The following is a 72,089-nucleotide window of genomic DNA, read 5'->3' as shown; positions in this document are numbered from 1 at the left end:
CACTTTTGAGACCTATGCTCCTTTGTTGTTCTTCTCTCAAAAAGGAACACTTCTAGCATACTTTTTCTCTCCTTGTGAAACAGCTTATCCCTTTTGCTGATCTAAATTTGAGGATGCTTCTTGCTCCTGTTCTTTCAAAGTCTTTTAGAGACAGCTATGCACCTATGCAATGAATACAAAATCACAACATACTGAAATCAGAAAATTATAAATCGCTATCTTTATAAGGCTCTGTATTGGTAAGAGGATAGAAGGAAGGACATACTTATCTTTTGTTGTCATTGTCTTACTAATTTTGCCCTGATTGGTTATCTTTATCATGCCATTCTTTTTAATCCTCTTTGATTTCTATTTAGGAATAAGAGCAAAGGATTTATATCCTCCTATTGAGATGATAAGACTTCTTCCACCATTCCTACTCTTAAGGAGTGTTGAACCACCCTTTGTGTATATGTAAGTAAAAGTGTTTTATGAAAAAAAAAAAAAAAGTAAAAAAAATGAATTATAAGTTGTCAAATGCAGGATAGGGGGTCTCATCAAGAGCTAGCCTACCATGATCATGAGGATGGAAGTGAAGTGGCATTCCCACTATGGCCACCACACCAGGGATATGGTCCAAAAGGTATATCAAATAAACAAACCTTGGAACAGGAGGTCTCATCACGAGCCGGCCTACCCACTCTTCACCCCCTCCTCGTGAATGGCATTATGGCTAACTGGTTACCAAGCCAGCATAATGGCCTATAGTTTGACATTACATTCCTTAATATACACATAAAGGATCATGGTTCCAGGGGTGAAATAAACAAATCTGCCAAGGTTATGGACACCTGTCGGCAGTAGAGCACTGTTAATGGTATTGAAGTCAAATTGATTACACCAATAGGTAGGATACTAATACTCTTTTGTTTCTTATATCCTAGGCACTAATCATACATTATTTCCAGACTTATATATCACATGAACATTTATTACACCAATCATGGCAAAGGAGGTGACAATGACCACTTGCGATTTGGAAAGTACGACAGACGTCCTATCCCCCGGCCTTGCATCATATCACAGCAGCCTCTTACGTAATACGCGATCCAACTTTATGCCTCGATTTCGGTAATCCGTTGTTTTTCTAAACATGGCATATTTTCATACGTTGTTCCTTTATGACTTGGTTACATATCGGGTGCTGCTACTTTCTTTGACGGCTAGGATAGCCTATCACATTGTGGGGGGGGAGGTTAACCTCATTATTCCCCGGGTTATGTGTCAGCTCACTATTCGGGAAAGATAGTGTACCAGGGAATGGCACAGTTTAATGCATGATATTTCTATTTTTTTTCCTATACAAGTTGTTGTTCATAAGTCATTTCTGTTGCATACTCTGTGTTTTTCTAAATCCTATGATTATTACCCTCTCTATGTTTCCAACAGCACAAGCAGTTGCTATTCCATTGAGAATCCATAGTGAAACCATGGGAGGCAGGGCAATTCGAAGCGAACCATAGGAGTTGACAGTCTCCACTGCTTCTCGGGAGATCCTGGAAAGAGCAGGGTGGCTGACTTATCTCAGTCGCCTACAAGAGTCTAATGAAACAGTGGCGATGGAATTTTTGCAGAACCTGCAGGAGGATCACTCCACAGTAAGGGGGAAGTGGATAGCGGTCACCGACGAGATAATCGCAGAAGTCTTGGGACTACCAGCCACCAGACCTGTATGGACACTAAAGAAGGAAAGATTACAGAAGATCATGCAAATTTTCCAGGACGAAGGCCAGAGCTTGACGATTAAGGGGAAGGGAGTCCTGCCAGCAATGCTAGGAGAACCCTGGACAAAATTAGCAAGAATAGTGCAAAGCTACATCACCTGCGAAGGGAGAAAAGACGTGGTAAGGCCACGACATCTTAAACTCTTAGCTATTCTAAAGTAGAAATGCTCTGTAAATCTTCCTGCACTTTTGAATTCATTACTTCATGACATCGCACGAAGCCTAAAAAGGCATAGCATGTAGAGTCAGTTGTCAGCCACCATGGATTAATTCGATTATAATTAGTCATAGTCTCACCCAGCAGCAAAGCAGCTGGGAAGAGCTAATTGCAATAATTGAGGGGAGGGCGACAACACCTTCCCCAAAACGTAAACATACTACAAGCACACTAGAACATCTGGAAAAACACAGAGAATTAGGAAAACAAAAACATGTTGCGAGCATATCTGAATGACCAGAAACACGCCAGGAATTAGCAAAGCATAAGCATGACACTCATACACTGGAACAACCAGAGAAACACAGAAAATCAGTCTGGTTAGCCCGGATAAGAGGAAGGCTAGAAAAGCTCCAGGAAAGCACTAGCCAGCCAGTGGTAATTGAGGACGAGCAACCCTCATGGCCAGAAGTAGAAGAAGAACAAGCTGAAGGAGAAAAGGAAGAAGAGGCCGAGGAATCCAAAGAGGAAAATGAGGAAGCAGCTGAGCATTCAGAAATAGAAGTTGAGCCTCCTGAAACAGAAGCTGAGCCTCCTGAAATAAAAGCTGAGCATTCTGAGGCAGAAGCTGGACAATCCAGGCAGGAGGAGGAAATGGGACAGCAGGTAGGTAGCCCACCACAGGACCCAGTGGGAGAAGATGAATTGGCCGCAATCTTGTCCAATATGGGTGAGTATGGCCAACCTTCCACTCCATCATACCTCCACGACAAACCCCAGGAAGAAGATACATCTGAAAAACCACATGCAGAAGAGGTAGAAGAAGGAAATCTGCCTGTTCATGACGAAAAGGAGATAGGAGACACTGAACGGGAACAATATGTTCCCAAGGCACCAGAGGAAATTCCGGAGGAAGTAGGGATAGAAAAAGAAGTCACGGAACCAGTTAGGGTTCCTACCCCAGAAAAGCCAGCACAAAACAGTGAAGAAGCACCCCAGGAGAAAGATCCAGGGACTAGTCACGACCCAGAACGTAGCAGAAAACCTACTGTTCCTTCGAATAAAACATTGGAAATTAGGGAATTACGTAAGGAATAGTGGAGGTTATTGAGCATAATAGCCCAGCTCCACCAGCATATCAGGATCCTGAAAGCGAGGCAGAGGGTAAGGAAGACCGCAGGGAAGAAAAAGATGACCATTGCAGTAAAAATCCGTAGGATAAAAAGGCAGAGGACCAAAAATCGCCCTGCTGATCAAAACCCTGCTGAAGATCCAGCTGCTGTTCCAAATGATGCTGAAGATCCAGCTGCTGTTCCAAATGACGCTGAGGGACAGACTGTTGTTCCATTTGAAAAGGAACAGTAGCAAGCTGATATTCGTGTTAAAAAAGAAATAGACAACAAGAAAATTCAAACGGAGGCACCACCCTCGGGGGTGATAAGGGTTCTGAACTCGAAACAACACAATAAGAAATTTCAGGTAAAACACCCGGCCTCCACTGCTGCATGGAAAAGAGATCCAAAGACAAGGACCTTGCACAAGGGATTGAAACAGGCTCAACAAGAAATGGAAAGGCTTAGAGAGCAAACAGTCCCTCGCGAGAAGTATGAAGAACTACAACAGCAACTAAGGAACGTCAATCAATCCGAAAGCTAGGCCTTTGAAGGGTGGCAAAAGGAACATGAGAAAGTTGCAAAGGTAACTCGTAGGCTAGATACTGTTATCAAGCAGATGGATACCTTATGTTCTTTATACAATGAAATTTTAGCATGTAGGGCCCCTGCCAAAAACTATGGTCTGTTTTTATTGGAACGATACTTACAATTAAAAATAAAAGTTGTTAAAGCAGGCGCCCCGATACAAATTAACACTGTCAATGACTTTTTAGATTGTTCTAAACATTATGGGGTGAAGGTCCAGAGATTCCTATGTGAATTTTATTTGCATAACCTCATGCTAGATCAGGAGACTGAGCTAAACCATGGCCCTTTTGTTGGAGACATCCAATTGCAAGCATTCATCTCATTCGGGGTTAATCAGATAAAATGGCTCAAAGCCTGTAACACTTTCTAGAGGCAGGAAAATAGCCTAGACTTGTGGGTAAGGGTTGAGCCTAGGGACCTAGTACGGTTGTGGAAAGCACATAGAAACCTCATGAGAAATCCGGGGGTCATCGAAACGTTAGGACCCATGCACGAGGCACTCATTTGACAAAGTTTAGAATATCTTCTTTTTGTCAAATACCTCACCATTGATGTAGCCAAATTCCGGTACCGAATCTCTAATCCAAACATCCAGCTCAGGGAGCCATTTAAGTATGAGAATTTCAATTAGCTGCCAACCGTTTGAACCTCTATGGCGAAAGCATTTTGAGGGCAGGGCCATCCTGGTTAGGATATAGATTCCGCAGTCCAATTATCTGGCACCCTGTATCCGAATATCAAGCCCTATATGAGAAGCCTGAGGGTCAAACAGGCCAGTTCTTTGACTACCTAGTTACTCACCATGGCTGTAGGCATCTGCATGAGATTCCTTCTCCAGCCTATTCTCTCACTGCTTTTCATGTCAACTACAACGTTTTCATGAGGGCATGAAACAGGGTAAGTAGGGGGGTGTGTGGAGTACTAAAAAGGTATGCTTTTGATGATCATTTCAATGGCTTTTCAGTGGGACTTGTAAATATTTTTACATCATGAATGTGGAAAACAATAAAGAATTATGACAAAACATGTGGAATTGGTATGCAAGACTTAACTGCTGATAGTTGTCATTCTCCTGTGCAGGAAAGGGTAAAAACGAGGAGCTACTGTTCCAAAGAAAAAGGCAAGAACAGGGTAACTGCTGTCCCTTTGACGAAGGACCAAATGCAAATGAGGCTAAGTAGGTTGAAGCAAACCGGTCCGGAAAAGGAGGAGAAGGCACCAGCTCGGCGGAGGAGAAAAGAAGTGATTAAGGATTAACAGTTTGGCGAATCCCTCAGGATCTTCGATTGTGAGGGATCGCTGCTTTATTTATCTTATTTCTTAGACATCTCGACTGTCACCCTTATATAAAGGGACAGCACTGTTAGCTTTGGGGGGATTATGCTTTTATGTAACTTTCTGTTAAAGATTGAACTTTGATCATCGAGTCTCGTTGAACTTGGCTCATTGTACTTTCTGTTTTATGCATTAATATAAACTTGGTGGTTATCTTATCTCTGCGTCTGGATTAACTTAAAGCGGTGTACCCTTGAGGCTAAGGGCCCGACCCCGGAGGACACTTGCTTCTGTATCACTACGATTTGATTTCTGCGTGGTTTGCTTATCGTCATTAGTTGGTAATCTGATATGCTTTATAAGTTACATCATATGCTCTGTTAAGATTCATTCATTAAGGTTTTTATAACTGTTATATTTACTTTGCATTATATCACCATTAACTTCAGAGTTGATTGAATATTATTAGACTTGATTGAACATTGTTATTCTTTTGTTATGGAGCTTTTATGCTGTATATTCGTGTTGTGGAATTTATCTGAGAGATGTGTTCTTTATGATTCAAGATTAATGTTGTTCCATTTTGAAACACAATTGTAATTCCTGTTGATGACGATTGGTGCTAAATCAGATTACTTTTCAAGTGTGTTGTGTGTGTATGATTTCCAAATGTTGTTCCATAACTTATTAGTAATTAGTGCTGTTCCATTAGCGCATGTTGCTTGATTTGCTTGGAGAATGAAAGATTGGAGTTTGATTACAATGAGTGCATTTGATTTGATAGGATAAAGCTTGATTACTGCTCGCGAGGTTTAGTTATTTGATTGTTGTTCCATTTCAGAATTGTTGTTCCATTTTAAGCATTTTTTGTTCCATTCTAGATTTGCGGTTCGATTTCTTATTTTCCATTCCATTTTTACCCGCTGTTTCATTTACTCGCATTTGGTGTGAGAGACGATCTGTGGCTGTAGTGAGCCTCAGAATTTACTACCTCGCTCCCAGACCTGTGGTCCATGCTCTAATTTCCTATCCATCAGTTTCCAAAGGGATGGGCTATTACTGTCGAACCCTTGACTGATAAAATTGCCTAGCTTTAAGAGTGTGTGATTTAGTCATTTGAAGTAACTTAGTCTTAGACAAGCATCTGTTTACTGTTGTATTTTTGCAAAATGCTGTACTACTAGCATTACTCTGACAAATAGCCTCAGATTGAGTCACTCTTTGAAATAAATAAACGCTCCCGAATTGACATATTAATGTGAGGTAATTAGAGGTGAAAGAGACCCTTTTTATAGCTCTACAAGATCCTCCATCTATGAGCTCGTTGTCTACCATTCAAGATGATGCATAAGTGAGCCTTATTTCTCAAGCTGACATACGAGGTGATGTCGTTGCATCACGTAGTCAGTCTTCCTCCCATCTTCCCATCTTCCAGTCTAATGAAAACATCATGGAAGCTATGTCTACCACTGATTACCCTTGCACTTAGGCAAGGGGGCATATTTTGGAGGGTTCTGAAGATCATTTCCTTCCTAATTATCCTAATGTGCTCTACCTCAAGAAATTTTTCTCATAGCACATCCCTTTGATTCATGTGTCTTTATTTCTGCCATGAAGTTCGGTAGATTTCATCATTTCATTTCTTGTCTTTTACACCTTTCATATGGATCCATCATCCACACAGTATATCGGTCATGCCGAGGGTGCAAGTCACTTCTCTCGGAATCTAGCCTCAGTAGCCTAGGCCATTTTTACCCCCTTGCATATGTTAGTCCTTTTGAACGGCGTGTGCATGGGATCTGCCACCAACAATCAAGCCAAATATGATGCAGTGATAGGTTTGTTAGTCGATGCCCTTGCTCATCGCATCCTTCATCTTCATGTTCATTTAGATTCCTTGTCATGCAATTGAATGGTGTGTATCACGTACATAACCAAGTCCTATTTAGAAAATATCTATGAGCTAAGCTGTTGGTAGGTGAATTTTAAATCATTACTTTCAGTCATGTTCCTAGAGGCCAAAATCACTATGTAGATACCATTGTAAATAACATTCTAGATTGGAATTTATGACAAATATACCACATAAGACAACCATAAAAAAAACACATGGTGAACCATCATCGTCATACAAAATGCATAATCATATTATGTATCATACAAGGGTTTGGAGCCTTTGGAGGATCTCATGCCAATTTGGGATGAGATGCTTGACTCCATTTTTGGAGCACTCGGAACACAATGGTGCTCCACAAACTCCTCTTGCTAGGGGGCATCACTCCCACCTTTTCATACCAGATCAATATCCCATGCTTGGGGGCATGATGTTTTTTCCCCTGGCCATATTCTAAATTAAGTCTCGGCCTAGATCCCACTAAAGCTAGGTATGGTCGATTATCCTCCCATTCCTTAGATAGTTTGTCCTACCGGCCTCTCCGACGAGCCATATGAACATCATATATCATAGACATTTGATACCATATCTTCAAATATTCTACTCGATACCACATAGTCCCCATGATTGGCTTAGTGGGTGAGAATGATTCTAGACCTCCTCCTCTAGTAGCTCATTCTCATTTCCCCTTCCCTTAATTCTTCACCAACAACCATTGTTCCAAGAAGAATTAACACCATCTTTAGACATGTAAGGCCAATTTCCTGAAATTCATAGATCCCGATTTTGATGGTTGGTTTGTCCGTTACAATCTCGACAAGGTTTAGGGCTTTCTCCTCCTCTCAAATTGGAGGGAAAATGTCCTTTCATAAAAAAAACCACAAATTTCATGTCACCCATTGTGACCAAATAGTAGCTTAGTTTAAAGAACCATTAGCACCAATAGAAATCTCTCATCAATTACTATAATGGGTCTTCCTCTGTTTTTAATGATTTGACACTTCACCCAGAAGCCATTTTTCCAAGAAGGGTCTCTTCACTACCTCTCAAAATCAAATTTCTTCATATTCAATTCTTGTACATTGGGGACCACCTTCCCTTGGTGATTATCATCTAACGTGTCAATTTTCTTTGTGAGTAACCACCATTTACTCATGCTTTCATGGTCCCCACCGAGCCTATTCTGTGTGGTAGCATCATCGAGTCACCCTTGCTCAGAGCATCTGCGATGAGTCACCCTTGCCTCCATGGAGTTTGTTTCACATCCCATTATATCATGTCACAATATTCCATCCATATTTTCATACCTTTCATCCTATGTTGCCCATTTTGGCCTCCTGTCATATTGTCCCCATCCCCTCCGAAGTTGAGTCAGTCATTGTTAGGTCAACCATGCACTTTATACTCTGACAAGGGAAGTAGTACGTTTGTCCCTTAGTACCACCTTTTTCATTGTCCGTGGTGTCAGTCCATCAGTCACTTTACTATTTTCCCTCATGCCTTAGTTTAGTATCCTCAATACCTCACCTACCATGGGCCCTATTTTGTCGACATCCACTCATTTGTTCTAGAAGAATGGCCTAGAGGGTGGTGTATCTTGGTTCCATCTTCAATTCTTGTTCGATGCCTTAGATTGATCAAAGGGAATCATTATTGCCCTTTGACTTGGTCATTTCATGTTCGTGATTCATACACTTGATGGTCCAATGATGCGACAGATTGTACCACTGATTCCCAGGTTTGTGGGAGATGGTTTAGACCTCATTAGGGGGTGGCCCTTCAGCTAGGCCCCCAAATTCCTCGATGCATTCCTATTATGCTATAGCCTTAGATGCAGTTTCGTATATTTGATGGGTTCGATTCCTACCAATCATAGTGTTCATAGCATGCATGTATCCTTCAGATGATCCATTCAGTTTTGCAGAGCCCTTCCCTGTTTAGTAGGGCTTCTTCGGTTTTTATACCCTCCCTCCCACCCATTTTTTAGGGAAGGGCCATTATATCTCATCTACTTAGCTATTATTATATTCATTCTTGGCTCATATTTTTCCAAGTGCATTACGTATATGGGACACATTGTATTATTTTCTTGCTCTGTTATGCCAACATGTCATGTACCATTCAACATGTACTTCATTGCTCAGTTTTATGTTTCTGGGCACACCATTATTTATGTACTAAGTTTTCTCAATGGGTATTGGTATGCCTCCCCCACCTTATTGAGGTCCAGTACCACAACATAAAAGGATACTTGCATTAGTCTCGCCCCCTCTGTTCCTATCCTCTTTCACTTTAGCTTTATTGGTCTCTCTCTCTCTCTCTCTCTGACTCCCCTGTGGTGTCTAGTGATTGTTCCTTTACAACGTACTTCATCATACATTTTGCTCCTAACACTTGTACATTGGGGGGCAATCTGTTATCACCAAAAAATTGATCATCTAGCCTAGTTTACTAGATGGATCGAAGTACACCATGTAAAACCAATTTTACCATAGTACAATTGCTTTCACGTGAGAAATTACTTAATAAACCACCGTTATTAAGTAATTTATAGTTAAACCCATGAAGAATAATTAAATAAATCACTATTTATTTGATTTTCTTCTTGGAATAATTAATTAAACCATTGTTCAGTTATTATTCCTTGTCATATTTGACCCAATTATGAAAAATAAATGGATAAATCATTAATTATCTTATTTTTCTCTAAGAATAATGAATTAATCACTAATTTATTATTATTCTTTGTCAAATTTGACTAAATCCCTTGGAAGTAATTAAATAGAACCTTATTTTTTTATTATTCCTTAACTAATTCCTTGAGATTATAAATAAATCATTTATTTATTTATTATTTCTAAATAAAAGTTTAAATACTTTTTCCCTCCTAACCAAATATAATAAAATATTCCAAGTGGTTATTCCAAGAATGAGGTTAATAATATTTTATTATTGCTCATTATTTGAGGATAACTCAATATTTTGTTATAAATAGAAGGGTTTTCCATTCATTATTCACTTTTTATTATTTTCATTGTTGCACTCACTGTTGTAACTTTGATTATTTTCATTGTTACACTCACTGTTGTAACTCTGATTATTTTCATTGTCACACACCATATTTTTGCTGGTTTTACACATTATAGAGGAGATAGACTTTACACAAGCTGAAGATGTTTGAGGATAACCAAGAACCCATCCCATAGAGGGGGACTAGTAACATTTATTTGTTTCCTTCACAGGTGTTATAATAAAAATATTCATTGTATATCTGGTTTCCATTGGATGATTGGAGTTATTACTATTTGTTTTTGTTGTTTAACTATGATTGTGGCATAGATCAAAATTTTGGCAGGTTTTGTTTCTATTAGTTGTTGCAAATCTACAATGTTTAACAACCATTTGTATTGTTGAGATTGTTTGTCATCCACAATCTTAAGTGGGTTATTTTCGTACATCTTTGAGAAGAAAACACTACAACAGTATCCATGTCATATCCAGAACCTGTGCAAATAACTCTCCAAAGAGCTTCTTCAAACTGCCTCATAGCTATGCCAACAAAATTGTACTCAACCTTGGCCGAGCCTAAAGCTACGAAATTCTCGTCCAAAAATATCATGGAATATCTCATACCAAGGAAACATGCAGATATGATCATCTTATCAATAACAATCTCAAATAGCATCAATACACCCATGTAGTCACATATCATAGGAAGAATATCTCAAACAAAAAATTGATCATCCTATGCAAATATCTCAAAGTGTGCTCGGTGGCAGCTCGCTATGTATGAAGAGGCTCAATCATGAATTGAGTCAAAATACATGGATGGGTGTTCACATAGAACATCAATTCTTCAATCAACTATCATTTTCCACTTTAGGTTCAAATATATATCTTCATAACTTCTTGAAATTCAATCAGAGTGTTCAAGGATTTTCATTTCAATTTTCCAAAATCTCTTTAATTGCTTCATAATATGGATTTTCTTTTCCAGACTACATAAAGTAATTTCTCATTCCATGATTTGTCTTTTCAAACTTTAGAAGCTAACTCCCTCATACTTTCATCATAAGCGGCTCATTACCTATGAAGAATAGACCACCGGTATATAAAACCAAAATGAAAGTCATACCTTGAATCACTTTTTAAGTAGAGGTTCAAATCAATACATCTCCATGGCTTCACCAGGTAACTAACAGTGGGGATATACAAGGCTTGAGAATATTGCTTCAAACCATAAAATGATATCTGCAAAAATTATAGTGATCAAACCAATATGCTTACCTCACACAAATCAATATTGTGTAATCAAATCAACTAAGTCAACTTATGAAGCCTTAGATTCCAAATAAAAACAAATATAAAAGTCATAAAATTCTCTGGCAATGCCATTTTGACAAACTCTTAGGACTAGGTGTCGAGTAGAGCTCACATCCCAATACCAAGTTATGACTTCATCTAGTGTTATGTCGATAAATTTTAATCAAGAAAAATCAAACTCCATGAGGTCATCCACATAATCATAATGTCACTATACTTCAAGAATAAGTCATATAAGTTTCATGTATTCAATGTGTGATTACTATAAGCATGAAAGTGAAAAATATTGAAGTTTTGGATATTTTGAAATTGTTATCAGTAAGATAAGAAACACCATCCATTTTATTTCTAATCATTTGAAAAATTATCAACAATTAGTCCAAGACTTAATATGCAATTTCCTAGCACTCAATATCACTACCCTTCACAGATTACATAATGTTGGTGTTGAGAATCTCGCCAATGTATCCTGCAAACTTATGCCACCAATTTTTTTTTGTCTTGATAGATTTTCAATAGAATCATTGTTTCTACCTTTTGTGCTTGATAATGTATCAATCTGAAGAGATTTCAACAATGGTGATGATTTTTCGGCGAAGATCACATAAAATTATTTTTATTTATTTTATTTTAAGGGATTGGTCCCCCTAGGGTAATTTTTTCCCTTTAAATATAATTTTTAATTATTTATTTTTAACTAAATATTATCATGAATTATTTTTAATTACTAATTTAACATTACAATTTAATTATTTATTATTATTTTTAACTAACTATTATCATAAAATTATTTTTATTTATTTTATTTTAAGGGATTGGTCCCCCTAGGGTAACTTTTTTCCCTTAAATTATTAAAAAAGGGTTTTGATCCTGGTACCTAGTCAAAAGTAGCTGTTGGTCTTTTTAGCCGTTGGAGGATTTGCTCTGTCTATTTAACTTGCTAAGCTGGATCTGTTTCTTCAACTTGTCCTGACGATGAACCACACTGGTTGGTTCGAAACGCGTCACAAATGATGTTTCATGTGATCTTCGCCGAAAAATATTTTGTAAACTTGATATGGATCACAGAAGCCTAAACTCTACTAATGATGATGATATCATAAATTTCCTCAACAATAATGATGATATCATAAATATGCTCACTTGTGAGAGAACTTATGATGATTCTATCATTGATGAAGACACTCATGACCAAGAGCTAAATAAAACACCTAAAGGTGACAAGATTAGATAAGAAAACATCATACCTAGATATGTGGTTAAACTATAAGATTTTATGACTTAAAAGATTTATTTAAAACTCCTACCAATTGTAAAAAAAATAGTTCTTCTATGAAATATGAAGTGATCAATCTAGGAACATATGAAAATCCAAAAAAAGTAAATTTTGGAATAGGTTTTCCGCCCACAGAGAGAAATACTTTCATACTTCTTTTAAAATAGTAGAAAGATATGTTTTCATGGTGATATGATGATCTAGAAAATTACGACAAGTCCACAATATAGCATACAATACCTATTACACCTAATGCAAAAATAATCCCACAAAAGTTAAGAAGGGTCCATGCTAACTTAGAAACTCAAATGAAGAATGATTTGAATAAACTCCTTAGATAAAAAATATGTTTCCATATTAGACACTCTAAATGGCTTTCTAATTTAGTTCCAATTAAAAAAAGAATGGAGAAATAAGGATATGTATAGATTTTAAAAACTTGAAGAAGGCTTCTGAAAAAACAATTTTCCTTTGCCTCATATGGAATATATATTATAATATGTTGTTGAATATGAGCTAATGCCTTTTCTTGACAGTTTTTCAAAGCTCTAATTAGATTTTGGTTAATCCAAATGATCATTTAAAAAATTTGTTTCAAACTAAATGGGGCACTTTATCCTATCAAAAGATGCCTTTTGGATTAATCAATTGTGGCCACTTTATAATTTTTCACTTAGAGCTATATTTTTCTTTTCTTTGATAATTGCATTTCATTATTTGCATATTAAATTCACCCCACAACATCATGGCATTATTCACATTTACCACATTATTCAATAACACATACAACGATATAGAAAGAACAATATCAACATCAATGTATCAGAACATAAAGGAGAAAAAGAAGAAAAACATTAACACATAGACTGAGTAGGATTGGTTAGAGACTAGGGAAAAACCCACTATAGGGAAAACCATTTCAAACTCTTCTTCTTAATAGATTTTCATTGAATGACTTAGTGAAAGAGATATAATAATGATCCATATCTTCAATCATAATCATATCCAACAAAATCTACTAAACAAAATTCATGATATTAACCGAAAAATGCTAATGATCAAAACCTTGCTTCAGAAGCTTGTGTTCAACTGTCGTTGTCTGCAATCTACTATCAAATTTTGCAGTTAGCTAACGAAATGTTTGATCAACTATAAAATTAAAACCCTAGGTATCAACCACATGAATATAGTTTATTTCTATGATTACAACTCAAAATTCTATGTTTCATTCCTGTAGTTGGGAATGAAAAACCATAAAACACATGTGCGAGCTTTGGACCCTGCACTTTTTAACCTGTGCAAGTCAATCTCCATGAATTTCCTCATACCTGTGTGAGACAAAACAAAAGAAGCGAATAAAATAATACTTCATTTCCATGTCAAAATGAGCTCGGGGTCACTTGTATTTATAGACTTCCAAGAGTGTCCAATTTGCTTTAGGGACAACCTGATCAAATGTGGACATGTGGGCTTTAATTCAAAAATACACTTTTCGTTGTCCAAATTGAGTGCTTCAATAGTAAAAAACGGATCTCTCAAAAGTAGGAATCTCATCCCATGGTTGGAATTCATCATTGAGCTTCCAAATTAACATTGTCTTTCATCTAGGGATAAATTCAAACAACATCGTCTAATCATTGCAAGTATCCTATCATCAAATCATATCCTATCTCAATTATCTCCTCGTCAAATGTCATCAATGTTCATCTTCGTTCATATATGGTTATTCCTACTTATCACTTGATTTTTTTTATCATATGATGAAAATTTTTGAATATACAAGAAGAAGAATTTAACATCGAAGGGTAGCCACTACTACCAATTAGAATGATTTCCAGCGGGGAGCCCAATGCTACCACCCAAGAAATATCAAAGAGATTATCATTAGGGATCCCACCTCAACTTGGAACCACATTGGAGAGTTCACTATCAGCCTGGAATCTAATTTCAATGAGGAAGGTCCTATGGGACACTCTCACCTCAAGTCATCACAAAGGAGAGCAAAATTCTTCCACCCTATGTCAAGTAATAGGAGTTATCGCATAAGGGAGCACATATCAACCCATCATATTTCCCACTGATCATCCCAACAATGACCCTCAATATTCATGTGGTAGAACACTTGCATCATAATAAACTTTGGTTTTACTCCTACAAGGACTCTTTGAACCCATTTCTCATGCAGGGAGTGGTATTCCAAACAAGCCCAACTTGTGGGTATGATTCCAATTGAGGTATACTCTGCATAGACCAAGATAGGGGAGCAAACATCTATGACCCTATGGGTGACAAATAGGGGAGAAAAATATACATTCCTATTATCTAGATATCCCCTAACTCCAAGAGCCCTTAATCTCAATTCCTTACCTTGGGACCTCTGAAAGAGGGGAAGAGTTAGCCCAATGTCCTCAATTAATTCGTCTCTCTACAAATCATATACATATTATTGTGATCATATCTCATATTGGCTTCATCAACTCACTAAAGATTTCAATTATCATGTCTCAATAGTAGCAATATCCTATTCATATAGGACATCAAGTCAAATATTATATTAGATCAAAAATATATATTGCAAAATGATCCTTTATTTATCCTCCCTCTCATGGAGGCAACATCGACAAACCTAAGCTTCTCTTGTACTACAACATTGACTCAATATATGAAGATATATCAATCCTAGTTATATATGGTATTATTTGCTAACCATATCCCACTTTTTGTCATCGCAATGTATCCATGTCATATCCAAAACCTACTCAAATAACTCTCCAAAGAGCTTCTTCAACCTACCTTATAGCTATGCCAGAAAAATTGTACTCAACCTTTGCCGAGCCTAAAGCTACAAAATTCTCATCCAAAAATATCTTGCAAGATCTCATACTAAGGAAACAGCAAGATGTGCTCATATTATCAATAATAATCCCAAATAACATCAATACACCCATGCAGTCTATTTTAACGGCTACAACCACCCTCCAAAATTTTTCCTTAGCCTATTTTGGAGCCATCCTATGAACCTTACACAACACTTTTTCTTGCTTCGTCAAGTACTCAAGCTTCAAGTGTTTTCCTCATACAAAGGTAGCCTATCGATCACAATTGATCCATTCCCCTCACAAGCTACTCAAATGGACTTGGTCTAGATGTAGGCTGAGCATCTTCTCCTTGAAAACTGCGCATTTTTAGAGGGCAACCATCCTTCCCTCCAGGAATTGCGTAATGCTTTTTGACAGACTGCTGGGCTCCAGGATTGCGCAATCCTTCTAGCCAACCCTCCCAGTAGGATTTGTGCAAATTTTCCCACCAAAAGGCTATTCAACCCAGGATTTTCACAAATCTGGGCAGCAATCAATATCTCTTCCTAGAAATTGTGCAAATCTCATGGGCAGCCAACCCAACTCCTAGCCAAAAATGCCCATTTTTCTCCAACAGTCGAGCAGTCTCTTGCATGTGCAGCTAAGTTGATCGATTCCCTCTAGGAATGAGAAAAACATACTTGCAGGCATGGGCTTCTTCTCCCAAGGCATCATGCAAAGGCATCCCTTGTTTCAGGGATCTATGTTTAGCAGTTGGAGGTTACATGCAAGGAGTAATTTCGAAACCTCCCACCAAGTGATGCTTCCCCTAGATTCGTGGCATGCACATCACAACCTTAATGTTATAAAAACTAATCAATCAGAAGCTACAAAGCTCATTCCTCACATCTTGGAGCAGTCGGCACATTCAGCTTAGTTTTTTTGGGGTAAGCCCACTTCCCATGCCCTTTGCTGCATTTCTCTCTCTTTTTGTGTTTTTGCTTGTAGGAATACTGTTTGGTTGTTTTCTTTGAATGCTTTCTGTCATTTACATATATACTAGCTTGCCCTAGTTATATTTCAACTTTCATTGCTATCTCACTGTTGTTGCATGCATGAAATTGTTTTGCATGGACATTCGCCCAACCGGTGAATTGCCTCACCCACATGCATGTTGATCTATATACTGAATATTTCATTCATGTTTTGCATGCACTATTAATCACTTATGCTATCACTTAGTGTCACCATGCATTCACTGACTTACTTTCTTTTAGTTTCCCATCGATGAGTCAGGCCAACCTTGGCCCGGGCTCTGCCTTCACCAAGGCTGCATTGTGCAATCTGGGAAAGGAAGGCTCACCTTCCTCTCCAGAAATGTGCATTCTTGCTTCGAACTGGTCTCCAGGACTATTTTGCGCACTTATGGAGGATAGTGGCTACTTGGCCCAAGAAAATGCACAAATCTGTCACTGGGCCATCAGTCCTTCCTAGCTGGAATTGCACATTGTGCAATCCCACCAGTCAACAACCAGATTGGACTGTGCATTGCTCAGTTCCATCATTTAGTCAGTCTCCTAGCAGCCTAGATTGTGCCTTGTGCAGTCTTGGCAATCAGTCTCTCGACCTCCCGGCCGAAATTGTGCAACCTTCATGATCATTCACCCAGGTATGTTGCAAGACAGTTCTCATGTTCATTTTGGTTTTCGACTGACAGATTGCTTGCTATGAGTGTTTCTATGTGTCCAGGTATTGTAGGTGTTTATCTACCTCTTAGTAGTATAAGTAAAATGGTTTCTAGGGGAGTAGAGACAGAGACACCATTCAAAGCACACTTGGGGATTCAATCGATCAAGTGTCTATGGACTTACCTACCCATGAAGACATCAAGTTGTTTGTAGACAAGGACATCAAGATATGACACCGACAACATCACAACGAGAAGAATCATGAACAATAGTTGAATATAGCATACAAAATGCAATGGATGGAAGAGGAGGGTTTTTGACAACGTGGAGGTGAAACAAGGTTGCAAGCTCAAGCAGGTCCATTGATAATGAAAGAAACTTTGGAGAGTTTGGCTATGAAGTGACGGTGTGAAGGCAAAAGTTGGAACAAAGAAGGAGTTGCATGTGTTGAAGTAGCAACTCAGGAAGAACATGAAGTTGCACAAACAAATGAATTAGTTACAACAGGCAGGGAAATTTTTAAGAACCACCCTAAATTTATATGTATAATAAATGGGATAATCCCCATGACACATAGGAAAAATGGGAGGCAATTTTATTAATAATATAATATGTATATATAATTTTTTTGGCGAATATCTCACCAGATTATATTATCTTGTATAGTGATGGAGAATCTGTCACTGAATTATAAAATCTTGTAAGATCTTGGAAAATCTTTTACTAAATGATAAAACATTGTGAAGTCTTGGCGAATGTTTTGTTAAAGTATGAAACCATATATGATAATAAGAAAACATATTCATTAAACTGTAATATACTAACATACATGTTTGGAAAAAGAAACATAATTTTCTCTTCCTACAAACAATGTTCCAAGTGTTTCAGTGGCTGTGTTTGTCAAGGTTCTTACAATACACTCTTTCATATTCTTCTATTAGTTTTGATAATATTCCACAACAAAGTTCTTGTAGGTGTTGATATTGACAAGGTAGGAGTTTTGTCAAGGTAGGAGAGATTAATCTTTTCTCTACAACTTTTGTCAAGCTATCACTTTTTGCAAATTATCAAAATTCTTTCTTATTCCATAGACTCCAATTGCGAGATAAAATAAAACACATCAAGTTTGTTTACCCCAATACGCCAACAAGTAGCAAGCCCCAACTATATTATATAAGAAAGTATTAGGTATCCCAAAGGCTTGAAGGTGATCTAATTGAAAGAAGTGACCATTGTGAGAATCCTTCCAATCAATATATGAATATATAAATGTAGATTTATTATTATTTTAATTGGAAATCTTGAATTAAATAATAAAATTTAATTACGTCTCTCCCAATCTTATTAGCATAATTCACTACCCTCTTGCATTTTTTAACAGCGTTGTAACATGTAGATTAATTTCCTTTTTGGTGAACAATCTCCACCTTTTAGGAAAATATGGTGTAGTGGCTCCAACCCCTACACATCATTAGGAAAAACTAAGAATATATATGGTACAGTGGCTCCAATCCTTACAGAACATTACGACAAACTAAGAATAGCACAGAAGATGAAAGGTTGTACAAACCAACTTATTTTTCAAACAACTAATCCTACATCAGTACCTAAACCTTTTCATGAAGATATCATATTGAGAATGTTTGAAAAATGGTGAGAAATCTTCTGCGAGGGTGATGCGGAAAGAGTGATAAGGTTTCATTGTTTTGAATTTTTTTTGTTAAATTAGGAAAGGTTAAAAATCAATATTAATGGACATATTGGTATTTTTTACTAAATTTTGTGAAGTGACTAAATGTAGCTTTAACCATTCACCTTAAGATGTTTTTACAATATAATTTCCTAAGTCTATTTAATATCTTCATTATCATAAAAACCAACCTATATCCATCTTAACTCCACATCTACCTCTCTTAGGGGGATGAAATCTATTTATCCCTCTCAGCACTTGGTAGACCCAGAATTAAGATGGATCTAAGATGATAGAATTTCCACTTTAAATAGTCTATGCTCACATGAATACCATGGTACTACCATGGGTCAATACCATGGGTTATCATAAACCTGGAGCTTAAAAATTACTATTAGTAATTTATAAAAATTAATAAAATTAATAATTGATTTTTTTTTCTTTTAATTTTATTTTAACCAAGTTAAAATGTTTAACATACATTAATTACAACATCCATTTTTACTCTTGATCCACCAAGCCCCCAGAGGGATCAAATATTTTTTCAGTCTATGCTAGTTTGCATATCACAATATTTGATACCTCTCAGGGCTTAGTAGATCTAGAGTAAAGATGGATCTATGCTAGTTTAATTCCCGCATTTAAATAGGCTACATTCCACGTGAATACCATGGGTAAATACCATGTGCCATTTTTATTTTTATTAATACTAATATTAGGGTTAATAATGTTTTTTTGCATGCTATTAATAATACTCTAGCCCATGGTATTTGGCCCATAGTATTTTTCCCATAGGTTTCACCTCAATATAATGCATTTTTTGAGTGTTCATAAATATAAGGTGACTTCCACGGATGCAGGTGCTGGAAATGAGAATTAATGCGATTAGACAGTGGTTGGGCGGGGCCGATTGCCACCTTCCTGAACTGCACATGATAAGTGGATGGCTACACAGCATAGTGCGTGGCGCACCTGCATGACCATCGCTCAGGGTAAGTTATCTTGCTGGTTCAGCTGGAACGTCAGGTTCATAGCGGGAGAGTTAAGGTTCACACACATTAGCGTGCATCAGAGGGATCATACCATTAAGGGAGCAGTAATGGGAGACAACTCCCAAGACAAAGCTTGCAATCTTAAAATTGGAGGCAGGACGAGGGGGATGGTAAATCTGTTAGCGCTGCCGCTCTGCCGGCACTCCTCTGCGCGTGATAAGAATCTCAGAGAGAGCTCAGGGAATTGGACTTGGGTGCTGGTTATCTTGGTCCTAGCTGCAAGGCTGGTCGCTCCCCTCCCCGAGTATCGCTCAGGTATTTCTAGTCGGCTCTCCTGTCCTTTTCTCTCGGCTTCTGATTTCTGTGTGTGTTTTTGGTTTAAGCATAGATGCAGGGACTTGGAAAACCCAAAGAAAGTGTTCACTCTAGGCAGAGGAGGCTCAATTGGGAGGCATCGCCGCATCCAAGCAAACGCCCCACAGGAACTTCTCTGGAGTTGGACCGCGATCACTCGCAGGATGCCTCGTCTGAGACCGAGAGCAGGCAATCGTCGAGGGCAGGGGAGAAGAGCCCCCACAGACTCATCCTCCAGCGATTTGAACCATCCTCCAAGAAGAGGGCTTTCTTCTCGCAGTAGAAGAGGAAGGTCTCGAGCCTCTGACTCTTGACCTGGTTCAATTCCTGCCACAGGGTCCACCATTTTCACCTTCGACAACGCTCTCATTAGGCCCAGAATCACAGCCTATTTCACTGTGGTGTTTCAGGAGGAAGGCTCAGCAGTTGACTGAAGGACACAAGAGGATAATTCGAGGGCTATGTAGGACCCATCATCATCTTTTCAGTTGAAATCAGAGATCATGCCTCAGCAGGGAATTAAGGAGCAAAGAAGTAGCACGTAGGAGCCGATGATGATGGATCTAGGTACTGATGCCCAGAATGCGACACAATTAGAAGAACCACCTGACATGGGCTAGTGCCAAATTACTGAAGAGCCCATTAATGAATAGGAAGGTCAACCATGCTTCTCTTATTGCAGAATGCCCCTGTCCACAGGGCAAGGATGCAGAGTTTTTGTCACTATGTTTTGTCACTGTGTTTTGTCAGAGGTCATGTTTTTTTGTGACTGTCTTGTGTCTCTGTGTTTATTCTCCCCTGGTCTCTTATTTTGGAGTTTTTGATTTGTCTTAGGCTCCAAAGATCATTCCCCTGTGTGGGAAACAACATCAGACATTTTTCAAATATTTATATGCTGGATAGAACTGCTTCCTGCAGGAGTAGAGTGCTTGACTACGGTCATGTTGTATATTTACCACCTCTTTTTTAATATAATAGATTAGTATTACACAGAAAAAAAAATATAAGGTGACTTATGGAGTAAATATAAAAAAATGTTTTATTTGTTTACCATACCTCTCGTTTATCTATATTTTTATTAATTTACCATAGCTCTTTTACAAATATGGTATTTGGCCCATAGGATTCACTTAAATAAAACCTCTTTTTTGAGCCTTCATAAATAGAAAGAGGGTTATGGACTAAATATAAAGAGGGTTTTATTTATTTACCATACATCTAGTTTATTTATATTTTTATTTATTTACCATATCTTTTGAGTAAGTATTCAAAGAGGTTTTATTTATTTACCATACCTCCACTTTTTTTATATTTTTATTTGTTTACACCCTTGCATGTATATAAGGTGACTTATGGAGTAAATATAAAAAGTGTTTTATTTATTTATCATACCTCTCATTTATTTATATTTTTATTAATTTACCATACCTATTTTATAAATATGGTATTTGGCCCATAGGATTCACTTAAATAAAACCTATTCTTGAAAATTAGGGCCAATGGAAGGTTGTAACTCCTAAGTTCAAGGGCTAAATTTACCTTTTTTACTCTCTCCCTTAAAATAAGGTGGGCTATTGAGGTGATTTGTAAAAATGTACTATGATACACAATATTCGCTCACTAAAAATTTGAAACCCCTTAATTTTGCCAAAGGGCGAACATTCGCCCCTAAAATTTTCCATGACAACAGGAACAGGAACAACAGTGGGCACAACATGCACTCACAGATGAAACTGTTCCCGTACAAGTTAAGGATCCATCCTAGTAGCTGACATAGAACAAACATGGTGGGAAGTGTTGTTGATCATATGCATGGATTCAGTAGCATGCACATCATTGAACGCACACATGCAATCGAACCCATTCAACACACTCACCAAGGAAAAGACAAGAGGCATGTCCAAGTGGGCTGAACATGTACTTCAACAAGTTGATATGCATGACCACTATCACACACTTGAAGATCAGTACGGACACTATGCATCAGTGTGTTGTCGGTTCAACCATACCCAAGAAGACCATGCACATGTTAGCAAACGAGTTGGATGAAGGGGCCGAACCAATGCACCTATTGCAACGGAGGCAAGAGTTTTCTTCAGCAAGATTTCACCATGAGGTGCATGCACACCATCCTGGATGACCAAGCTTGGCATCAGCTCACCACCTTCACCATCACAAGCATGTCAAAGAGTTTGTCTCACAACAACGGACCGAGTGTCAGTGATGTCTTGCAAGGCTTGCTCAAGCCATGTTGTCTCACATGAGTACATGTGCATTGTAATGTTGAGTCATGTCAAGTGTAAGTCAAGTGTCAACAGTTGGATGTAACAGTCATAGAGTAGGTGAAGAGTCATGAGGGTAGTTTAACTGTCACAAAGGGGAATGTCAAGGGTCACCCCACCCTTTGCTATAAATAGTCCCTCTTAACTCATTATATAGACTTTTGGTCAAGCAGGCTTCTACTAAGACTATCTTGAAGAAGGCTTGGACAGTATTATAATGCGCCTTGGCTTCTCCACTACACGGAGTTAGTACATCTATTTGAAGGAGTAGATGGATGTGGCTGTAACATTCCACTATTGGGGCTAGTAGGTTTACATGGTGTATTGATTGAAAATTGTGCTAGAAAAGAAAACCTTTGAACGGAAAAACGCGCAACAAATAAGATCTATGGAAACAAAAGAGAACAAGTCATAAAATGAGACTAACTGTGCATATGAAAGAACTTAAAATGGATCAAGTAATCCTAGATCTAGGATCAGATGCGTATGTCCTACCTAAGCAGACATGGGAGTAGATGGGATTGACAAAGTTACAATGGTTGCCAATCCAATTGCACATGGTGAACCAACAAAAGATTATTCTGATGGGTTGACTACATGGGGTTATTGTCGATATTGAGGGAGTAAGTGTAATAGCAGATTTTGAAGTCATTGAGATCATCGATGATAGTAATCCATACTTGTATTTACTAGGAATTGAATGGGTATTTGATATGGATTTTATAATTAACTTGAGAATGACATTATGGAGGAATGATTGGAGCAACTAGTCGTTCTGGAAGAATATCGCTTCATCGCAGGGTTCCATCAAGAAGTACAAAAGGCGAGGGAAAAATTACGGCATGATTTACATATCAAGAAATGAAGCTATAATAATGGTGACTTGGTTTTATTATATGATAGTAAGTTCACGAAGTTCCCAGGTAAGCTCAAAATGCATTGGTTGGGAACATGCATTGTTAAAAATATCGTCAATGGTGGCATAGTTGATCTCATGAATTTGAACGAAGAACTATTCTCTTCACGTGTGAATGGAAGTCGCCTGAAGATATATAGGGATGATTTTTTCCCTAATATTTCATAATGACTATATGGATGCAAAAAATTCTTAGTGCTACAGGCAGTTAAAAGGAAGCATGGAACTCTAAATAACTCTGTCGAAAGACAGTTTTGTCGAAGTCTAGAGAATCCACGATGTTCAAGAGCCTAGCATAGCTGAAGGAATCTATGATGCAGAATCGGTGGCTGCGTAGAAAAGATGGGTCTAGTAGATCATGTCCAAAATATGATTGTTTCTAGTTCTATAGTTGATCTGATAGGGAATTTTCCATTAAAAGGAGCAGGGGAAATTCATTTAAGGCAAAAATATGGGAAAATTTGCCACCAAATTCGCATTATGAGGAAGATCTAAGGATGAAAAGACAATTCGAATTTATAATTATCTATAAATATCACACCCCACTGCACATTTGGACACTTTACTTCTTGATAATTCGTCATGTGTTTTTACACTTAAAGAGATGAGTATGTTGCTGCATGTCTAGTTACCTGAGTTGGGAGGAAGTTAAGCAAGACTTTTTTGAAAAGAGGAGTCGAGAACATCATGACTACAACACCACAATTCCACACTAAAGAACCTAGGTGGCCGAGGAAAGAGATAAAAAGTAGTAGAAACCACAGAAGGTACTAGTAAGACAGTCACCACGAAAAATCCCTATAGAACTAAGAATGAAAGAGAAAATGGAAAAATAGAAATAGGCAATGGAGCCGTAGGACTTGGATAAAGAAGAGTTGAATGAAGGGATTGAGGATATCTTCACAGAAATAGTGGAACCAATTTCTCGGTTTCCACCGTATATGCCACTCTGGAAGAAAACCTAAAAAGTAGTTAAGGATCTAAAATCTATCAAATTTAAGATATTCACACCATTGCTACCAAAAGAAGTGCCTATTGAAGGTGAATTATTGGCAAGAGTCCCCTAGCTCCACATGGAAGATTGGGATTTGAGCGACCATGAAGTTTTTTTGTAACTTGACGCCAACAACTATCTGAAGGTGGTGTACTATGAGGAGGCTGGCATCACAAGAGTTGAACCAATGAAATGAGAGGCAGGTATTCAACAAGTAGGATTGTTGAATATGTTGTATGTCCCACATTTTGGACTAAGAAACATCAACACTATTTGTGTGTGCCAGTTGTTGGTGCTGGTCCATGATGGGTGCCTATGGTTGGGAGAACCCATCCCAATTGATGATATGTTGATACAGAGAATCAAAATGTTTCCCTATCAAGGCACGAACCCCGAAGATGATTTTTTTGGGAAGTCACTTGAGAAAATGTTGGTGGACCAAATGAAGAGTGACTTCCAACTTATCAAAAGGTCTAGGGGATATGCCATAAATTTAATGAGAGATGAAGTTGTGTGGTTTGCTAAACAAATCTTGGCAGGAAAGATCATGAGAAAGTGTCATTAATATGAACTGTCGGCACTAGTCGTATCCTTGGCTACGAAATGTAGCAAGGGGGTTCAGTTCAATAGGGCATATTATATTTTCCAAGAATTCCTTGAATATTTCCGTGAAGCACAGGAGGAGGAAAAATCATTCCACTACGCATGACTCTTATTGTTGATCATGATGATAGCTTGGAGGATGCTAGCTAATTCACATCTCCCCACTACGGATCTGGATTTGTGTGAGGCTGCCAAATTTTCCTCACTGTGGGCAGCAAAGGACACTACCTACATTATAGAAAATAAAATGTTTTGGGTGTTATTTGAAATGGAACTGTGAATGGTGATCAACCAAAAGCCAAGGTTGTCACTGAGTCTATTCAAGGAATATCCGCACATCACTGTCTTCAAGGCCGATTTCCACCATGTGTATATCTGCACGAGGTGTGATTTGATGAAGACATGGATGAAGTTGCCATTTCTGGTCAATGAAGAAGATATCACCCAACTAGTCCTTCAATTGTCGATTGATTGGCTCATTCTGACAGAGGTTGCGACAGGTGCACAAGGGACTAGTAAATATGTGTCGCAGGAAAAGAATAAGGTGATTCCAAAGGTAACCATTGATGTAGAAAATAATACCATGGGGGAACCAGAGTGTAAGGAAGAAGAAGAATATCACATAGAAGAACCTGATCCGGGTGGTGAAGGCCCCTATGTAGACTTGCAGGACATTGATTCTCCATTTATTCTAAAGGAGTGGAAGAAGACAAGTGCGAGAGGTGGATGTAAAAAGAAGAAATTTGATAAGTCCACCAGCATGTAGGCCATGGTGCTCACTGAGGAGAACGTAAATGAAATTGGAGACACCATCTGGGTTGTAACAGAGGAGATTTGGGGAAACATCGAGGATCAGTACAAATTCGTGCTGATAGAGGTCTAAAAGGGCCTCAAAGAGTTGTAGTTTCAGGCGAGCTAGGTTGAAGTGAGGTAGTCTCAAGTGAGCGTGGTACGAACAACATCATGAAATGGGCATTCGGTACTCACTTAGAGCTCTGCATGGTGCGCATTCCTGATGAATATTTTCCACTAAATAATGTTGATGATAGGGAGTGTGCATAACGACTTAAGAATGTAAGTGTTTAACCTCACAAAAATCCCTATGCACGCATTGCATGAGCTACACCAAGGTGTAGCATATGAACTTAAGGTGTGAGAGCAAAGTGCTCGCATGGTGATCAAATATGCAAAGCTCACTAGTAAATAGATGTGTGATGAAAAAAAATCTCTCTAGGATCCCGATGAAGCAGCTACATGAAGAAAGCAACCAGAGTAGGCCATTTCCAGAATATGAGTGAGCTTCCAGACCTCTAAATTCAGTCTGAGGCTGCTTCAGAAACCAAAGTGTAGTAGCTGATAGACACATTCAGGGAGTCGAAGGCATAAGTGGATAAGGTTTGTTTTGATCTACAAATGAAAATCAATGAGCTTCAATTAAAGCTACATCCCACCATTGCACTTGAGATCCGACAGCAGTGTGAGGCTTCCATCAAAACAAACATGGAAAAGATCGATGGTACATTCAAGGACTATAGCCAATTATTTGAACACTAGAACTCTGGGCCTCATTGTAGGAGGACCCATAGGTGAAAAAGATTGAAGTAGCAATCTAGCATAAGAAACTATAGTACAATGAGATCAACACAACAACACGCACCTTAGCACCTGTGCAAAAGTTTTCCTGGTTGAAAGAAGGGACATCCCTGCAACCACATAATGAGGAACTGTATAAGAAGATGTAGATTATCATTACGTGGATGCAGACTTGGGAATAAGAGTTAGGGAAACTCTCGTAGACTGTTGAAGGCAAGCTCAAAAGTATGCAACAAAATGTAGCAGACAATCATCATAGCAGCCAAAGGATTGACTACAAAAAAGTTGGTTGAAGAGGTTCGACATGTAGCAATATAATGCTTGAACGCGCTTCACCCAGTGAAGTCTTCGTTAAAAAACTTGAAAGAAAAGATACAGAGCCTATCAACAGAGTGACTTGAGGATGAGTCACATATTTACATTGGGGGCCTGTTAGGATGGGGTTCCCTCGGTCCAATTTTGACTAAGTTTTCTAAAAGCCTCCACATTTTAAGGAGTGTAGAGCACACCGCGTAGGTCATTAGGAATCAAGAGGTTTTAGGAAGGTCAAAGCCCCTTAGTTTTTGTATTGTTTTGAGCTCCATCCATGGTTTGCAGACCATGATATTTAAATAGGAAAAAGTATACAAAGGGATGGCTTAGCCTGTCTAAGCCAATACAAGATGTTATGAGTGATACTTGTCTTTAGAGTCTATAATCTCCTGTATTTGAGTGAAGGGGAAGGATCCTACTGCTATGTGCGTCGAGACCTTGGTAAGTCTATAGCTATGTGTGTAGGCTCTTGCAGGTAAGTGTACATGGTGAGCAGACTGTATTATTGAAGAACTAAAGTAATAAAAGATAATTTTGAAGCATATTTGTGTTCTACTATCTACTTTATAGTTTATGTATTTATGTATGCTTATGTTTCTCTATAACTTATCTTATCTATAATTGCATTGTGAAGGCTTGAATGTGTTTCTTACATTGAATAAGGCATGTTGAAGTAGTTAAGCACAACTTATAGATTTGATAAGCAAGGAGACTATTTACTACCGTGTTTATAAAAGTTATTGGTTCACGAAGGTCGTATTGAGAGCTAAATCAGGAGAAACCCTACAACCACAATCATACCCGTCTAGGTGCAGAAACCCGATTCTAGCATCCCTCCATATTAACTCGGGTGAGATTGTGATCTACACTGCGTAGGTCATTTCCGAAATGGCTGATAATATAGGGTTTTTGTTGGTTAGCTTTCGGCTTAGGGGGCCTGACCAAAGTTCAGAGTTATTCGTGCCAACCAACAAAACCCAAATTTTTGGCCCTTTCGGTAACAACCTGTGTAGTGCAGGTTGTAGTCTCACCCGAAGCAGTATTGGAGGATGCTAGAACTAGGTTTCTATATCCAGAGGCCTATGTAATGGACTTCCCGAGGGTCTACATCTTAGATCTTCCTTCACACAGATCTATTGCTTCTAACTATCAACTTGTGCAACTCTATTGAGACGACCTTAAGACCTTTGCAAAGGTATTCGATTGTAAAGAGACATTTTAACTACTTTTGCACAATAAACTAGAGATTCTGTAGGATTTATATCTTAGATCTTCCTTTGTGCAGATCTACCCTTTTCGAATAGTAAACTACAACAACTCGATCTTACGTCTTTCCTATCTCCGCGAAGGAGGTTAATTATACTTATTATGCATAAAAATTACATATCTAGCCCTTTCATGTAGAAATAAAGCATTAAGTTGTATAAATAAGATTATTCAGCAAAGAAGAATAAACTTAACAGAAATAAAGAACAAGGCACGGATGAAATAGATTTGATCCAAAGCAGTCTTTATAATATTTAACATTCAGTTACAGATGCCTTCTGCTTTGCATACCTAGCTGAATGGGCCTGCGCACTCAACTGTAGGAGCCTTCCCCTTTCACATAAGTGCAAGAAACACAATTTTCCTTCCTTAGCACCTTGACCTTACAATGATTTTCTATCAAGTTCTATCTTTAGACTCGCTATAACTCAACTATATATAGATTTTTCATTACAATACCATGGCTCGCAGCCCATGGGTGAGTCTCAAAACTGACCTATCATCTACCCATACAAGGGACTAATGCCCCTTTGACTCTTACTTAGCTTCACGCTCTGTTTCCTTATTTCATGGAGACTTTCAATTATTTTAAAAAATTATTACAAAACTGTAAAAAAAATAAAAAAATTACCCTAGGGACCTTATCCATATAGGCCCCCAACATAAATATGTTGACTCACTCTTGAGTCACTCAGCTAGTTTCTCCACTTTCTGGTAGTGTTTGCTGAACTCCATCTTCAAGACTTCAAGGTCTGTTATGCTCTGTACAGTGGCCTTCTCGGCTTCTTCGACTAGCTTCTCTGTAGTTGGCCCCTCCATTACAAGGCGCATGGTCCTCTATGTCTGCTAGAAAGTTTTCAGCTTCTCTTGGAGAGATAGAGTAACCTATCTTGCTTCCTCTGTCCATGGATGACACCAAGCCTTCAAAAATTTCTCCTTGTGCTACAACTCCTCAACTTGTGCTGAAGCACCTTCATTTCATGTAAGCATGCAAAGCACTGGATTCATGCCAAAGTGTCCGCAGTCACCCTAATCTCGTTGACTTTAGGTTGTGACTCTCTGACCTCTGTACCCAATCTTTGCAAATTTGAGTCCTCTTGCAAAGTGGTCCATATGTCCATTGCATGTTCAAAGAGAGAATTTCATTTTGTGACTCTACTCTCCAAGGTAGTAATATGTTCCCTGATTGTTGCGCCGCGCTGCTCCCTAACCTCTAGTGGAGTAGTCTGCTACATCTTCAACTGTAATTCTGAGATCCTCATCTACAAGTCATAAGTAACTCGACCTACTTGTTATCACTCTAAAATATCTCTAGGGTTGTGATGAAAGAAATGATAGAGGTAACCACAAACCTACTTTTGAGATCAAGATCTCGCCTTTCTAATGCTCAGAGAGGGCTCTCTCTTTATGATTTAACTTTATGGAGTTAATTGATTTTAGGCTAGTTATTTAAGCTTGATTTGGTTTTGATTTGATTTGGTGGTGGAATCACTAATTCAGATGGATAGCTAAGTGTCTTTTTACCATTGGACCATGGAGTCCAAATGTCAAGAAAATAGGACTGAATCAAGTTATAAAGATAGTGTTCATAGGGCAAGCTGGCTGAGTAAATTCAGATCTTTAAGGATGGATGGTGAAGTGGTTTTCCAATCGGGGTCAAGTAGTTAAGGATTCCTCAAACCAGATAATGAAGGAAATGAAAGAGGTAAATCGAAACTAGGGAGCAATGAAGAATTCCCTACTCTGGATATCAGAAGAAAATAGAAAAATGAATTACTATTCAAGACAGAGTATACTTAAACAAATTTTGAAGTAAAATTGTAGTTATTTTATTCAAATTGGAAACACATGTATGCTTGTGAAATACTTAAGAAAATAAAAATTAAACAAATGAAAGATACTTTACTAAAATGACTCAACACATGAATCCTATAATGCAATGCCTTTATTACTTAGTCCAATCTGCTGACTTGAAAATGTTTATAATAAACCCTCAAGTTTTCAGATCAATGTAACTATAGAAATGTTCAGCAATGCACCCTCTATGCTTCAAATTATGAAGTATTTATACAAAAAATAGTTATAAAATATCCTAAACTATTTTAGCAATTATTTAAGGAAAATAAATAGCTACATGCAAGAAGATAGAGACACCTAGGAAACTAAAACGCTAGTTGTCCCTTCTTTTACTGATTTTGTTGTTTTATTCTTTAATCTTTTGTTGCTTTCTCTCCTTTGTTGTTGCTCTACACTGGCTGTTTTTTTACTTTACCTTTTGACTGATACTCTTTCATCTGATACTCTTTGACTTAGCTGATCTTCTGTTTTACTTTCACTGCTTTGTATTCATTGTTTACCTTGCATTTCTATAGTAAATCATTTAGCTTTTCCCAAGTCTCTGTATCTGGTAATTTAATATTTACCATTCTTCTATAGACTTCATTAGCTTCTGTATATTTTGCAAAGGTGGGCTTGTTTACAAAAATATGTTTTACCTCATGCTGCAGGTAAAAGAGGTTCTCAAAATTCTGGTAAAGAACATTTCCTGTGGGAATCCCTTTCATGGAGGAACTGCTAGCTTGTTCCTTTTCCACTTCTCTGATTCTCTTATCATAGTCTTCATGTGGCATTAACCTATCATTTATTACCAATGCATTAGGCAGACCTTTCTGCCTCAAAGCATCAAATTTGACCATGAACCTGCCTATAGCTAGCACCATTGTTTGGCATTTGTCCTTAGGCTCCGTCATCAGGTTCCTCTTGGTGATTACCTTCTTCACCTCTACTATAGTGCCAGTTCTTTCAACTATTCCAAGCTCCTACAATTCATATTTATTGTTTGAGTTAAGGAACTAGATTATTCTAGAGGCTTCTTTAAGCATGTTTCCAAGTTCAGCCTTAACTCTTTGAATTTCTTCACCAGCCTCTTTGGCTAAATCATTTTGTTTAAAGATCACCTATATAGATGGTTAAATTTCATTGACTGAGTCAACGATATTGGCCCATAATTTTTTTTTTGCTTGGGCTAGTGTCTCTTTCAGTGTTAATTCTTTTTCTAGCTTCCCTATATTTTCATTCAACCTGTTTGTCTTCTGAACTTCATTCTTATGCATAATTTGAGCCAATTTCTTCTCATTCTGTATACTATTGATCTGTTTGTTAAGTCTATTTATTTCAGTGGTCTGGATGGACATATATTCCATGGATTTGACCAGTTTATCTAATTCATCACTAGGATGAGTTGCTGCTATTGTTGAACCTGTTCCTAATGTAGTTGTTGTCGCAGCTGGAAGTGTTGTAGCAAGTGGAGCTATTGGGGCCAATGAAGCTGCCAGATTTGAAGGAACTGTTAGGTTCCTATACCAATAGGTTTCATTTTTCATGATTGACCTCGGAAGTGCCAAATATGTTCATGTTTTCATGCGGCAAAGGTTCCATATTTTGTAAAAGAATTAGAGAGAGTTAAAAAATGTAAAGAGGGTATGCCCTAAAAGAAAAATCAAAGGGCAAGAAAGATCAATTGGTCAAAAAAAATGAAAAAAATGAACCCCAAAGAAAGTCCAGGAAAGTGGCTAGCCAAAATGCCACTGCTTGCTTGGTGGATGGCCCAACAGTTCAATCTGGACCATGCCATGGTTTAAATTGCTTGTTCTAGACTAGAGAATGAATATCTGTCCAAACAATTCAAGCTTGGCAGGTCAGTAGCTAGGTAGAGAAATTAAGGAGACCAACTGCTTAACCTAGGCCCTTGGAAGAGATAAGGGTAGATTTAGATAGGAGGGCAGTCAAAAGAAAAGAGGATAATCAGGGTCTGCAAGTCTAAGTGCACCCATTCAAAAGGAAGAAAAAATGTTAGGTGTATTAGGCTGGGTAGATAGTTTGAGGTTGCAGAAAGCAAGGTTTTGATCACCTGATGTATTTTCAATTATAGCTTGTCTCGTCAATGAAAGAAATGCCAAAGCAGTTGTTTGATGGCAGAATTATGGAAGCATGTCTAACTCCCTTTCAACCCCCCCCCCTCAAAGTTTCTTACTAACACCCCTGAAGGACCTTGGGATCTGCCCAACCAGTCCTATTATCACTTCATTTTTGTTAAAATACTAAGTCAAGATTTGACTTTATTCAATGAAAAGAAGCCACATTTCTTGTGTAAAAATCATTCTATACTCCTTTCATCTTCATATCTCTAAGTTTTCATACTATGGACTTAGCATTCATCCATCCAGTTTCAATCCATAAACTCATATTAACCCCTAATTCTATTATATAGCTCCCTGAAACTACTTCCCCATCCCTATTTCTACAAAAGTCATATTAAAAACCCAAAAATAGTAAGTATTCCCACCCCTTGGCACTATAGCCATATAATATAAGTCTTGGGAAATAATAGTCCATTTGGGACTACTATTAGCCCTTCTGAGTCCAAACCTGGGGTTAATTTAAACATTCGGTCAAATTAAACCCCCCCCCTCTCTCACACATAAACCTTATAGCAATATCCTCCGCGCATACATGTTATTTGGGATTAATTTGATATTCGGTCAAATTAATAACCACCGGCGCATAAACCATATAAAACCCATATAACCCACAAACCCAAAGTTTTTGAACCCCCGCCGCATAAATAAATCAATATAATATAGCGGGCCCCCGTACATTATCGTACCCGCAGCTCACAGTTCCGTCCACCGTCGGATCGGGCCCTCCCCATCCGACGGCTCTCACCGATTTCGGAGCCGCCCCGACGTCTGACAGTTAGCTTCCGATAGCCTAGCGGTTTCTCCGCCGTACAAAAGACGCATGTCTCCACGCAATTGTATCGGAGCCCCTCTGACAAATACCACCCCCGTATAGAAGGTGGTCCGATAAAACCACAAACCGCCTTCTGTCTCTCCGCCCCTGACGTCAGCGCCACGTCGCCTCTTACGTCACTCTTGCATCGACCCATTGTCACCCCGTGTCATTGCCACCTCATCCCCGGGCGTCCCCACCCTTCCATTGTGTCCTGTGCCACGCCGTCGGTCCAGTCAACTGTCACGTCACTGTGACGTACCCGGGACCCGCCGATGACGTCTTGCTAATGTCATAACAAAAAAACACCAAAATGCCGCAAAAACCCAAATTTTTGTTAAAAATTGTGAAAAACGTCGTTTTCATTTGTTTTTTATGCAAACTAGCGATGCAAATGATTGCATGCAACTCACATCCAGTTCGCATTCGACGTGCCCGTCAGCCACCAAGGCCTATTCAACCTGCAACCCGACCTCTTTGGCCTCCGCCTGTAGCTATCCACCACAGAAATCTCTCAATATAATAGGTATTTACCCGAAGAAGCACCCCTTACCCTGTTTTTTATAGTTTCTCTGCAAAAATCGCCAATAATCCTAAAAATTCACTTGAAAAACGTTGGAACTCACAAGCTTCTCCTCTCTACCTCACTGTGTAACCCAATTTGTGGCCAAAACCCGGCATCTCTGCCCCCTGATAAAATTTCCATTTCTATCTCGAATTCCAGCTCCAATTTGCCCGCGGAACCACTAAGGACAGTTTGCTAAAACCCTCTATTTTTCTCCCTTTCCATTGTACTAATTGCAAAGCCTTGCACAATCTTCATTTCATTAAGTTTTACTCCTCAAAAACAGCTCTGCAAAGAACTTAAAACTGTGAGTTCCTTGCCCAGAAAACCATTATCAGAACTCTGTTTTCTGCTGAGATACAGGCCTAATCCAACTGTAATCATTATCAAAACATGGAGGCCCCAGTTGCCCTTAACATTTCTCCACTAAATGCACCCCATAGACAGCTAGAATGGCTTCCACTAGCAGATAGAGATGATCAAATTGATGATATGGAAGAAGTGAAGCCTCATCTTCAAGCCTTTTGTGAGATAACGAATAAGTTCAGAAACAAAACTGATCCATTAAGAATATGGGAGTCCAACATGCACATGTACTACTTGCCCTCAGTAAATGGTTTTCCTGACCTCATCCATCAGTGTTGTTCCAATTATGATCCTTCTTAGAGGGCAGTGATGAGCCCTGCTGGTAAAGTCCTCTTCTACATTACTCCTCAGTCTATCAATGATATGTTGTGATTCAAACCAACTCAGCCTTTGGTGCCCCTTTCCATGAAGAATCTGCTAGATCAAGCATCAAAATTGCCCCTCTGCAGAGATTGACCGAATTACTGAATTGTTTATGCCCCAAGAATGTTATTCCAGATTCACAATTCCTTATCTCCATGTTGCATTTATTGAGGAGGAAAAAATGCTTATAGATATGATCTCCTACATCCTGGGATTCAGAACAAGTGAGATTGTGGACAACACTATCTTTGCCTTGATGTCTATCTTCACTCCAGGACACCCCGCTGTTGTCCAGTATGATTATGCTACCTTCATTGCTGACAAGATTCATGAGCAATTCATGAGCCTAGAAAGGGAAAGGGTATTTAAATACAACTCATACATCTATCATTTGTTGCTATATTATCAGCCTGAAAGTTTCCCAGTTGTCCTCAAAAAAATGGATGCTAGGGGGGAGAGGAGGTCAGTCATATTTTGGTCATCAGTATTCCATCATATTAGTTACTCCCCATACACATATTGTGAGTTCATTGACCTTTTTGTCTATCCAGCAACCTGCTTGTTGTCAACAGATCCTCCCCCCAGACTCACTGATGAGATGCAGAAGATTCTACAGCTTTCCAAAAGCTACAACACTAGTGACTGGTATTTCTACCAAAACCACACAATAATTAGGGTCTATGGCTGTGAATTAGCCCCCTACCGACTGCCCAAATATGTGCCCATGAGACTATTTATCTTAGAATACTTTTGGAAATTTGGTAATGTAGATATGATTCATTTCTTTGGCAAAAGCAAAAAGGCATAGCTAAAAATCAGACATCAATTGGGTCCCTTTATTTTCAATAAGAGGGAAGAAGCATGGAAGGATGCTGACCAGATTCTAAGGGAGAAACTCAAGCTAAAAACAAGCTTTTATTGGGCACCATATGACCCCAATCACTTTATAAGCCTTAGAAGAATCAAATACAGGCTTGCAACATATGAACACTGCACTATCCCTCAAATTGAGCAATTTGCTAATCAACAAGAGTGGGTAAAGGGCACTCTAGTTGAAGAATTCACTGAAGAAGAAATAATAGAAAAAGCAATCAAGAATCTGGAAAAACTTGTTGACTTGGAATCTTGTGGAAAGGTGTTTTTTACAGCTCCTCGGCACATTGGAGAAGGCACCTCTTCTTCCACGGCCCACCAGCAACCTGCCCAAGTAAGTACCTCACCTGCAGCAACAAATAAAGGAAAAGAGGTGCAACATTCAGAAGAACAAGTGCACAATTTGGGACAACAAGAAACAATGGTAGATCAGCCGGTTTCTATAGATGGACAAAGTCAAGGGCAAGACCCCTTCACTCAAGCAAAAGTGACTGAAATTCATGTGCTACAAACACCTCTTAATGAGGAAAGGGCAAAGAAGACAGATAGGCAGGAAGAGACCCCTGCAGGGACATCTACAGAGCAGCAAGGAGAGAATGGACAAAGGCTAAATCCTTTTTCAGAGGAAGAAATGCCAGAGGGGCCCACAGAACAACAAATTCCCCCAAGCATGGAGACGTCAGGCAACTCCTTCCAGCAGGAGCAAGAGAAACAGCAGGGGGTGGAAGTAACATCCACAAGGTAACAGGGCAGACAGGCCTCTGATATTAAAAAAGCATTCACTGATATTAAGGCTAGGAATGAGCCAGTGAGACTATAGATGTACAACCAGCTAATAAGGATGGCCCCCACCAATCAACAAAGGCTAATGGCAGCCTATGACATCCAGGAAGGAAGAATGACCCTCGGTCACTTCAGACCTACAACTCAGCAACCCCAATCAGCTGCTGATTACATTAGAACCAATCTGGAAGTGTTTGCCAAGGACATCCATCCGATGGACTAGATTGAATTGCACAAGCAGACTGGGGAGATGGTATATTATACTCTAGTAGATAAGACATTGTTAGCCCACAGATTGCAAAACTCTTTGCACAACACTGCTGCCCAACTTGAGTTGGAGAAAGCTTCGTCACAGGCCAAGGACAATAGAATCAAGTCCTTGGAGGAGATTATCATAGAGCTGGGACATGATCCCTCTGATCCCAACGGTGTAAAAGCTTTGATAAAAAAGAAGGATGAAGACATAGCTGCCCTAAGAAGACAAATCAAGTTGTCACCCACATTGCATCCTCAAGCTACAGAGATGGCACAACAAAAATAGGAGCAGGATATGGTAGCTTTGCTTACAACCTTACATAAAAGGTTGTTAGAGATAGAGAGTGCCTTGGAGGCATCATTACAGGGAAGACAGGGAGAGTTGGCCTCTTAGCCTATTCAAACATACCAGATTCTTACAGCTACTCCTCCCACAGCCACCACAACAGTCCCTCCCACTGTTACAACATCAGAAGCAGGCGCTTCAAGCTCAGCACCAATTTTAGCCACTACTTCAGCACCTACAGAGCAAGGCACCAGCTTGAAAGTGGACAATATGATGAAGGAAATAGAAGCTCTGGAATTGCAAATGGCAGAATTGAAAGAAACGAAGGAAAATCTGGCTACAATTGGGGGAAAATGTGACAAATCAAAGCAGGATGTAGCTGAGAAGACAAGAGAAGTCAAAGCCTTGGAAAAAAGAATAAAGGAGCTGGAGAAAGAGCTTACCTTTGATAAAACTCTAGCAGATATCAAGAAAATTTTGTGGGCCAAAATTGGCCAATCCATTACAGACCAATGGCAATCCATTGAAACCATTCATGAGCAAATGGATTTGATAAACTTGGCTCAGTTTGAAAACCAAAAGGCTAGAGCATCTTTAGGAAATATGCCCGAGCAAGCAAATAGAATGATCCAATTTTTGAATACTCGCACCAAAGGGCAGCTGGCAGCATTAGGAATCAGGAACAGGACTGAAACTATCTTGCTAATAAAAAGGGTGTTAACCCTTAGGAATTTTGTGCAGACATTGGACAGAAAATGCCAAGAAATGCAAACAGAGGTGGATGAGTTCAAGACAAAGATCATGGAATTACATAGCAGAGGGCTACCAAGTTTATTAACCAGTGCTGGAAGACTGCTGTCACATGACCATTATGTCAACAGGGTGAACAATTATGCTGCTAATCAAATCACAGCTTCCTCAAGCGCATCAGAAGAGACAGGGCCTTCATCAGGACATAGTGTCTTTGATAAATTAGAAAATCTATTCTACATTGCACGTGAGATAAACCACCTGTTCGAATTCTAGCCCACATTTCATAGATACACAGAAGCTGATGAAACATTGATAAAGATACAAAGGCATCAGCTACCTACAGAGGATTGGTGGAAAGGGATGATAGAGACATTGCTCAGGTGATTTTGTTTATTAATTCTTTTTGATCAAGCTACAGTTCAGCATATACAGATGGCACGATACACCTGTCAAAGGTAAATCAGAATAAAGCACAATTGAAATGATAACTACAGCTCATCAAAATGCTAAGAAGCCGAGCACACATGATGAAGACCCAGATAGCAACACGCAGCATACCAGCATCAGGGCAACACACACGGAATAAATGCGCAGCAGGCAACCGACTCATTCAGCCCAGAAAGTCAAAGTTTTCTGACAAAATAGACAGCTAGCAAGCCAATATTAACTGCAGTGTTTAATTCTTCATTTACTCCCTCGCAAGAGTTGGTGATGTAATTTATTGCTTGAAGACTCATCACCTAGATATTTTGTATCTTGTTTTTGTATATATACCTCCCCATAGAACGTATTTGTGGTTGGTTGATAATCCTCATTCTAGACTTGCACTGTATACTTTGAGAGCTCTATAATCAAAGACTGCTGGAATGATTTGGATGAAGAACTGTCTGTTGTGTTATTTAATGGCCAAAGAGTGACAATGGAATTCCTGTGCTACTACATGGCTCAATAAGTGTTTTCTTACCTCTGTTTACAGTTTATATATGTTTACGCCACCATTGTGTTACCATCTAAATAGCAAGAAAGAAGAATAGCTTAGGCTTTGCTTGACTGCACTCTATGCTCAGTTCTTGTTATTTCTATATGTTTTCTTCAAAAATGGTTATGAATATGCATACTTAAATGATCATGTTTACCCTGTTTCTTTCACATATGACTGTTATTTAGGAATTCTTGACTGCTCCTAGACAAACTTTCATTCACCTTCCCTCTCGGTTAGCTAACAAAAGATTCTTAATTTGCTTTCATCTCTGACCTTCATTCCATCTTATTCCAGATTGATATTGTTCTATGTGTAGCTATACTGCTCTGTATTCCTCTTGTGACCAAGAAAACGCAACAGCAAGCCCTAATCCATGACTCCATGCCCAATGGTTACTATGCATCCCAACTCTATTTGAAAACATCATCCTTCCCACCAAAATCAAAACAAATCCCATGTACACCATAACTAGCCTAAAATTAGACCAAAACAAAGTTAAATCATAAAGAGAGAGCCCTCTCTAGTTGCAGGTAGGCTAGGACCTGTAGCTAAAAGATTGGTTAGTGGTTACCTCAGCAGTATTCCCTTGGGAGTCAAAGGGAACAACCTGAGTGATAACATCATTGGCGACTCCACTAGGGACAGAACGAATTTTTCAATTGTTGTATATTCCTCAAAACTATAGATGAAGCCTGAATGTAAGCCAGGAAGCCTTTGAAACTGTTCTTGCTTTGCATTTACAGGAGTAGATAAAAGCTGCTTCAGTCAATCTTCATTCTAGTTTTAAGTTTTAAATAGATGTTCCAAAATTTGATTAGTTCCTTCTTAAAAACAGAAATTTCTCAGAAAATACCAAAAAACAAATTCGGAAGCTAGCTCCAAAGAATAAAACTCATTATACTAGGTCAAATCCTGACCCGTACCCTCCAGTTGTTTTTGACAATCCCAACTTAATCCCTAGGATCCTCAGAAAACAAGAGGAACAAGAACAGTTTGCTGATTCAAGCCCTGAAATAGTTCCACGAAACTATATTCCAACCCCTGCTAAACCTTCAGTTCATCCTCACATTGCTCCTTCTTCCCCTTCTTCCTCATCCACCTCTCAAAACATATTCTTCACACCTTCATCCTCTGCACAAATTTCCATTGTTGTCCCTGCTGTTCCATTCCTTCCTGTTGTTCCATTTGTTCCTGTAAATATGGCAAATCATTATGCCCCTTTGCAGCTACCTGCAAATCCAGGGGCTATGCCTCAGGATTACCAAAGTAAGATCACTTATTTTGATGGTACAGGTACCTATACTTCCCTACAACATACAAAGAAAATGCAAGACTACTTTGAGAATTATGAGATAGACGATGATGATGTGAGAATGAAAATCTTTGTCCAAAGTTTAACAGGTGAAGTAAGAACTTGGTTTAGAGAACTTGTTGCAAATTCCATAGCCAATCTAGATGCTCTTTACCAAACATTTCTCAACAGATGGGAAAAGAAAAAAGATCCACTGCACATTCTATCTGAGTATGACACCATAAAAAGAGGCCCACAAGAAACTGTCCTAGATTACTGTGCAAGATTCAACAATGTTTACAATGCCATCCCTCAAAACCTTAGACCTCCACATGACTTAGCCTTAATCAAATTCCCAGGTGGATTTGATTCTGACATGGCATATCAACTGAGGGAAAGAGCCCCGCCAACCTTAGCAGACATGCAAAACATAGCTGTTAGTGTAGAGGAAAACCTTATTGCTAAAATAAATCGGGCAAGAGCTGAGAGAAGAACTACTTTTAAAGAAGAACCTTCAGCATTTGAACAAAAATTGGATGCAATCATCAAAGGTATGGATAGACTTGGGGATAGGGTGGAAACCATTGAGAGAAAATCATCATGGGAAGGTCAACCAAGTGCTGCTAGAAACCCAAACTTTAGAAAGAATCAAAATCCAGATGTTGGAAGGGCTGGTCTTGATCAGAACATCAGACCTCCTTTTCAAGAAAATTATGCCAAGGCCTCAACATCTAGTGAACCAACCGAGGACCCTCACATCAACTTGATGGGTTTGGACAGTGAACACCAAGTCTTTTTAACACAAGAGGATCAAGAGGCCCATAATTGCAACCAATTTCAAACCAAATCAGGAGAGTCATTTGATTTTAGAGAAGGCTATGATGCAGCAGTCTATGAAGTCCACAAACAGTACAAGTTGAGGAGCAGAACTATAGATGTGCCTGAAACTATCAAACCAAAGGATGCTAAACAGCCAAAGAAAGAAAAAGACAAAGTTGTTCTCCCAGAATCCTCTGATAAAACAGACCTACACCCAAGAGAAGTCATTGTGGAGGATATATCAGATGTACAACCCTCTAAAAATTATCCATCCTCATCCCTCCCCTCAAAATCAAGTTCAAACAGCATTCCTGAAAATAAATTCAAAACAGATTCAACTCAAAATCATACCCATGGTGAAGAAAAGGTCACTGAAAATTCAGCTGAAAAGGAAAAATCTGCTTCCCATAATACAAAGACTTAAATAGAGAAACCCTTCAACTTGGAAACAGAAATAGATAAGATGAAGAAAGTTGTTCCTCTTTCTGAATTGGCCAAACATGAAGTGTATAGACAGCAAATCAATAGGTCACTCCAAATATCAGACAATAGGGATGCTGTGAATGTTCTAGATGATCAACCTGAATTACTGTTTGGTCCTGAGGTTAATGGAAAGACATCAAATCGAGGAGTTCCACCCTTTTATGTCAGCTTAAACATTCATGACAAGGTGTTACACAATGCAATGTTTGATTCCGGGGCCTCACATAACCTAATGCCCAAATCTGTGATGGAAAAACTAGACCTAGATATCACAAGACCATACAAAGTTTTGTTCTCATTTGATTCAAGCCAAGTCAGGTGTCTAGGCCTAATTAAAGATTTGTGTGTTTCCCTGGTCCAATACCCAACCAAAACAATTTTTATGGATGTGGTGGTAGCTGATATTCCACCCAAATATGGTATGCTTTTATCCAGATCATGGGGGGCCAAACTCCAAGGATCCTTGCAACTAGACATGTCCTATAACACTATTTCAGTCTTTGGGCAACCAAAGAGATTATATCGAGAAACACTAATGAAATATGTGGTGAGTAGTCAAGAAAAGCCCCAAAACTTCCCCATCTACTTAATACATTCTGATATGGACTCATTCATCTTATATAATGCTGATATGTGTACCAAAACTGATGCCAAATTACTAGTAGCAGCACAGACAGAGGGTTTGAATGAACAATCTACTACTCAAAATCAATTTTTTTTTGATATGATTGATACAACAAAGGAGAATGATACATCAAATGACTTACAAGAACCCAATCTTCCCATGGTGCAACTTTCTAAAACTCTCAACGCAAACCTTGATCATGAAACCTTATGGTATTTAGAGTTTGATGGATCTATAAACAAATTAGGAGCAGGGGTAGGGGTCTGGGTACACAACACACAAAATGACCAGGCTGAAGGTCAGGCATACAGATTAAACTTCAAATGCAAAAACAATATGGCCGAGTATGAAGCCCTTTTGTTAGGTCTCAAACTCATCAAAAATCTAGGTGCAACCAAAGTCTCAATTTTAGGGGATTCATATCTGATCATACAACAGATGAAGGGAAATTTTGTCACAAATGATCTTAGGTTGAGGGCTTACAGAGGGGCAGCCATTCAAATACTTGACACCTTCTCAGAATCTTAGTTAACTAAAATTTCCAGAAAGCTCAATCTACATGCACATAGCTTGGCAACCTTTGCCAGCACTTGCAAGCTACCTTTAGAACCCAACCACCGTTTCACTGCTGAAATCAAACATAGACCTATTGTCCCTGATAATGTTAAAAATTGGCAGATCTTTGAAAATGATACACAGATAAATAACTTCCTCACTTTGAAAGAGGAATTCTCCAACATGAACATTGATACAAGCACTGTGGAAGACCAACAACAAAAGCACAAAATTGAACAAAACATATCCGCTAAAACAACAAATATGATGCTGCATCCAACTACTTTTGACCACAGCAATGTACAGGAGCTGAAGCAAACATATTTTGATGAAATAGCTGAAGCAGAAGCTGAAGTAATTGATCTAAAAGACAATTTTCTGCCCATAGGTTTAACCCCTTTGGAGGATTTATTCGATTCAAATGATATCTCAAGGAAGCCAAAAATGCAACCACTAAATGCTAAAATTGAGGACTGCAACATTGGAACCACAGAAAATCCCAAAATGGTAAAACTATCCAAGGCATTACCCGCTGATCAGAAGTTGAAATACATTGAATTGTTCAAAGAGTTCCAAGATATCTTTGCCTGGAGTTATGAGGACCTCAAGTCCTATAATACTTCAGTCATCCAACACACTATACCTTTGAAAGAGAATCAAAAACCTTTTAAACAAAAGCTTAGGAGAGTGAATCCCGTCCTCCTTCCCCTGATTGAAAAAGAAGTTAAACGTATGTATGAAGCAGGAATCATTGCTCCAATCAGGTTCTCGGAGTGGATCTCAAATCTAGTGCCTACTAGGAAGAAAACGGGAGAAATTAGACTGTGTGTTGACCTAAGAAATTTGAACAAAGTCTCTCTCAAAGACCATTACCCCTTACCAAAACTGGATCATATCCTACAAAGGGTAGTGGGAGCCTCTAGGATTTCATTTTTAGATGGGTTCTCGGGATTCAATCAGATTTTAGTACACCCGGATGACCAAGACAAAACTGCCTTTACAACTCCTTGGGGAACCTTTAAATATGTGAAAATGCCTTTTAGACTCAAAAATGCAGGGGCTACTTTTTAGAGAGCAATGGACATCCATGATTTCTTAGTAGTCTACCTTGATGATCTCACTGCCTTTTCAAAATCAGACCAAGAACACTTAGAACATTTAAGGCAAGTGTTTCTAATTTGCAGAAAATATGGCATATCTTTGAATCCAAAGAAATCACTGTTTGGCCTAGAGGAAGGCAAGCTCCTAGGTCATATAATCTCAAAAGATGGCATTAGGATCGACCCGGACAGAATTCAAGCTATCCTTCAAGTGCCTCATCCGAGAAACATCAAAGAACTACAAGCTTTTCTAGGGAAGATTAACTTTTTGAGAAGATTCATTCCTAATCTGGCCGAGCTCATAAGACTATTAAACAATATGCTGAAGAAAGATTCTAAAGTCAAGTGGACCATGGAAGCCAAACAAGCCTTTGAAGACATCAAAAGAGCTTTGACAAACACACCAGTCCTCACAAGTCCTAGGTTTGATAGAGATTTCATTACTTTTTCCTTTGCATCTGAGCACACAATTGTTGTTGTCCTATTAGAAAAATATGACCAAGGGTGTGAGAAACCCACTGCCTTCTTCAGCAAAGCTCTTAGAGATGCTCCCTTAAAATATCAGATTATGGAAAAGCACGCTTATGCCCTGGTAAAGGCCATCAAAGATTTCAGGATTTACATTCTATACTCTCATGTGATTACCTATGTCCCAAATGCTGTGGTTAAAGAAATTTTAACCCAAAAAGGAATTGAAGGCAAAAGGGGCAAATGGATTGCGAATATCTTAGAATATGACATTGAAATCAAGCCTACAAAACTGATAAAGGGATAAGGGCTAGCCAAACTAATGATTGAAACCAATTTCCAAGCCCTCGACATCAATGAACTGGACAACGAAGAGATTCTTGAAAATGAAAGCATCAAATTTTTGTATTATAGATAGTTCTTTGTTTTGGAAAAATCATGAAGGAATTTTACTTAATTGCCTAACATTAGATGAAACTGACAATGTCCTTAAGGAATTTCATGCAGGTGACTGTGGAGGACACTTATACTGGAAATCAACAGCTGATAAAATCCTAAGGGCTAGATTTTATTGGCCCTCCTTGTTTACTGATGTGAAAAAAATTGTAATGTCTTGTCACAAGTGCCAAATTTTTGAAGGCAAGAGAAAGTTGTTACCTTTACCACTTAAACCTATTTCAACTGAAAGACCTTTTCAGCAATGGGGTCTAGACTTCATTGGTGAAATTCACCCTTCATCCTTCGGCCAACATAGGTGGATTTTGACTGCCACAGACTACTTTACCAAATGGATAGAAGCCATCCCTTGTAGGTAGGCTAATGACTCAATCATTATGCAATTTTTAGAAACCAACATCTTGTCAAGGTTTGGTTGTCCAGAAAAGATCATTACAGACAATGCTGCTGCTTTCAAATCCCAAAGAATGATCAACTTTTTCCATAAGTACCATATTACCTTAGGCCATTCCACAACCTATTACCCTCAAGGCAATGGCCTAGCTGAGTCCTCTAACAAAAGCCTTATCAACGTCATCAAAAAGGTATTGGAGGAGAACAAAAAGAATTGGCATAAGAAGCTGGTAAATGCACTGTGGGCAGACAAATTGACCACTAAAAGATCCATTGGTACAAGTCCATATGAACTAGTTTATGGAATGGAAGCAAGGTTCCCTTCATCTTTGGGAATCCCTGTAATCAAGCTACTACAAGAAATACAAGCAGAGCCTAATGATATTCAAAGAAGGATCAATCAAACTATCCACTTGCAACAAACAAGAGAAGAAGTATATCAAAGAACCCAAGTTCTACAAGATAAACTCAAGATCTTTGACAAAAGAACCAAGGCTGAAGATTTCTTCATAGAAAACAAAGTGTTGAGATGGGATTCTAGGAGAGAGGACAAAGGGAAACATGGCAAATTTGATTTTTTGTGGAAAGGACCTTATGTCACTCATGTTGTACAAGGTAATAACACATATTTTCTGAAGAGTTTGGATGGCTCAAATACTGAAGAAGGCCCAGTCAATGGGAGAATGCTCAAGCACTATTTTGATTCCATGTAATCAGCATAACACCACTGTGTATTGTACATAAATATCTGTAATTCTAGCATTTTTATTTACATCGGTTAGATAAGGAAGAAAGTGAAGCAAATTTTGAGAAAAATCAGGGTACTGCACCATTTTTGATATATGTTTTGAGTCTATCATTGGAAATCAAGAGAAAGCACTTGGGAACTATGAAGATGATGATAAATACTCAGAGAAATCAGCAAATACAGAGTTATAATTTCACAGCAGATCAGCTCATAAGGACTATATACAGGATACAGAGGTTCAGATCCTTGATATTCAAGAGAAGGAACTTTCAGGCTACAACAATAGTTAAAAAAAAAGAACAAGGCAATCTGACTTGTTGTTCTTGGCCTTTCACAAGGAAAGGCCATCCCCAAGTGGAGCCACTGTTAGGTTCCTATACCAATAGGTTTCATTTTTCATGATTGACCTGGGAAGTGCCAAATATGTTCATCTTTTCATGCTGCAAAGGTTCCATATTTTGTAAAAGAATTAGAGAGAGTTAAAAATTGTAAAGAGGGTATGCCCTAAAAGAAAAATCAAAGGGCAAGAAAGATCAATTGGTCTAAAAAAATGACAAAAATGAACCCCAAAGAAAGACCAGGAAAGTGGCTAGCCAAAATGCCACTGCTAGCTTGGTGGATGGCCCAACAGTTCAATCTGGACCATGCCATGGTTTAAATTGCTTGTTCTAGACTAGAGAATGAATATCTGTCCAAACAGTTCAAGCTTGGCAGATCAGTAGCTAGGTAGAGAAATTAAGGAGCCCAACTGCTTAACCTGGGCCCTTGGAAGAGATAAGGGTAGATTTACATAGGAGGGCAGTCAAAAGAAAAGAGGATAATCAGGGTCTGCAAGTCTAAGTGCACCCATTCAAAAGGAAGAAAAAGTGTTAGGTGTATTAGGATGGGTAGGTAGTTTGAGGTTGCAGAAAGCAAGGTTTTGATCACCTGATGTATTGTCAATTACAGCTTGTCTCGTCAATGAAAAAAATGCCAAAGCAGTTGTTTGATGGCAGAATTATGGAAGCATGTCTAGCTCCCTTTCACACCCCCCCCCCCCTCAAATTTTCTTACTAACACCCCTGAAGGACCTTGGGATCTGCCCAACCAGTCCTGTTATCACTTCATTTTTGTAAAAATACTAAGTCAAGATTTGACTTTCTTCAACGAAAAGAAGCCACATTTCTTGTGTAAAAATCATTCTATACTCCTTTAATCTTCCTATCTCTAAGTTTTCATACTATGGACTTAGCATTCATCCATTTAGTTTCAATCCATAAACTCATATTAACCCCTAATTCTATTATGTAGCTCCCTGAAACTACTTCCCCGTCCCTATTTCTACAAAAGTCATACTAAAAACCCAAAAATAGTAAGTATTCCCACCCCTTGGCACTATAGCCATATAATATAAGTCTTGGGAAATAATAGTCCATTTGGGACTACTATTAGCCATTTTCAGTCCAAACCTGGGGTTAATTTAAACATTCGGTCAAATTAACCCCCCCCTCTCTCACACATAAACCTTATAGCAATATCCTTCGCGCATACATGTTATTTGGGATTAATTTGATATTCGGTCAAATTAATAACCACCGACGCATAAACCATATAAAACCCATATAAACCACAAACCCAAAGTTTTTGAACCCCTGCTGCATAATTAATCAATATAATATAGCAGGCCCCCGTACATTATCGTACCCGTAGCTCACAGTTCCATCCATTGTCGGATCGGGCCTTCCCCATCCGACGGCTCTCATCGATTTCGGACCCGCCTGACGTCCGACAGTTAGCTTCCGATAGCCTAGTGGTTTCTCCACCGTACAAAGACGTGTGTCTCCACGCGATTGTATTGGAGCCCCTCTGACAAATACCGTCCCCATACAGAAGGCGGTCCGATAAAACCACAAACCGCCTTCTGTCTCTCCGCCCCCGACGTTAGCGCCACGTTGCCTCTTACGTCACTCTTTCGTCGCCCCATTGTCGCCCCTTGTCATTGCCACCTCATCCCTGGGTGTCCCCACCCTGCCATTGTGTCCTGTGCCACGTCACCGTGCCGTACCCAGGACCCGTCGATGACATCATGCTGACATCATAACAAAAAGCGCCAAAATTTCGCAAAAGCCCAAATTTGTGTTAAAAATCATGAAAAACATCGTTTTCGTTTGTTTTTTATGCAAACGAAAGGTGCAAGCGACTGCATGCAACTCACGTCTAGTTCGCATTCGACGTGCCCATCAGCCACCAAGGCCTATTCAACCTGCAACCCGACCTCTTCGGCCTCCGCCTGCAGCTATCCACCACAGCAATCTCTCAATATAACAAGTATTTACCTGAATAAGCACCCTTTACCCTGTTTTTTTATAGTTTCTCTGCAAAAATCGCCAATAATCCTAAAAATTCACTTGAAAAATGTCGGAACTCACGAGCTTCTCCTCTCTGCCTCACTGTGTAACCCAATTTATGGCCAAAACCTGGCATCTCTGCCCCCCTGATAAAATTGCCATTTCTATCTCGAATTCCAGCTCCAATTTGCCTGCAGAACCACTAAGGACAGTTTGCTAAAACCCTCTATTTTTCTCCATTTATAGTGTACTAATTGCAGAGCCTTGTGCAGCCTTCATTTCATTAAGTTTTACTCCTAAAAAACAGCTCTGCACAGAACTTGAAACTGTGAGTTCCTTGCCCAGAAAACCATTATCAGAACTCTGTTTTCTGCTGAAATATAGGCCTAATCCAACTGTAATCATTGTCAAAACATGGAGGCCCCAGTTGCCCTTAACATTGCTCCACTAAATGCACCCCATAGACAGCTAGAATGGCTTCCACTGGCAGATAGAGATTATCAAATTGATGATATGGAAGGAGTTAAGCCTCAACTTCAAGCCTTTCGTGAGATAAGGAATAAGTTCAGAAACAAAACTGATACATTAAGAATATGGGAGTCCAGCATGCCCATGTACTACTTGCCCTCAGTAAATGTTTTTCCTGACCTCATCCATCAGTGCTGTTCCAATTATGATCCTTCTCAGAGGGCAGTGATGAGCCCTGCTGGTAAAGTCCTCTTCTACATTACTCCTCAATCTATCAATGAGATGTTGCAATTCAAACCAACTCAGCCTTTGGTGCCCCTTTCCATGAAGAATCTGCTAGATCAAGCATCAAAATTGCCCCCTGCAGAGATTGACCGAATTGCTAAATTGTTTATGCCCCCAGACTGTTATTCTAGATTCACAATTCCTTATCTCCATGTTGCATTTACTGAGGAGGGAAAAATGCTTATAGATATGATCTCCTACATCCTGGGATTCAGAACAAGTGAGATTGTGGACAACACTATCTTTGCCTTGATGTCTATCTTCACTCGAGGAAAGCCCCCTGCTGTCCAGTATGATTATGCTACCTTCATTGCTGACAAGATTCATGAGCAATTCATGAGCATAGAAAGGGAAAGGGTATTTAAATACACCTCATACATCTATCATTTGCTGCTATATTATCAGCCTGAAAGTTTCCCAGTTGTCCTGAAAAAATTGGATGCTAGGGGGGAGAGGAGGTTAGTCATATTTTGGTCATCAGTATTCCATCATATTAGTTACTCCCCATACACATATTGTGAGTTCATTGACCTTTTTGTCTATCCAGCTACCTGCTTGTTGTCAACAGATCCTCCCCCCAGACTCACTGATGAGATGCAGAAGATTCTACAACTTTCCAAAAGCTACAACATTGGTGACTGGTATTTCTACCAAAACCACACAATAATCAGGGTCTATGGCTGTGAATTAGCCCCCTACCGACTGCCCAAATATGTCCCCATGAGACTATTTGCCTTAGAATACTTTCGGCAATTTGGTAATGCAGATATGATTCATTTCTTTGGCAAAAGCAAAAAGGCACAGCTAAAAATCAGACATCAATTGGGTCCCTTTATTTTCAATAAGAGGGAAGAAGCATGGAAGGATGCTGACCAGATTCTAAGGGAGAAACTCAAGCTAAAAACAAGCTTTTATTGGGCACCATATGACCCCAATCACTTTATAAGCCTTAGAAGAATCAAATACAGGCTTGCAGCATATGAACACTGCACTATCCCTCAAATTGAGCAATTTGCTAATCAACAAGAGTGGGTAAAGGGCACTCTAGTTGAAGAATTCACTGAAGAAGAAATAACAGAAAAAGCAATCAAGAATCTGGAAAAATCTGTTGACTTGGAATCTTGTGGACAGGTGTTTTTTACATCTCCTCGGCACATTGGAGAAGGCACCTCTTCTGCCACGGCCCACCAGCAACCTGCCCAAGTAAGTACCTCACCTGCAGCAACAGATAAAGGAAAAGAGGTGCAGCATTCAGAAGAAAAAGTGCACAATTTGGGACAACAAGAAACAATGACAGATCAGCCGATTTCTATAGATGGACAGAGTCAGGGGAAAGACCCCTTAACTCAAGCAAAAGTGACTGAAATTCTTGTTCTACAAACACCTCTTAATGAGGAAAGGGCAAACAAGAGAGATAGGCAGGAAGAGACCCCTGCAGGGACATCTACAGAGCAACAAGGAGAGAGGAGACAAAGGCTAAATCCTTTTTCAGAGGAAGAAATGCCAGAGGGGCCCAGAGAACAACAAATTCCCCAAGCATGGAGACATCGGCCAGCTCCTTCCAGCAGGAGCAAGAGAAACAGCAGGGGGTGGAAATAACATCCATAAGGAAACAGGGCAGACAGGCCTCTGATATTAAAAAATCATTCACTAATATCAAGGCTAGGAATGAGCAAGTGAGACTACAGCTTTACGACCAGCTAATAAGGATGGCCCCTACTAATCAACAAAGGCTAATGGCAGCCTATGACATCCAGGAAGGAAGAATGACCCTTGGTCACTTCAGACCTACAACTCAGCAACCCCAATCAACTGCTGATTACATTAGAACCAATCTGGAAGTTTTTTCCAAGGATATCCATCCGATGGACCAGATTGAATTGTACAAGCAGACTGGGGAGATTGTATATTCTACTCTAGCAGATAAGACATTGTTAGCCCACAGATTGCAAAACTCTTTGCACAACACTGCTGCCCAACTTGAGTTGGAGAAAGCTTCATCACAGGCCAAGGACAATAGAATGAAGTCCTTGGAGGAGATTATCATAGAGCTGGGACATGATCCCTTTGATCCCAAGGGTGTACAAGCTTTGATAAAAAAGAAGGATGAAGACGTAGCTGCCTAAGAAGACAAATCAGGCTATCACCCACATTGCATCCTCAAGCTACAGAGGTGGCACAACAAAAAGAGGAGCAGGATGTGATAGCTTTGCTTACAACCTTACATAAAAGGTTGGTAGAGACAAAGAGTGCCTTGGAGGCATCATTACAGGGAAGACAGGGAGAGTTGGCCTCTCAGCCAATTCAAACAGCTCAGATTCTTACAGTTGCTCCTCCCACGGCCACCACAACAGTCCCTCCCACTGTTACAACATCAGAAGCAGGCGCTTCAAGCTCAGCACCAATTTCAGCCACTACTTCAGCACCTACAAAGCAAGGCACCAACTTGAAAGTGGACAATATGATGAAGGAAATAGAAGCTCTAGAATTGCAAATGGCAGAATTGAAAGAAACGAAGGAAAATCTGGCTACAATTGGGGGAAAACATGACAAATCAAAGTAGGATGTAGCTGAGAAGACAAGAGAAGTAAAAGCCTTGGAAAAAAGAATAAAGGAACTGGAGAAAGAGCTTACCTTAGATAAAACTCTAGCAGATATCAAGAAAATTTTGTGGGCCAAAATTGGCCAATACATTACAGACCAATGGAAATCCATTGAAACCATTCATGAGCAAATGGATTTGATAAACTTGGCTCAGTTTGAAAACCAAAAGGCTAGAGCATCTTTAGGAAATATGCCCGAGCAAGCAAATAGAATGATCCAATTTTGAATACTCGCACCAAAGGGCAGCTGGCAGCACTAGGAATCAGGAACAGGACTGAAACTATCTTGATAATAAAAAGGGTGTTAACCCTTAGGAATTTTGTGCAGACATTGGACAAAAAATGCCAAGAAATGCAAATAGAGGTGGATGAGTTCAAGACAAAGATCATGGCATTACATAGCAGAGGGCTACCAAGTTTATTAACCAGTGTTGGAAGACTGCTGTCACATGACCATTATGCCAACAGGGTGAACAATTATGCTGCTAATCAAATCGCAGCTTCCTCAAGCGCATCAGAAGAGACAGGGCCTCCATCAGGACAGAGTGTCTTTGATAAATTAGAAAATCTATTCTACATTGCACGTGAGATAAACCACCTGTTCGAATTCCAGCCCACATTTCATAGATACACAGAAGCTGATGAAACACTGATAAAGATACAAAGGCATCAGCTACCTACAGAGGATTGGTGGAAAGGGATGATAGAGACATTGCTCAGGTGATTTTGTTTATTAATTCTTTTTGATCAAGCTACAATTCAGCATATACAGATGGCACGATACACCTGTCAAAGGTAAATCAACATAAAGCAGAATTGAAATGATAACTACAACTCATCAAAATGCTAAGAAGCCGAGCACATAGGATGAAGACCCAGATAGCAACAGGCAGCGTACCAGCATCAGGGCAACACACACGAAATAAATGCACAGTAGGCAGCCGACTCATTCAGCCCAAAAAATCAAAGTTTTCTGACAAAATAGACAGCTAGCAAGCCAATATTAAATCCAGTGTTTAATTCTTCATTTACTCCCTCGCAAGAGTTGGTGATGTAATTTATTGCTTGAAGACTCATCACCTAGATATTTTGTCTTGTTTTTGTATATATACCTCCCCATAGAATGTATTTGGGGTTGGTTGATAATCCTCATTCTAGACTTGCGCTGTATACTTTGAGAGCTCTATAATCAAAGACTGTTGGAATGCTTTGGATGAAGACTTGCCTGTTGTGTTATTTAATGGCCAAAGAGTGACTGTGGAATTCCTGTGCTACTACATGGTTCAATTAGTGTTTTCTTACCTCTGTTTACAGTTTATATATGTTTAGGCCACCATTGTGTTACCATCTAAATAGCAAGAAAGAAGAATAGCTTAGGCTTTGCTTGACTGCACTCTATGCTCACTTCTTGTTATTTCTATATGTTTCCTTCAGAAATGGTTATGAATATGCATACTTAAATGATTATGTTTACCCTGTTTCTTTCACATATGACTGTTATTTAGGAATTCTTGATTGCTCCTAGACAAACTTTCATTCGCCTTCCCTCTCGGTTAGCTAATGAAATATTCTTAGTTGCCTTTCATCTCTGACCTTCATTCCATCTTTATTCCAACCTGATATTGTTCTATGTGTAGCTATCCTGCTCTTTATTCCTCTTATGACCAAGAAAATGCAACAAAAAGTCCTAATCCATGACTCCATGCCCAATGGTTTGAACTTCTCACACTATGCATCCCAACTCTGCTTGAAAACATCATCCTTCCCACCAAAATCAAAACAAAAACCATGTACACCATAACTGGCCTAAAATTACACCAAAACAAAGTTAAATCATAAAGAGAGAGCCCTCTCTAGTTGCAGGTAGGCTAGGACTTGTAGCTAAAAGATTGGTTAGTGGTTACCTCGGCAGTATTCCCTTGGGAGTCAACGGGAACAACCTGAGTGATAACAGGAACTATTGTAGTAAATATAGGAATAGCAATGGCAGTGGCTGTCTCAATGCTGGCCTGTTTCATCTGTATTAAATTGTCCAATTCATTCTCAATTTCTTTTAATTGAGCATTTAGTTGGAGAATGAGGTCCATCATTTCATCTTTCTCGCTTTAGCTTTCTAGGACTTCCTTGGTATGTGGATGTTTAGAAGAGGGTAACTTCAAATGTTTCTTTAAAGCAACAATATCTTCATTTTTCTTCTTCATTAGTTTTTCTGCAGCCTTGATATCATTTAGATTATATCCAATTTCAATTACCAAGTCTTCTAGTGACTTGATTACGTTATCCTTCGCCTATGAGGATGATTTCTCTAGCTTAAATTATGTTGTGATGTTGTCTACAGAATTTAGAATTTTATAAACACTCATGGCCTTATTGGTCATTGTTGAGTAGATCATTTCACCTGCTTCCTTATGGAATTCAATTTGATCAATAGGGTGAACATCCCTGGCCAAAACTTGAAACTTTGTCTTCCTGTAGTCTGCTGAAGACTTAGCCTGCTAGACTGTAGGCTGTAAAAAGGTCATTTTCATTTTACCTATTTTAATGTCAAAAGATGAAATCAACCTATTTTGATTGCCAAGAGTCTGTTTGAAGTACTGGACATATGTTTCAGCTTTCAATGCCTCATTTCTTAATTTGATCTCCTTTATGTCCTTTTCCTTATCTGTTGGTTTGCTTGATGATGAAACCTCTATGCTAAGTTGTTTATGAATGCTCTGAGTATAAGAGGTGGATGGTTGATGAGTTTCCTCTGAAACCAATGGAGTTATATTTTCTCTAACACCTATATTTGTGTTCATGATTTGAAGTGTCTTTACTATTTCAATGACCTCTTCTTGCCCTTCTTGCTCATTTACATGATTTAGCTTGGGATTTTTCATATACATGATTCCGAATCTGTGATGTGTTGTATCTATGCTTGAGAAAGAACCCTCTTCCCTAGTCCTTTTTGTACTTTTATCCTGCAAGGTTGGAGTATGTAGAATGGAACTAGTATCCATCTGTTTCCCCATATCTATCAAGGTATTTTCCAACCACTCTAACTGGTTGGCATATTTTTCAATGTCTACCCTGGACTCATGCATAAAAGTTCTTAATTCAAATTTGAGCCTTAGTTTGTTTATGACTCCTAAACGGTCATACTACCATTTAAATCTGCTATTGAACTTCATTTCCTGTAAACACTTCTTGCTTCTTCTCCAGCCTTCGTATTATTACAGATGAAAGGACCAAGCTGGTTCTTTGTCTTGAATTGTGTTTTCTTCCTAGCTAATAGGAAATTCACATCATCTGAGTTTATAATCTTCCTAATATATTCTAATTAAAATACCCTCATGGGAAGATATTTGGGTAGCTTATAGGGAGTGAGTTGGCATCCATATATTCTAATTTTATTGTGGTCTTGGTATAGATACCAGTCTCATACTCTACTATTTTTTGACAACTACAAAACGCTTTTTATCTCATCATTGATCCTGGGTTGATTGCTACTGGTTAGAATATTTACAACTCGATGCGTAAAGGAATCAATGAACTCTTTGTAGCTGAAAAGAATGGAATACTTTTGGATTAAGGGTGTCCAAAAGATGACTGGTTTGGGATGGCAATTACTGTCTAGATTTTGGATATTGATTGGAAACTTATCTAATTGGAAATACAAGAGCATGTCAAATAATACTAAAGAGAATTTGAATACCCTTTCATTTGGCAATCTAATCAATTGATCATGGATCTTGTCTGCCAAGTACTGGGAAAAATTGAAAATTGCAACTGGAGGCTTTTCTGGGAAAAAAAATAGAGAGGAAAGAAAGAATAGGCTCATCTACATGCTCATCTGTAGTGTATCCTAGAATACAAGAGAGCATGGTCACAATTTGTCTAGCCCTCTCAGAGAAAATGGAAGTAGAGTATTCGGGACTGTCGGTAGGGGTATGAAACTCTTCTAGGATGAAAGTCTGAAAGATTTGAATCTTCCTAGGAAGATCCAACTTCAAATAGAGTTCAAGTAAGTATTCAATGGGAAATGGGGTTTCATTTGGGTTTGGATGGATTTGCAGCATTTGGTTTATTGACTCTGCATTGATTGTAAACAAAATCTACTGGTTGGGAGAGACTATGGCTCTTTGGCTTGGGATATAACGGTTTTGGCATAGATGGATGATCTCAGGGAAATGGTATACCTATGGGAACAAGTATTTGGGAAAATTTGATTCCCACATATGAATGTAATCATTTTGGTTTAGGAGTTTGTCTTTACTCTAGTAGTGGAGTTTCAGTAGATGGCTAGGGGAAGCTGTGTCTTTAATTTGGAAATCTTTGTCAGCCAATGGGAGGTGGTCAACATCCAGGTGAGGGATTTGTAGGAGTTTCTAATTTAGTATGTTTTTGGAAGCCATAATTCGGTTTATTCTATTGAATTATTGTTTTTCTGTCTTTTGGGAGTAAACTCAGGACTTCAGGAATAGTGGGAGGAGTGAATAAAGTCTGCAGGAAATGGTTTCTTAGGATGCATAGTAGGTTTAATTTAGCTTGGGAAGGTTTTTTAATTAATTTCAATTAATTAACCTTTTACAATTACTGTGTAGAGTTTACATAGAGGGTTGTCTTGGTTCTTTCAAGAATACCTCGAAAAACAGAGACTTGGTGTGTAGACATGGTTCTATGGTAGTAGTGGAGGTTTTCGAGGCTTCAATTCTCTATGTGCTACTTCAATTTGGATTCTGTAGGGTCTACAGGTTGTAAATTGATACAAATGGTTGAGCAGAGTTCGCAGGGTTCAAAATTGGTCTGCAAAGGTCTTTGCAATGAAATAACAGTAAAAGAGTGAAAAGGGGTTTTTTAAGATTTTAACCGGGTGCGGGATCAATAGATGAATAGTAGGCAGTTTGATTTTACATGGGCAGGTGGTTTTATTTCATATCACACCAGTTTTGAGTGAAGGGTGGTATTTTTTTAGAGCATGCGATATAACCTGGGCCTGTCACATAGCAAAAGAGAGCTCGAGAAAAACCACGAATCTCATGTGCTTTTGGAATTTTAACTATTGGACGACGAGATCGCGTGATATGGATATGGGCCGTTGGATTTGGGAGTAGCTGATCGAAGGGCTATTGTACGATAGATTTGCAAGGACTAAGTAGGGGTGCAATTGGCAGGGCCTGGGGATTAATAATGCGACGAGTTACATATAATCAAAGGTTTAGTGAGGGTCAAGGATTTATACAGTGGGGGTGTAGTATACATAAAGTGGGACTATTGGTTAGGAAATAACTTAGGATAAGGGTTTTTAGTGGGTTTTTAAGGGAAAAAGGAAAATTAATAAGGGGGAATGATTTTTAAAGGTTAATTTCTAGGGAAAAGTGTGAAATCAAGGGGAAAAAGGGTTAAAATGAAGGGAAAGGGTTATAACAAGGGGAATGAAGAGGGAAGGGTACTTTGGCATTAAGAAGGGGAATTTAGTGAATAAAAAGTAATGAAGGGGTAATGAAGGGAAATTAATAAACTAGACATATATGAGTTTAGTAAAATGAGGGGAAATTAGTGAATAAACTTTAGTATTCACAGCCAAAATCATATAGAACCTTTTAGGGTAAATGCCTAAAGTAGTACACAACTTTTGTGAATGTCCTCTTTCCTTTGATAGCTCCTCCTGCACATGAAACATAGGATATAAGTATGATAAAGGTGCACTTGGGCTAGCAACCCTATGCACTCCAAAACCTCTTTTACCTACCCTTTATTTACCCTAGAATTTTCTCTTCATTCACTGGGTGCATTTGAGCTTATTGACCCTTGATTTCTTTTTCTTTCATAAGCAAACTATCTAATTCTAACCTTATAACTTCCAAGGGCTCATATTAAACTGATGAGCTCCTTATTATTCTCTACTTAACTACTAATCTGCCAAGATTAAACAGTTTGCCTAGATCTTTATTTCTCTATCTATCAGTATGAAATTTAAAGCATGAATGAATCAAAATTGAACTATTTGACCATCATCGATTGTGGCTTTTTTTACAAGTTGAACACAATCTTATTTTTGAAAGGCAAAGTAAAAAGTAGTGGCATTTGAATTTGGATCACTTTCAGAATCTATTTTAATATCCTTTTGGTGGGGTTCATATTTTATTTTCTTTTTGATCCTTTTATTTTAGTCCTTTGATTATTCTTTTAGGACTTACCTTTTTTATATTTTTTATTTCTAATATAGGAAGACATTTTGTAGAAAGAAAAAGTATGGCTCCACATGAGGATGGAATTTCCTGGTGAAATGTCAAGGACTTTAAGATCAATAGCCTTTGAAACTTTTATGGCTTGCCTTGTAATTGCTTCTCTGCGATCTACTTTATTCATACATATGATGGTACACCTTTCAATCTTATGGCCTTCACTTCGGGCTTCAACTTCAAAAGATAATCATCCAATCCAATCTAAACTCTGCAATGTTATTTACAATGAGAAAAGTAAACAATTGAACTAATGTTAATATGGGGATAAGTAATGCTTCAGCATTCTACCATTGATTCGTCCACCTGGTAGATCTGTTCCATCTAATTGCCTCAAGAAAAATGCATTGTTACCTTTGTAACCATAAATGATATAAGGTCCTTGCCATAGGAAATCAAATTTCCCATGTTTACCCTTTTCTTCTCTTCTGGAATCCCATTTGAGTACTTTGTCACCTATGTAAAAATCATCAGCTTTGGTTTTCTTATCAAAAATATTTTTGATTTTATCTTGGATCACTTGGGATTTGACATAGACTTCTTCTCTGGTTTGCTGCAAATGTATTGTCTAATTTATCCTCCTTTGGATATCATTTGATTCTACCTACAGTTCTTGAATCATTTTCATCACTAGCACTCCTAAAGAGGATGGAAAAACAACATCCATTCCATATACTAGCTGATAAGGGGATGTACCAATGGACTTTTTTGTATTTAGTTTATCTGCCCATAAGTCATTAACTAACTTTTTGTTCCAGGTCTTCTTATTGTCTTCTAACAATTTCTTGATGATAGTAACAAGGTTTTTGTTTGAGGATTCTACAAGTCTATTACCTTGAGGGTAATAGTTTGTGGAATGGCCAAGGGTAATGTGGTATCTATTACAAAAGTCTATCATTTTCATGGATTTGAAAGCAGTTGCATTATCGGTAATGATATTTTGTGGGCATCCAAATCTTGAAAGGATATTGTTTTCAAGGAATGAGATTATGATAGAATCTGTGGCTTTTCTAGAAGGGATGGCCTCTATCCATTTAGTAAAGTAATCAGTGGCTGTCAAAATCCATTTGTGTTGGGCTGAGGAGGATGGGTGAATTTCACCAATGAAGTCTAGACCCCACTGCTGAAATGGAATTTCTGTGGAGATGGGTTTTAGGGGAATAGGTAATAGCTTTTTCTTGCCTTCAAATATTTGGCATTTGTGACAGGAGGTCACATATTTCTCGACATCTGTAAAAAGGGTGGGCCAATAAAAACCTGACCTTAAAATATTATCAGCAATTTTCTTCTAGTATAGGTGTCCTCCATAATCTCCTACATGAAATTCTTGCATAACTTTGTCAACTTCATCTTTTAATAAACAATTCAACAAAATGCGACCATTATCTTTCCAAAATAAAGCATTGTCTATGATACAATATTTTATTGATTTCATTTTCAAGAGTCTACCTTTAGTTCTAGATAAACCAGGAGGATCTTGTAAATTTAGTAAAACAAATATGATATCTATATACCAAGGTGAGTCTAAGAAAGATTCACTAATCTGTGGAGTCGCCAACTCTTCCTGATCATCTAGAGCACCAATGAAATTTATATCTAAGGTCTGACAGTTTGATTCAGCCATAAGTTTAGCTAAGCCTTGGCCTTTGATTAGTTTTTTAGGCTTATTTCAATATCATATTCCAAAATAGTGGCAATCCATTTGCCTCCCTTTCCTTCAGGCCCATTCTGCGTTAGAATGTCCTTTACTACTGAATTTGAAACGTATGCAATGATGTGTGAGTATAAAATGTACACTTTGAAATCTTTAAGAGCCTTCACTAAAGCAAGTGCTTATTTTTCCATTATATTATGCTTTAGTGTAGCATCTCTTAAAGATTTGCTGAAAAACACAATAGGTTGGTCATATCCCTGATCATTCTTTTGCAACAATACTACTGCAATAGTTTGTTCTGAAGCAAAGGAAAAAATTATAAAATCTTTTTTGAAATCAAGACTTATGAGGATAGGTGTTTTAGTAAGGGCTTCTTTGATTGCCTCAAAAGACTGCTTAGCCTATACTGTCCACTTAAGTGTTGATTCTTTCTTTAACATGTTATTCAATTCTCTAATTAGTTCTACTAAGTTAGAAATGAATTATCTAAGAAAATTTATTTTACTTAAGAATGATTGTAATTCTTTAATGTTCCTAGGGTGAGTGACGTTTAGGATTGCCTCTATTCTAGCTAGATAAATTCTAATGCCCTCTTTTGAAATTATGTTTCCCAAGAGTTTAGCTTCTTCTAGCCCAAAGAGTTTCTTTTTGGGATTCAAAGAAATGCAAAATTTTCTACATTTTATGAATACTCTCCTTAGGTGATCTAGATGTTCATTATCTGATTTGGAAAACACTATGATGTCATCTTGGTAAACAACTAAAAAGTCATGGATTTCTTTTGCAAAGGCTATGTCCATTGCTCTTTGGAATGTTGCTCTAGCATTCATCAATCCAAAAGGCATATTAAAATACATGAAAGTACCCCAGGGAGCGGTAAATGTAGTCTTTGCTTGATCCTCTGGTTGAACTAGGATTTGGTTGTATCCAGAAAATCCATCAAGTAATGAAAATTTGGATGACTCTACTACCCTCTATGGAATGTGGTCCATTTTAGGGAGGGGATAGTTATCATTTAGTGATACTTTGTTCAAGTTTCTGAAATCAACACAAAGTCTGATTTCTCTTGTTTTCTTTCTAGTAGTGACTAAATTAGAGACCCAATTTGAATATCTAATTGGTACTATGATTTGTGCCTCATCCATCTTTTTTAGTTCTTTTTCAATTAATGGCATAAGAACTCGATTAATTCTCCTAAGATTTTGTTTAACGGGTTTCTAATCTTCTTTGATGGGTATTTTATGTTGAATAATGCTAGTGTCATAAGACTTGAGGTCTTCATAACTCTAGGCAAAGACATCTTGAAATTCCTTAAACAGACTTATGTATTTCAACTTTTCAGCTGGAGGTAATGCTTTGGATAACTTAACAAACTTAGGTTTTTCTTATGTTCCCATGTTGCATTCTTCTACGTCTAATATTAAAGGCTCCATCTTTGGTTTCCTACCTACATCATTTGAATCAAACAGATCTTCTAATGGGACTAATCCCTTAGGCAAAAAGTTATTTTTAAGGTTTAAAATCTCAAAATCATCATTAACTAGTTCTTCTATTTCTACTTTTTCTAAGTTATCTATTTCTACTTTAGTGAATTTAGTGGGTTTATTTACATCTAAAGCATTTATATCTATTTCACTATCCATGGTGTCATCTACTCTACAATCAGTATCTATGTTACAGTTTTGGAATTCTCCTTCAACATTCATGAAATCATAGATTTGAGAATATTGTGAAAAAAATTGCCAATATTTCAGATTATCAGGTACAACAGGCCTGTGTCTCACCTTTGCAGTGTAGTGGTGATTGGGCTGAAAAGGTGATCTGTAAGTGCTGGCAAAAGTAGCCAAACTATGATCTTGCATTTTTTGTTTCCTAGGAATAGTAGCAAAATCAATTTTAAGAAGTTATTTAATGATATCTAGGACAATTTCTTTGTATTGGCTAAGTCTAGGGTTATTCACAGAATACTCTCCTCTAATTTGTTTTATGATTAATTCAGTCTCCCATGAGGGAAACTTTCTTGGCTCCAATATTTCTTACAATTTGCAATCCTAAGATTAAGGTTTCATACTCTGCCATGATGTTTGTGCATTTAAAGTTTAATCTAAATGCACGACCTTTAGAATGGTTATTTTCCATGTTATGAATCCAAACTCTTACACCTGCTCCTAATCTAATCACTGAACCATCAACGTCTAAGCTCCACCTAGATTCATGAAATATGTTTTCATTGTCAGGTTTTTTTATGTTCTTGTTTGACAACTGTGTTATTGTCCTTTTTAGTGTCTGAATTACATAAAATGAAAGAATCCATATCAGAATGTACATAATAAATACGATAGTTTTGTGGTTTATCTATACTAACAATGTAAACTTTGAAACAGGAACTGATACTGTTACCCGTTTTGTAGAGGTAGCAAAAAAGTGACCTGATTTTGAGAAGTGGTGATGCAGAACACACATGTGTTTTTTAGAGCATAGTTTTTGGCACTTTAATTTTTTTTATGTACATCACGTTTTAGAATGGTAGTGATTTCCATGCTGATTTAAAAAAGTGAGCATTCCGCATCACACTCCTTTTTTAAAAGCCCTGTTTTTTGGCTTTAAATTTTTTAAAGTATAAAATGTAAATAGTTATTTAGTAAATTTGATAATTTTTGAAGTGGTCGTTTTCTTCACATTTTCTTGTTTTTTATTTTAATTTTTTTTTTATTTTTTTTCGTGAGGTTTTTATTGTTTTGCATTTTTAAATTAGAAGGTCGATATTTATACTTTTCGATATTCTACATATTTATACATCCTTAATTAATTTTTCAATCCACATGAAATAATTGTTTCTTAAAAACAATATTTTTTAACAATGGACATAAGAATAACCATTTTTAACATAAATATAACTAAAAAAATACACGTTTTGATAATTTTTTGCTAGAATTGACATGTCAAAATCACAATTTTTATACGATAATTTTAACTAAAAATGGTTAAATAATAGCTTTTTCTATGAATTTCATGTCAAAAAAATAATAAAAATCACTTTTTTTTTTCAAAAAATAATGATTAACTTAAAAATCAATGCAAAAATCACATATTACCAATATTGAACGTATAAAAACCCTAATTGAGTGTTTATTCCTCTCATAAAATGTCAAAGTCAAAACATTGTAAATCAACAATGTCACGTAATCCAAACTCTTCATCCTCTAGAGTTTCATCATTGTCTTCTTCCACAATATTTTCTGTTTCATTTTGCTCATTTTCCTCTTCTAATGGGTCTTTGACGTCTGCGAAACTCCCAATGTATGTCTTTCCAAACATTCCATGTAATGGTGGTTGGGGTTCCTTTGCCTTTTTTGCCACACGTGATTCACTAAAGTCCTCTTCCTTCAACCCAATTTCTTGCATTGCATCTAGAAGAAATTGAAGAGCATTAATTCTTTGCTGAATGAAACTGCATTGTATTGGATCTTTTTCAATTGCAATGCAATTTCTTCCTTTTTGAAGGAAACATGCTAGTGTGTACCTAATTATCAAGCACAAAAGAAATAATGAACTAAATTAGTACAATGACATATTAATTAAAAAAATAACATATTGAAATTCAATTCCATATAATAAAACTTACCTGAGCCAGAAAATAAATCCAAAACCCAATCTCCTTCATTTGAACAAATGTCTATAAGATAGTTAATCAATAATTGTGGTTTTTGATAAATATTAACTATCTCTCCTTTTGCTTCTTTGTCTTCATATGTTAGTTTTCTCACAACAGCTTCATAAGTTAGTATTTGGCTATGATTCTTTCTGTCTACCCGATTAAAAATCATAGACATATGGCTATCATCTTTTGCCCAACTATCAATATGAATGAACTCACAATAATTTATAAATTGTTGATCTTCATTATGAAGAAGATTTGACTTTTCCCTGTAACATGAAATAGTAAAAGTTCAATTAACTTGTACATAAATAAATTTTTCAACATTAATCAAATATACATTCTAAACGTCTTACCATGTAAGCTGCATCCTTGAATTTGTTTTCCCCTTGAAGCTTGACAATATCATTGCCAATTGTGTGTCTGAATGAAATGTCACAAATCTCCATAATGGTGATGACGTGACTTCTACAAATCCCGCAACCACTTTAGTAAAAGCTTGATAAGTATAAGGGTCACTATCATAGTCAATGTTTGGAATATTGAAACTATGGGGAATATCTGCAATGACTAGGGCATAATCCCTTTTAGGTGTGAATTTAGCAATGTCTTCACAGTTGCCTTGTATTACTTGATATTGAATAGTGTCTAGCCCATTCCAAATGAAATGATTAAGAGTTGGATGAAGTTGAATATCCTTAATACGTTGCTTCCTCAGTCTTTCGATCTTTATTTTTTCAATAAAGGTTTTGAATCTATCCGGCACTCCATTATCATCCTTCCTCATATTTTATAAAATAAACAAATATATGTGTAAGTTGTAAATTAAAAATAGTACACAGGTGAATAAAAATGAATGTATAAATCAAGATACCTTTTTAAATGCAAGATAAAAAGCTTTTAATGTTGATGTAGAACTTGAATCTGGATAGTTGCGTACGACATCATCCCAACTATCTTCATTCAACAATCTAACCATTTGTTCTTGAATTTTCATGTAAACTTTGTGACTACATAGATAAAGTAACAAAAAGTTAATATAATGATATGTATAACAAATACTACCAAGAACAACATGTTTTATTTAAAATATAATTATAATCTAGAAGTAAATGAAAATATTTCAACAAACTTACTTTTGAAATTCTTCAGACATTTCCTCCAATGATAATTCCCCTGACCTCACATGAGATAATATTGTTTTGACAATTTTTTCATCTTTCACTTCTTGCATCACCCTCCAAGGTGTGATAGTCATATTGTCTGGAAGATGCTTCATTTCAGGAGCTAATTTACTGTTGCCACATATGAATGGCTTAGACTTTTTGACCTTCTGGTTTTTAATGGCAATGTCTTCCCACATGCTAAAAATCTCATCAATCAACCTCCAAACATCTCCAGTTCTAAATGCCAATTGGAAAATGTTATCAACACCTCTGAATAAATCACTATGTTTGCTGCCTTTTCCACCTTTTGAATTGGTTTTCTCTTCAATTTGATATATTATTTCCATACAACATTCCTTTCGGAAATTTGCAGTAACTTTTTTCCTATCCCCACCACATTTTTCTTCAAATTCACTATGAATAAATCTAACCCTTTCGATGAAAGTCATAGACATCTTATATTCATTATCTGAATTATGATCCCATGCCACTAACTTTGCTTCTATATCAGATAAACCAGCGCAAATGATACATTTCATTGTTTCAAAACGTGGGTTATTAGGATATTCCTCCATCAATTGTCTTTAAGCTTCTACAGAATGGTTCCCCCCAAGCACATAATAATTGTATTAAAAATATTTTGAATTATCAAATGCTTCTTTGTTGGGAACTTGAAGTGGATCAACAAGAAGCACATAACTAACCACATGAGCATATGGATTGTACCTCATCAATGTCTTCAAGTTGTGAACATGCAGATGATGTGGCTTTCTAACTTGATATTGACATTGTCCTTCACTTGCTTTATAGGTTTTCCTGACATTAAGCTGAAATGTGCGACCACCATCAATTAAGTTTCTCTTTGTCAAATTCTCTCGAATGACATTTTGTTTTGTTCTAATAATGCCATCTTCTAAATTAGCTCCTGGTGTAATGATTTCTCTGCTTTCTTTTGAATTTTCACTAGGTTCTTGACTGCTGGTAATGACTGCTTCAAAATCATCAACTTTACTTTTCTTGGTCATAACATTCCCAACAGAGTTATTCTTCGGCATTGTTACTTTTGGATTTTTATGGCTCTTCTCAGTTCCAATGTCATCTTCAGTAATAACAACATATGTTTCCTTTTCAATTTCAACTTCATCGTTCTCAAAAGTAACTTGTTTACCCTTGCTAGATTTATCCACCAGAGACCTTTTTTTCTGATTCTTTGGATGTAGTTTTGTAGCATTATCAATTACTTCATTTTGCCTATTTTCCATATCTTCTTCTGACACTGAGTAAAAACTACTGACAACTTTCAGGATATCATTCTCAATGAAATGAATGCCTCCCAACCTAATTGAACAACTTTCAACGAAATTCTGCCAAACAAAATATCACATGTCAATAAAAAACAAAGTTAAAAAATATAGCGAGACACTTTCAAAAATGCAAAATACAAATATAAATAACAATACTTATGATGTTTTGTGTCATCTCATTTATGATTTGACTACACAACTTTGTAGATACCTCTCTCGTGTCATACAATGAATATGATAGTTGGTATATAACCCTTTCATGTGACTTGGGAGCTTTTGTAAGTACATAAACAACTTCAGTGTCCGGTACCGAACACATATCTACGACTCTTTCCATCACCTCAAAAATTCCATTATCATTCAGTATATTGATATATAGATATATATATTCACATTTTTGCTTTCTGTTTCTTTCACATACCACATTCTTGATGGAAATTTCACCTCTTTTGAATTCTTCCAGTCTGAAATCATCTTCTTATCACTTGAGGCACTTGAAAGATTTGTAGTCATGAGCTCAGGTGGAGTTCATTCACCAATGTTTCTTTTAGATGCACCTTTATGATTCTTTGGTCCAGAAAGATTCACTGAAATTCTCTTTGATGCCATTTTCCTGAAAAATAGAAACACATAAATCAGTAAATAATAAGAACATATTAACTTAAATTAACAACGAAAATATATCATAAATTTTAATCAACAATCGCCCCACCTACCGCCCCTCATATTCCAAAAGGACATGCATTAACATTCCAGTGAAAAAAAATTAAATCAGGAATAAAACATTTTGCTCGGGCGCCCTCACCCAATGCCCCCCCCCCCCCCCGCACGGCACGGGCGCCCTCACCCATTCGCCCCCCCCAAACATCCCAACCCCCCAACCCCGGCGGCATGGGCACCCTCACCCGCCCCACCGCCTGGGTGTCCCAGCCCAAGCCCTACAACCCTCCCTGACCCGGGTGCCCTGGCCCAACCCCCAGAACCCTACCCGGCTCAGGCATCCTCACCCGCCCGCCACAACCCTCCATACTCCCCCCCCCCCCCCCGCCCCCAACCCCCACCCGCCTGCCCAACTGGCCCGGGCGCCCTCACTCGCCACACCCTGCTTGGCACCCTCACCCACTCGCCTGCCCGCCCCACCCCACCCCACCCGCCCGCCCCACCCCCCCAGGCGCCCTCCCTACCTCTCCCGCAACCCACCCGACCCCCACCCCCTTACCCGCCCACCCTCCACCCCCTCACCCGCCTGCCCCAACCCTCCCGGCGCCCTCACCCCTCCGAGTGCCCTCGCCCGCTCGCCCACCCCTACCCCTTCGGGCGCCCTCACACGCCCCCCACTGCCCGGCGCCCTCACCCACCCACCCGCCTCACCCAAACTCCCCTCTGCCCGCCTCACCTGAACCCACCTCTGCGCAACGCCCTCCTTACCTCTCCCCCAACCCGCCCGAACCCCACCTGCTCACCCGCCCACCCTCCACCCCCTCACCCGCCCACCCCAAACCTCCCGGCGCCCTCGCCCGCTCTCCCGCCCCACCCCTACGGGCGCCCTCACCCACCCGCCCGCCTCACCCGAACCCCCCTCCGCCTGGGCGCCCACCCTCGGCCCCACGAGCGGGGCTCGTGCAGGGGCCACCCGGGCCATTGGCGCCCCCGCCCGACAGGCGCAGGGTGATTCTGAGAATCACCCTGCCCGCCAGGCAAGGGCGCAGGCAGCCTAGGTGCTGCCTGCACGAGGGCGCCCTCCCTCTTGTAGGCGCCACCTGAGCCGCCCGCGCCCCCGCCCGACAGGCAGGGTGATTCCCGGAATCTCCCTGCCTGCCGGGTAGGGGCGCGGGTGGCTTGGGTGGCGCCTGCACGAGGGCGCCCTCGTGCAGGCACCACTGGGGCCGCCCACGCCCCTGCCCGACAGGCAGGGTGATTCTGGGAATCGCCTTGCCTGCTGGGCGGGGTTGCGGGTGGCCCGTGTGGCGCCTGCACGAGGGCACCCTCCCTTTTGCAGGCACCACCCGGGCCGCCCTCGCCCCCGCCCGGCAGGCAGGGTGATTCCCAGAATCGCCCTACCTGTAGGGTGGGGGCGCAGGAGGCCCGGGTGGCACCTGCACGAGGGTGCCCTCCTCGATGCCCTCACATGCCCCCCAACCCTCCATACTACCCCCCGCCCCCCCAAACCCCACCCGCTCGCCCGGCCGGCCTGGGCACCCTCACCCGCCACACCTCGCCCGGTGCCCTCACCCACCCACCTGCCTGCCCCACCCCGCCTCACCCGCCCGCCCCACCCCTCCAAGCGCCCTCCCTACCTCTCCCCCGACCCGCCCAACCCCCACCCCCTCACCCGCCCGCCCTCCACCCCCTCACCCACCCGCCGCAACCCTCCCGATGCCCTCACCCCTCCGGGCAACCTCGCCTACCCGCCAGCCCCACCCCTTTGGGCGCCCTCACGCGCCCCCCCCCCCCCCCCCCCCTCACCGCCCGCCTCACCCGAACCCCCCTCTGCCCAGCACCCTCCCTACCTCTCCCCCAACCCGCCTGACCCCCCCCCCCTCGCCTACCCTCCACTCCCTCACCCGCCCGCCCCAACCCTCCCGATGCTCTCACCCACCTACCCGCCTCACCCGAACCCCCTCTGCCCGGGTGCCCACCCTCGGCCCCGCCCACCCACCCACCCTCCCTCGGCCCCACGAGCGGGGCTCGTGTAGGGGCCACCTGGGCCACCCGCGCCCCTGCCCGGCAGGCGTAGGGCGATTCTGGGAATCGCCCTGCCTCCCGGGCGGGGGCACGAGAAGCCCCGGTGGCGCCTGCACGAGGGCACCCTCCCTCATGCAAGCGCCACCCAGGCCTCCCATGCCCTCGCCTGGCAGGCAGGGTGATTCCGAGAATTGCCTTGCCTGCTGGGCGGGGCCGTGGGCGGCCTGGGTGGTGCTTGCACCAGGGTGCCCTCCCTCGTGCAGGCGCCACTCAAGCCGCCCGCGCCTCCCCTCGGCAAGCAGGGAGATTCCCGGAATCGCCTTGCCTCCCGAGCGGGGGCGCAGGTGGCCCGGGTGGCGCCTACACGAGGGTGCCCCCCTCGTGCAGGTGCCACTCGGGCCTCCCGCGCCCGCACCCGGCAGGCAATGCGATTCCCGGAATCCCCTGCTTGCCGGGCGGGGGCACGGGCGGCCCGGGTGGCGCGTGCACGAGCCCCGCTCATGTGGCTGAGGGAGGGTGGGTGGGGCGGAGGGTGGGTGGGTGGGGCACCTGGGCGGAGGGGGGTTTGGGTGAGGCTGGCGGGTAGGTGAGGGCGCCGCGGGGGGGGGGGTGAGGGCGCCCGAATGGTTGGGGCAGGCGGGCGGGCGAGGGCGGCTGAGGGTTCCCGGGCCAGGCGGGCGGGTGGGTGAGGGGGGGGGGGGTGGGTGCGGCGGGCGGGTGAGGGGGGGAGTGGGGGGGAGGGGGGGTGGGTGGGGCGGCTGGGTGAGGGCACCGGGAGGGGTGGCGGGTGAGGATGCCCGGGCCGGGCAGGCGGGTGAGGGGGGTTGGGTGGGGCGGGCGGGTGAGGGCGCCCGAGACGGGCGGGCGGGTGAGGGGGGGGGTGTGTAGGGTGCCTGGAGGGGCCGGGCGGGCGGGCGGGTGAGGGGGTTGGGGTGCACCCACGGGTATTAAGCAAATGAGGTTGATCGGGCCCACCATGGTCACGATGGATGTAATTGTTATTTTGGCTCAGGAAAATTATTAATTTAAAAAAAAAAAAAAAAAAATCATTAAACTAATTTAATATAAAAGTTTTCAAGGAAAAAAATTTAACTTACCTTTTAATTGCGAGAATTCTTCTTTGAAAAAAAATTTAACTTACCTTTTAATTGCGAGAATTCTTCTTTGAATATGTTGTTGATAGCGATTGTTGTTGATAGCAATTTAGTTGCTCCACAAATTCACGAGCCTTTGAACGATTTTCAGAAAGCCTGGATGTGATGTGAGTAATAGTGATAATGAAATTTTAATATGTAAGTGAAGTTACGAAGATGTTTTACTGTACGGTTAATATGGGATAATTTGTTTTACAATATTATAAAGTGAATATTATAGATTTGTTTTACAATGGGTTGAATGTGGGATAATTTGTTTTAAAATATTAAAAGTGAATATTGTAGTATTGGAAAGCGAATATTATATGGTTTAACTATTATAATAATTAATGTAGAAGTTGTAGTGCACGATTTTAATTATGATTTCATTAAAAGTTTTAGTTTACATTTTTCAATAAATTGTAGAACAAAGTAATGAAGGTAAATAAATTTAACAAACTTTTTGAAGGGAAATATTTTCGTGAAACTTTTTGGAGGGAAATATTTTCGCGAAATTTTTTGGAGGGAAAATTTCATTCTTTAAGCTATATAATATCTTTAGGAGGCTCTCCATCTGTATCATTCAACATCTTCTATTTGAAAGGGATGGATTGTTCTGATAGTGAAGTTTCGATTTATACACCATCAACTTCTTCATCGCGTAACAACTCTATTCATATTGATGAATATAGCGGGAATTCTTCCACTATGAATAGAAAGTCAATTCTTCCACTTAGTCCTGATTCTAAGGACTATGAGAGCAGCACTGATGAAAGAGGGGATGGAGAATTTCAAATAAATAAAGAGTCACAGGTTCCACTTAGTCCTACTTCTAAGGACTATGAAAGCCGCAGTGATGAAGAGCATGATGGTGAAGTTCAAAAGAACAGAGTGCCACGATGTCCACTTAGTCCTAATTCTGAGGACTATGAGAGCAGCAGTTTTGAAGAGCATGATGGTGAAGTTCAAAAGAATGGAGTGTCACAGTGTCCACTTAGTCCTAATTCTGAGGACTATGAGAGCAGCAATTTTGAAGAGCATGATGGTGAAGTTCAAAAGAATGGAGTGTCACGGTGTCCACTTAGTCCTAATTCCGAGGACTATGAGAGTAGCAGTTTTGAAGAGCATAATGGTGAAGTTCAAAAGAAGTGAGTGTCACGGTGTCCACTTAGTCCTAATTCTGAGGACTATGAGAGCAGTAGTTCTGAAGAGCATGATGGTGAAGTTCAAAAGAATGGAGTGTCACAGTGTCCACTTAGTCCTAATTTTGAGGACTACGAGAGCAGCAGTTTTGAAGCGCATGATGAAAAATTTCAAAAGAATGGAGTGTCATGGTGTCCACTTAGTCCTAATTCTGAAGACTATGAGAGCAACAGTGATGAAAAGCATGATGTTTATTTTCAAAAGTATGGAGTGTCAAAGTGTCCACTTAGTCCTAATTCTAAGGACTATGAGAACAATAGTGATGAAAAGCATGATGTTGATTTTCAAAAGTATGGAGTGTCACGGTGTCCAGTTAGTCCAAATTCTAAGGACTATGAGAGCAGCAATGATGAAGAGTGGGATGATGAATTTCAAAAGATTGGAGTACCACAGTGTCCACTTAGTCCTAATTCTGCAGACTATGAGAGCAATAGTTATGAAGAGCGTGATGATGAATTTCAAAAGAATGGAGTGTCACTGTGTCCTCTTAGTCCTAATTCTAAGGACTATGAGAGCAGCAATGATGAAGGATAGGATGATGCACTTAGTCCTAATTCTAATGAGTATAAAGGTAGTAGTGACAAAGGACAGGATGTAGCATCTTCAATAAGTAAACAGTCACATTTTCAACGTAGTTCTAATTCTATGGACTATGAGAGTAGCACTGGCAATGCATATGAGGAAGAATATCCATTAAACATCGAGTCAGATTTTCCATTCAGTCTGAATTATAAGGACTACGACAGTAGCACTGAAGAAGCAGAAGATGAAGAATATCCTCCAAGTCAATATTTGAAAAGCAGAGCTGATCATAGTGTGGATAACATTCCTCTTAATGATGATGAAAAGCCTTATACAAATGATGATCAAATGATGGAGATGTTGCCAAGAAATATTGTATCAAGCAGTAGGAGCAGACCTTTTCATATCAATGCAATTTGTTCTAGTTATACAAGGGGTAGAGCAAAATATATGACGAGAAGAAGTTCTATCAGTGCTCTCATTTCAAGTGAATGTTGCAAAAAGATTCCTTGAAACATATGGATTTCAAATTTGCATTAGAAAGCAGGAAGAGATATTTGTCAATGAATAAAAGCATGCAAAATTCATATTTAGTTGGGTGCATGCAATCTACATTGTTAGGTTATGATTATCATATTGGGACTTTTTTTATCTGTAGAAAAGGTTTCAAAATGTTTCATTTGATTGGGAATTTTCGTCTCTCGAGAATTCAAGAAAATTTGGAAAAGGATCCCACATTTTATTCAGAAGTACGTCATAAAAGACAGTTTGGTCCATTATCAAATACTGTAATGTCATGGATGAAAGATTTCTTTTTAAAACATGGAGAGTGTATGCCAAATAGAGAGACAATACATATTCCAGATAATTTTTCAAGACGAGAAATCTACAACTTATACAAAGAATATGTAGAAGGTGCTAAGGGACATGGCCAGTTTATTACATATCAATATTTTGTGAAGGTATGGAAGAAAGAATTCAACAATGTCCGTATTCCTAAGAAGACAAGGATGGGGATTTGCAGTACACGTGCTTCTCTTAAATAAAAAAGGGACAAATGTGAAGGCTTAGAAAGAGGTAAGCGTTCATAACTTTAACTTTTAAAATTGTATAGTCATCAACTATGAAAACATATTTCTTAATGAATCTCTTTTATGTTGTGTACATTTAATTGTCAAACAACTTCAGGAGCATCGCAAACAACAAACAAACGAAAGGAAGAAGTTGTACAAGCATTGAAGGAAGTGTTATGATAATCCGAATAAATATTTGGGTTTGATAATTGATGGTATGGACCAGAAGAAAACACGTTTACCACATTTTGTTAGCACACCCAAAAATTTTGCAGGAGGAAAGCTTTATTCAATTTCACTTGGTCGGTTGTATGGTCTTCAATGGGAAAATGTTGCCAAGGGTGTAATTCACAGCTCCAAATATTCATAATGATGAAAATTTGACCATAACCATAATTCATGATGTGATTTCTCATTGGTCTGGTAATCTTCCTGAAGTTTTGTATCTGCAATTGGACAACACTTGCCATGAAAACAAAAATCAAGTTGTTTTTGGATATCTAAACATGCTTGTTGAATTGGGAATTTTTCAAAAGGTAAAGGTTGGTTTCCTTCTTGTTGATCAAATGTTCAGTTGTTTTTCAGTCACATTAAGGAGGAAGGAAGTTGGGAGCTTGCCATCATTAGTTGAATGTATTAAGAAATCATACATGCTAGAGCCTACTTTTGATGTGTTGGAAGAAACTATTGAATGCGAAGGTTTATTCTGGGATCATATGGTGAGGGGAAATGCATTGAACAACTTAATGACATTAGCTTCCAACATCAATTTCGTATCAAAAAAATTGATGGGAAAACAATAATATGGGGCAAGAAGTATTCAACTACTAGAGAATGGGCACCGTCATCAGGATTGCAATTTTTGAAGTTCATTCCAGATCATCCAATATTTGCATCAAAAATATTGTTATTACAATCAGTTGGTGAAGTTCAGAATGCACGTAGACAGA

This window comes from Pinus tabuliformis, chromosome 8 (genome assembly GCF_031772625.1).
Source record: "Pinus tabuliformis cultivar Carrire ecotype Pingquan chromosome 8, CPIR1, whole genome shotgun sequence".
Lineage (NCBI taxonomy): Eukaryota > Viridiplantae > Streptophyta > Pinopsida > Pinales > Pinaceae > Pinus > Pinus tabuliformis.
This window is presented reverse-complemented; position numbering follows the sequence as displayed.